This window comes from Loxodonta africana, chromosome X (genome assembly GCF_030014295.1).
Source record: "Loxodonta africana isolate mLoxAfr1 chromosome X, mLoxAfr1.hap2, whole genome shotgun sequence".
NCBI classification, from domain to species: Eukaryota; Metazoa; Chordata; class Mammalia; order Proboscidea; family Elephantidae; genus Loxodonta; species Loxodonta africana.
The window spans coordinates 133,693,252-133,765,340 of NC_087369.1; the positions used below are offsets into that span (position 1 = coordinate 133,693,252).

Below are 72,089 nucleotides of genomic sequence, written 5' to 3' on the forward strand. Positions count from 1 at the left end.
AAACCAAGGACAAAGGGTAGAGATGACTCCCTGGAAGGGTCCTGCATCCTATCTGCTAAGAAAGCCTTACTTGGCCTGGTTGGAGATTGATTGTGAGTTCTAGAAATAGCACACCTTTCCCCTCAAGCCACCAAGTGGGGTGCCTTCCATCGTTTACAAAATGCATTCACTATTAATTTTCTTGAAACTTCCATTTTTTCCCACTGACAGGCTGCCTCGGGACCAGATACAATCCCTAAGCTTCTCCACATCAGTGTTTTGAAAGAAAGTGAAACCCAGGCTCTGAGGAAAGTGTTCCTTTCACTTCTGGTGAGGCTGGACCCTCTCTCCAAGTGCAGCTTTTTTGACAGCCTCTGCTTCCCAGCAGCTTCCTCTTTCCCTTGGATTCCCAGGCTTTTTGCTCATTTAGGCAAAACGTCATTTCACCAACTACTCTTGCAGAAGTCAGAAGTCCCTGTCCCAGAAGCCAGAGCCTTTCCCTCTATGGTTGGAGCATATGCTTCTGCAAGGAGGACCCCACTGACTGGAAGTCACCAGTAGCTGTAAGTGAGTGGAAGCAGCTGCTCCCCTGGGAGCAGGGATAATGAGGGGTGACAGTAGGGAGGGAGAAGCTAAGTGAATTAACATGAGCAGCTTATCAAGGGCCACTCCAGGTATAGAAATCTTTACCCTACAGATACAATGACATGCCAAGTGGGCAGTTGCTGCCCACCTATCATTCTTTTCTGAAAGTAGTGTCCTGTTATATGGGATCTTAAGAAATACTCAGCCAACTGTGCTTTTAAGTTAGTTGGGATGAATAGCCTCCCCTCCTCTGACATACCCCCAACACCTTCAGAAAGGACCCATGGTTAAGCACCCAGCCTGCATACACAGACAGGAAGCATGACAGCCAGCTAGGCATGGGACAAACCACAGAGTCTCTGAGGTCCTTAGTTCACTCATCCAGCCCTCCACTAGGCCCATGGGCTCTCCTTCCTCTTGGCTCAACAGCAGCCAAAGGAGGCAGGCTTAGCTTCGAAGAGCCTGCTCCAGGCCACAGAACAAGGAAACCAAAACAGGCTAGTCAGACATCTATGCAAGAACAAGGCTTGGAAGAAAAGAAACCAGCCGTGGGCAGGGGGGAGTTTAAATTTAAATTGAACATGGGGCTGGAACCCTCTTTGAATAAAAGCCCCTGCCAACCTGGTTTCTTCACAGAAAAAAAATCCCTTTTTAAATCCTGTCCCCTTTCCCTGGAAAAGGGGTGGAAACATTCCAACTAACTTCTACATTCAGGGTGACAGTCTTGTGAAATAGTTTTTTTTTTTTTTTCCTCAAAGTAACCCCTTCCTTTCCAGTCTCCCCTCTAGGGAGCAACCACTTCACAGCGGGTTTAGATATCTGGGCCATGATGGGGAAACGAAGTATGCGCTTCCTGGGAAGCCACAGGTAAGGGAATCGCAGTGTCAGGTGAAGAACAATCACTGAGCTGGTATTTTCCATTTTTCCTTTCACACCCTCAAGATGCATACTCTGACCTTCCCTGACATGCTCTGTGCCAAAGGAGGCTGACCTCAATGGACTGTATCAACAGGCTTCCTTGCCAGCTGGCATAGGGCTGGGTCTGGCTAATGGTAGACACTGGCAAGGGATCAGAGAGCAAGAAGAGTGAGATATAGATATTTATTCCTCTGTCTCCCTCCCTACCATTTAGTCAGAGACTACATTCTGCTACCTAAAATCGTAGCTCCTGTCAGGCACCCCCTCTCACATCACTACAGCTCTTGCTGGGTTCCAATAATACCATTTGTTTCCTTGCCCCTTCAGTCTTAGGCGTGATAATAGCTCCCACTGTTGATAGTTTCTGTATGTCTCACCATCGCTTGTAGGTTCCCTTAACCCTGCCTAACTGGTTGCTGTAAAGTCGATTCTTACTCATGGCAACCCCATGTGTTATAGAGTAGAACTGCTCCACAGGGTTTTATCAGCAATAATCTTTACAGAAGCAGACGGCCACAGTGCAGCTGGGTGGGTTCAAATGGCCAACCTTTAGGTTAGTGATTGAGTAAAAACCGTTTGCACCACCCAGGGCCTCTAGGGCTAGGGTTAGAATGTTGCAGTTCCCTAACCCCTGCCTATACCACAATAAATGGTCCCTTTTTCATTAGTCTTGGCTCAGCTAAACCCCTTGAGCACACCACCTGTTTCCTGTCAGGACCTTGACCGGTATACTCATTTCCAGAAATCCCATCCCACAGAATGCCCAGAAGGTTCCCTAGCCTGAGAAGAGCGATCACCTGATCTAACTGCCTTTCCTAAGTTCTTGGCATATTCTCCATCATACACTGGGATCTCTTGATTTCAGGTTGCATTACTATATCTACGTAATAAAAAAAAAAATGGAGTTGGGTCAGTTCCATTTTTGTTTTGCCTATTTTTAGTCATCTTTCTTGGGAAAAGGGGACCCTAGCAACTCAATTATATTGTTTCCTTCGTAGTGAGGCACAAGTGCCCAAATTGCCTGACTTTAAACGCTTTATGCCATTCCAAAATACTTGACCTGAATTCCATCATCAGTCACCTGTCATTCCTCTTGTAGTCCCAACCTTAGTGATAAGAGCCACTCACCTGTCAGGGTGGGCTTCTAAAACTTTTTGCTTGCCCTCAGCTACACATATTCATTTGACTTTAAGTCCTGCACATTCTACTTCCTAAATATCTTCTTTCAAATTCATGCCATCTGCTCCAGCCCCATAGGCCTTAGTTCAGGCCTTCATTTTTTTTTCCACCTAGACTATCAAAATATCTGTAGCTTGTGTCTTTTCTCTTTCATTCTCCTCACTTTACCCAAAACACAAATATGGTCACATCACTTTCCTTTCAATGGCCCTCCTTTAGGATAAAATCCAAACTCCTTATCCCAGCTTAGAAGGTTTCACAGAAACTAGCTACTGCTTCCCCTTGCACTCTTAGCTTTTGTTATCTCCCTCTTTACGCACCTGTCATCCTCATGATTGTGCCATACTCTATCATGTCTTCACGCCTTTGCTTGTGCTGTACCCTCCTCTAGTACACTCTTAACCTTGGCCAACTAACTTCCCTTATTCATCTCTCGGATTCATAGTAGGCATCATCTTTTCTTGGAAGTTTTCTCATGAAACTCCCAAGCTCGTTTAACTTGTCTATGTGATCCTTTATCCTGCCCCTTCACCTTCAAAGTGCTTAGACTGTTTGACAATCATTTATGTACATGTCTAAACATAAATTATGTACATGTCTAACATAAATTTTTTTTTCTAACCGTACCCTACCACTATCCCTTTTAGGATGAGAACCTGTGTCTTTATCTTTTCATTCCCAGTCTTAGCACAGAATGGGGCTTAGAGTAAGATACTAGAAAATGTTTGCTGAATGAAGGACTGAATGAATGAATGCATGAATGGACTACACTCTTGAATTCACTTACCTAAGTGACGTCAATATAAAGACCCATATAACTCACAAAGACAGTGTTATCATTTCTTTCCCTTTAGGCAGGGCTGTTATTCATAAGGTTTTCACTGGCTAATGCTTTTCAGAAGTAGACTGCCGGGTCCTTCTGCCTAGCCTGTCCTAGTCTGGAAGCTCAGCTGAAACCTGTCCTCCATGGCTGACCCTGCTGGTATCTGAATACCAGTGGCATAGCTTCCAGAATCACAGCAACACACAAGCCCCCACAGTACGACAAACTGACAGACACGTGGGAAAACTGCCAGAAATTCAGGCCGGTTTCAGAAGAGGTCATGGAAACAGGGATATCATTCCTGATGTCAGATGGAACCTGGCTGAAAGGAGAGAATACCAGAAGGATGTTTACCTGTGTTTTATTGACTCTGCAAAGGCATTCGACTATGTGGTTCATAACAAACTATGGATGACATTGTGAAGAATGGGAATTCCGGAACACTTAATTGTGCTCATGAGGAACCTTTACATAGATCAGGAGGCAGTTGTTCAGACAGAACAAGGGGATACTGATTGGTTTAAAGTCAGGAAAGGTGTGCGTCAGGGTTGTATTCTGTCACCATACCTATTTAATCTGTATGCTGAACAAATAATCCGAGAAGCTGGACTATATGAAGAAGAACGGGGCATCAGGATTGGAGGAAGACTCATTAACAGCCTGCGTTATGCAGATGACACAACCTTGCTTGCTGAAAGTGAAAAGGACTTGAAACACTTACTAATGAAGATCAAAGACCACAGCCTTCAGTATGGACTGCACCTCAACATAAAGAAAACAAAAATCCTCACAACTGTACCAATGAGAAACATCATGATAAACGGAGAAAAGTTTGAAGTCAAGGATTTCATTTTACTTGGATCCACAATCAACAGCCATGGAAGCAGCAGTCAAGAAATCAAAAGACGCATTGGCATTGGGCAAATCTGCTGCAAAGGACCTCTTCAAAGTGTTGGAGAGCAAAGATGTCACCCTGAAGATTAAGGTGCGCCTGATGCAAGCCATGGTATTTTCAATCACATCATATGCATGTGAAAGCTGGACAATGAATAAGGACGATCGAAGAAGAGTTGACACTTTTGAACTGTGGTGTTGGCGAAGAATATTGAATATACGATGGACTGCCAAAAGAACGAACAAGTCTGTCCTGGAAGAAGTACAATCAGAATGTTCCTTAGAGGCAAGGATGGCGAAACTGCATCTTACATACTTTGGACACGTTGTCAGGAGGGACCAGTCCCTGTAGAAGAACATCATGCTTGGCAGAGTACAGGGTCAGCAGAAAAGAGGAAGACCCTCGACAAGGTGGATTGACACAGTGGCTGCAACAATGAGCTCAAGCATAACAATGATTGTAAGGATGGCACAGCACCAGGCAGTGTTTCGTTCTGTTGTGCATGGGGTCTCTATGAGTCGGAACCAACTTGATGGCACCTAACAACAACAACAACAGGCAGGGCTGTGCCCAAACCACCCTGGAATGATTAAGAATAGAAAGAGATGAGCTGGCCTTTTGAGTCATAGGCCCTCCCCCGTCCCTAAAAACTATAGTTATGGAACAATAGAGCTGACCTGAATTAATTGGTGTTGGGGGGAGAGGTTGAGACAATTTCTGCCCCCAGGAGACACCAAGTTCTTCTACACCATTCATCAGCCTTGAGCACAGACGGGATGGAGGCCAGGCCTAAAAATATATTAGCCCTAGGTGACATCAGAGCTGTGTTCGTTCATGTCTAACTTACCGCAGATGGAGGGGAAATCCATTGACAAGCAGTCTTTGAAACAGAGAAACTTGTATCATGGTATGAACAACTACAGGGGCAAGAGGCCACTGCAGATTTCCTAGTCAAGAGAAATGAACTATGATAGAAATTTCAATAAGGAACCAGCAGAAACATCCTTATTCTCATCATTGTGAATTCATATTTATTGACTGCCAGGCAAATGCTAGTCTTTGCTCAGAACATTTGATAAACTCTGCTTCTGTATCTATAAGGGACTGGGGAATGCTTGCAACTATATTTTCATTCCAGTCACCCAGCCAGGACACAAAACGAATGTCTGTGACTATTCTAAGGCATAATGAGGAAGGAGCCCCAGACAATAGGCAAGCATCCTTGATTAGTGTTTTTGCCACTGGGAATGAGATACCCTCCCTCCAAACACCCCCGTAACTGAGGAGAAAGAGGATCAAAAGAGGAAGAGTCATACAATTTGCGTAGTAGTACTCCAGAGATATTTGAGGGTGGCAATCAATACCAGGTGGAGCATCATAACAATGGAGTGGTAGGAACCAGCCCTGCCCATCTCCTGGCCCCTCCTTGTACAACTGTTCTAACCCATCCTTTAAACTTTGGGGTTACGTAGTAGACAGAAGCTGTAGAACTCTGAAGAGCTGCATTCCCCTTATTTTTTCATAAAGGAACACTGTGGGACTTGGGAGCTAGTGGGTACTCACTGACTGGGTACAAGTTTGAGAGAATCACTGTTCTCGATGAATTTTGTAAATAGCCACTGGCCTACTGGCTTATGGGAAGGTGAAAATGAATGATAGGTGATTTTAAAGGCATGCAAACACTAGGTTACACTACTGGCAAATGGGTGGCAACTGGCCTAGTCTGGTACCTCTTTTCAGGGCTCCCTTCCCTTACTTTTCCTACCCTCTCCACTCCTCTGCCCAGGCTCAAGGTTTGTGGCAGTGATCAAGTTCCATGGCATAAGAATTGGTGTTCCTCATAATGCTCTCCACCAACATGACTGGCTTGGGGTTTCTTCCAGCAAAGCAAGAAAGCCAGGTGCAGATCAACATGGCTGCAGCTGCTCCACCTCCAGCACAGTAATAGGCCCAGCCAAGCTGACAGGTACCTGAGAAAATAGAGACAGAGGTAAACATGAGGGTTGGGTTGTCTTCTTATACATTCTTTTTGGGGTATTAGGATTAGGGTAAAAACGGGCAACAGTGAATGTGACTTGGCATCCTGTTTCCTTCCTTCCTGGTTCTTTGCTTTGGAAAGAGGTTATAAAATTGTAATCTCCTATTATGGTAGGATCCTGGGGTGGTGGCAATGCCGATGAAAGTTATGAAGACAAGAATGACTTTACCAGGTGCCAAGCACTATGCAAAGCTCTTTACAAATACATTGATCATTACAGCAACCATATGAGCTAGGTATTCTTACTATCTCTGATTCACAAAAAATGAGTCAACTGAGGCACAAGTTGAGTAACTTATAAAAAAATCACACAGGTAGAAAGTGTTAGCATCAGGATATGAACCCAGGCTTATCTTGACCCTAAAGCTCCATGCTCTTAACCACAGTGATACACTACAGTGTATGGGTTGCTTTCAAAGAGTCATATCCTGCATTACCGGGAGATTTGACAAACAAAATCAAATCCCTTGCCTCCTACTACATGTCTCTACCCTAACCTGATCTTTCAAAACCCAGGGAGAAAATATGCATTGGAATCAAGGCTAAGGTTCTAAGGGGGTAGTTTCAGTTTGAAGGATCATGGGAAAGGTCACCTGCTCAAAAACCTCCTTCCCAACACCATTCTATCAGAGGTAGACTCTTTACTTTGAAGAATTTGTGGTTTTTAAGGGTCCCCTCAGAAAGTATCAGTGCCCAAGGAAAAAAGGAGAGATATTATTTTAAGGGGGATCAAGTAACTGACTGCTAAAATCAAGTGGTTAAGCAAACATGACCTGGGGAATTGGGGTAGGTACTCAGTGATACAAAATTGCAGAGGGGTCCCGAGAAAGGTAAGCAGCCACACCTTCACCTACTTCTCCTACCTCAGTGCTTGCAGAAAGCTAGTTCTGATTACATGAGTCAGGTGGGGCTGTCAAGACTGACTTTCATGACAACTTATTTTTTAAAGGCTAAATTGAGTCAAATAACCAATTATTTCTGTCCTCACGGTGCCAAGTGAACCTGAATTTTCTTCCTTTCAATTGATTGCTTGGTGTGTCAAAGAAGGACTCTAAGATGGCTCCAAGTTAGATTGCTTCACTTTTTGATTCAGGCCAGTCTACTTTAATCCAAATTTTCTACCTCAGAAATAGTCTTTCTACCACAAAGTCATCACTCATACTATCTCTCTTGCCAGAAACTCTTTCTCCCTTACTCACCAATTCATATATTTCCCAGAACACTATTCAGGACTCAATACCTCCAGAAAGCCTCCACTGATTAACTCAATAGCCCTAAAGGAATTCATTTCTACAACCCATACACAGCTGTACCTGTTGGGTGAAATATTGGGAAAAATTTTGCATTTCACTTCTTTTTTTAATCTGCTTTATACAGATTGTTGGTTCAGCAATGTGGATGTATTTGTCTATTTTTGTGATAACTCCTCAGAGTGTTCTGCCAGCAGTCAGTGCTCAGTATGAGTGATTTAGATTAACAATACTTTGAAGCTGGTTACACTCACATTTGTAATCCTCTATACCTAAAACTATGCTTAAATTTTTAATTAAAGTTTTAAAACCAGCCAAAGACGTATTCTATTTGTTTCTGGAATGTGCCCTTCTTCACCATGCACATTTTGTTCCCTCTGCCTGAAATGCTTATTACACGTGCATGTATGCACACACACTCTCTGCTTAGTCAATGTTCATTCATCAGTGCTCAGCTCAATTGTTAATTAATTAATTATTAATTAATTAATGATTGAGCCAACTAATTAAACCCTTCTTTAACCTCCCCAAGTCACATTCCCTCATCAGAGGCTCTCATTAACACCATATACCTTTCCTTCCTGTCCTTGAATAAATGAAGAAATGAAGACTGTCTATCCCCTCCTATAGCAAGAGTCAAGTCATACTCCTTCAGAGGAGACAGTACTTTACCAGTAGGCTGGCACAGTCATATAACTTCCTGAAATCCCATGTCCCCGCTCAAATTCATGGTGAGAACTAGAATATAACAGCTATAGAAACAATGCAATCCACAGAGGGAGGAGAGCAGTGATACAGACCAAATGTCTTTAATTCTAATCTGGTGTTCTGCCCTCTAGTGATTTTCTCATCCAAAAAGAGCCATTTTCCTATTATAGGATCCTTGAAGCTATACGCCCTAAAGATGGGGCACCTAAACTAATTTGTAGTAGACTCACCTGAGCTTCTCCCCAAGCCAAAATCCCCTGTGCTTACATGGTAGAGTAGACAGAAGCTAGCTCTGGGTTAGCACCACTGCCAAGCAACTTTTTCCTCCCCAGTGTGCTCCCAATCTACTCTAGGCAAGGTATCAGAAGTCTCATTCTGTTTCTTCAGTTGCCTGTCAGGTCATCCCCTCATTAGAGTAGCAAAGATATTTCTATTAGGTACATGCACCCTGGGAACAGGGAAAAACTTGTTTCACTAAATAAAAGGAATAAATGCATAGCATGTCATTACCCCAAAGCCCTAGGCAGGAAGAAAGCTGACAGAGTGGGCAACTCCAGAGTGGAAAGCTGGCTAGAAAGGCCTCAATAAACCTTCCTAAAGTCAGAACCAGGTACTACTGGGCTAGGAACCAACACCAAAGTGCTCTCATCGTCACCTCTACACATTCTGAGTTTCCTCTCACAGAAACTCGTATTAGGCTGCTCAAAAACACCCAAGCCCAAGGCTTCTGTTTCACAGGAAGCTAAAGAGAAACAGAAGTAATATAACTTCTATCCAACCCCTTTCCACAACCCTACCTGCTATCTGTTTGAAGGAGCAGAAAGGTTATATCACTTGCATTGCAAAAGGAAACAAACAAACAAACAAAACCCCCAAACGGACTATTTAGGAATTCCCTTTCCAGTTTGAGAACCATCGTCAGTACTCAGCTACACCACAGAAAGCTTGGACACTGGTCTGATGGCCTACAGAGGAACTTGTGTTTCCTATGGATAGATGCAGAAGTAGGGAGCCATGGCAACAAGCTGCCACCCATTCCCTTCATTCACCCTGTTAGTGAAGACCCATGGACCATCATCAATTCCTAGGTCCCATTCCTTGAAGTACTGTTGATCCTTCTATTCATCTGAAATGTCTTTATTGAGTGTCTACTCTGTTCCAGCCATTTTGAATATACAGGCCATTGGATTATCAAAACAGCCATGGTTATTTGCATTTTAAAGCTCAGGGAACTGAGTCTCAGAAAAGTGAATGACTTGGCCAACTCTTAAGTGTCAGAGCTAAGATTTGAATACCAGCTTAACTCAAAGCCTACGGTCATCCATTTCAACCATGCTAGGAAGGTGAAGCCAAGGACACAAATGACTATGGTCCAAGTTTTATGGGCAAGTATGATGCTTTCAACTAATCACTTCACCTTTCTGGGCCTCAGTTTCCTTTTCTTTAAGTGGATCAGATTTTGCTGAAGAGATTTATAAATGTACCTTCCAATTCAAATTTTCCATAACAGTATAAATGTGATCAATACTTTAAGACATATGAGTAAAGTACTATAGGAACATGCAGGGAATGAGGAGTTATTTGTAGCTGGGAGAATTCAGGCTCCGGTAAGCCTGTATAGGGGAGATAGCACTACAACTTGACTTTAATAGCAGGAAGTAGGCATTCCAGGAAGAGGGAGAGGTGGTGTGAGCAAAATTATATGAGTGAGAAAATAGACCACACGCTTGAGAAACAGTACTCTGTTCATAGTAGTTGCAGAAAAGTAGATATAGTTGGCAAATTATAAGCTGAATCTAGATCAGGAGGCGTTATGAAATCTGTCATCTTTTCTACACGCATCAGGGAGCTAGCGAAAGTTTCTGACTGGAGATAATACGATAACGCAAGGCTTTTCAACCTGGGCAGTAATGATATTTGGGACAGATAATTCTTTATCGGTAATAAGGGCTGTCCTGAGCATTAAAGGATGTTTAGCAGCATCCCTGACCTCTACCCACTGGATGTCAATAGCACCCTCTCCTAGTTATGACAACCAAAAATGTCTCCAAACCAAAAAAAAAAAAAAACCATTGCCTTCTTTTTTTAGTTTTGAGATACGCTTGTGAAAGGCAAAATGGAAGTTTATTATTTTTTTTTTAAATTTTATTGTGCTTTAAGTGCAAGTTTACAAATCAAGTCAGTCCCTCACACAAAAACCTATATACACCTTGCTATATACTCCCAATTGCTCTTCCGCCAATGAGACAGCCCGCTCCCTCCCTCCCCTCTCTCTTTTCATGTCCATTCCATCAGCTTCTAACCCCCTCTACCCTCTCATCTTCCCTCAGACAGGAGATGCCAGCATAGTCTCAAGTGTCCACCTGATCCAAGAAGCTCACTCCTAACCAGAATCCCTCTCCATCCCATTCTCCAGTCCAATCCCTGTCCGAAGAGTTGGCTTTGGGAATGGTTCCTGTCCTAGGCCAACAGAAGGTCTGGAGGCCATGACCACCGGGATCCTTCTAGTCCCAGTCAGGCCATTAAGTCTGGTCTTTTGGCAAGAATTTGGGGTCTGCATCCCACTGCTCTCCTGCTCCCTCAGGGGTTCTCTGTTGTGTTCCCTGTCAGGGCAGTCATCGGTTGTAGCCGGGCACCATCTAGTTCTTCTAGTCTCAGGATGATGTAGTCTCTGGTTTATGTGGTCCTTTCTGTCTCTTGGGCTCATTATTACCTTGTGTCCTTGGTGTTCTTCATTCTCCTTTGATCCAGGTGGGTTGAGACCAACTGATGCATCTTAGATGGCTGCTTGCTAGTGTTTAAGACCCCAGAAGCCACTCTCCAAAGTGGGATGCAGAATGTTTTCTTAATAGATTTTATTATGCCAATTGACTTAGATGTCCCCTGAAACCATGGTCCCCAGACCCCTGTCCCTGCTATGCTGGCCTTCGAAGCATTCAGTTTATTCAGAGAACTTCTTTGCTTTTGGTTTAGTCCAATTGTGCTGACCTCCCCTGTATTCTGTGCTGTCTTTCCCTTCACCTAAAGTAGTTCTTATCTGCTATCTAATTAGTGAATACCCCTCTCCCACCCTCCCTCCCTCCCCTGCTCAAAACCATTAAAGACTATTTTCTTCTCTGTTTAAACTATTATTCGAGTTCTTATACTAGTGGTCTCATACAATATTTGTTGTCCTTTTGCAACTGACTAATTTCACTCACCATGATGCCTTCCAGATTCATCCATGTTATGAAATGTTTCACACATTCATCACTGTTCTTTATCAATGCGTAGTATTCCATTGTGTGACTATACCATGATTTATTTATCCATTCATCCGTTGATAGGCACCTTGGTTGCTTCCATCTTTTTGCTATTATAAACAGTGATGCAATGAACATGGATGTGCATATATCTGTTCATGTGAAGGCTCTTATTTCTCTAGGATATAGTCCAAGGAGTGGGATTGCTGGATCATATGGTAGTTCTAATTCTAGCTATTTAAGGAAGTGCCAAATCGATTTCCAAAGTGGTTGTACCATTTGACATTCCCACCAGCAGTGTATAAGTGTTCCAGTCTCTCCCCAACCTCTCCAACATTTATTATTTTGTGTTTTTTGGATTAATACCAGCCTTGTTTTATTGGATTGAGATGGAATCTCATTGTAGTTTTGATTTGCCTTTTTCTAACGGCTAAAGATCGTGAGCACTTCCTCATGTATCTGTTAGCTACCTGAATGTTTTCTTTAGTGAAGTGACTGTTCATATCTTTTGCCCATTTTTTTAATTGGGTCATTGGTCTTTTTGTAGTTGAGGTTTTGCAGTATCATGTAGATTTTAGAGATCAGGTGCTGATCAGAAATGTCACAGCTAAAAACTTTTTTACAGTCTGTAGGTAATCTTTTTACTCTTTTGGTGAAGTCTTTGGATGAGCATAGATGTTTGATTTTTAGGAGCTCCCAGTTATCTACTTTTTCTTCAGCACTGTTAGTAATGTTTTTTGCAGACGGATATCCACTTATGCCAGCACCATTTGTTAAAAAGACTGTCTTTTCCACATTTAACTGATTTGGGGCCTTTGTCAAATATCAACTGCTCATATGTGGATGGATTTATGTCTGGCTTCTCAATTCTGTTCCATTGGCCTATGTATCTGTCGCTGTACCAATACCAGGCTTTTTTGATTACTGTGGTGGTATAATAGGTTCTAAAATCAGGTAGAGTGAGGACTCCCACTTTGTTCTTCTTTTTCAGTAACGCTTTAATTATTCAGGGCCTCTTTCCCTTCCATATAAAGTTGGTGATTTGTTTCTCCATCTTATTAAAAAATGTCATTGGAATTTGGATAAGAATTGCATTAAATCTATAGATCGCTTTTGGTACAATAGACATTTTTATAATCTTAAGTTTTCCTATCCATGAGCAGGGTATGTTTTTCCACTTATGTAGATACTTTTGGTTTCTTGCAGAAGTGTTTTGTAGTTTTCTTTGTATAAGTCTCTTACATCTCTGGCAAGATTTATTCCTAAGTACTTTATCTTCTCGGGGGCTACTTTAAATGCTATCGATTTGGTGATTTCCTCTTTGATGTTCTTTTTTTTTGTGTGTAGAAGGATTCAACTGATTTTTGTATGTTTATCTTGTATCCTGATGCTCTGCTGAACTCTTCTATTACTTTCAGTAGTTTTCTTGAGGATACCCTAGGGTTTTCTGTGTATAAGATCATGTCATCTGCAAATAGAGATACTTTGACTTCTTCCTTGCCAATTTGGATGCCCTTTATTTCTTTATCTAGCCTAATTGCTCTGACTAGGACCTCCAGCACAATGTTGAATAAGAGTGGTGATAAAGGGCATTCTTGTCTGGTTGTGATCTCAAGGGGAATGCTTTCAGACTCTCTCCACTTAGGATGATGTTGGCTTTTGGCTTTGTATAAGTGGCCTTTATTATGTGGAGGAATTTTCCTTCTATTTCTATTTTGCTGAGAGTTTTTATCATGAATGGGTGCTGAACTTAGTCAAATGCCTTTTCTGCATCAATTGATAAAACCATGTGATTCTTGTCTTTTGTTTTATTTATGTGATGGATTACATTGATTGTTTTTCTAATGTTGAACCATCCCTTCATATCTGGTATGAATCCCACTTGGTCTTGGTGAATTATTTTTTTGATATGTTGTTGAATTCTATTGGCGTAAATTTTGTTGAGGATTTTTGCATCTAAGTTCATGACGGATATAGGTATGTAATTTTCTTTTCCTGTGGTGTCTTTACCTGGTTTTGGTATCAGGGATATGGTGGCTTCATAGAATGAGTTTGGGAGTATTCCTTCCTTTTCTATGCTCTGAAATACCTTTACTAGTAGTGGTGGTAAACTCTTCCCTGAAAGTTTGGTAGAGCTCTGCAGTGAAGCCGTCCAGGCCAGGGCTTTTATTTGTAGGGAGTTTCTTGATTACCTTTTCAATTTCTTCTTTCGTTATGGGTCTATTTAGTTGTACCTCTGTTTGTGTTAGTTTAGGTAGGTAGTGTGTTTCTAGGAATTCACCCATTTCTTCTAGGTTTTCAAATTTGTTAGAGTACGATTTTTCATAGTAATCTGATATGATTCTTTTAATTTCAGTTGGGTTTGTTGTAATAGCGCCCATCTCATTTCTTACTCGAGTTATTTGCTTCCTCTCTTGTTTTTCTTTTGTCAGTTTGGCCAGTGGTTATCAATTTTGTTGATTTTTTTCAGTGAACTGGCTTTTGGTCTTGTTAATTATTTCGATTGTTTTTCCATTTTCTATTTCATTTAGTTCACCTCTAAGTTTTATTATTTGTTTTCTTCCGGTGCCTGAGGGTTTCTTTTGTTGCTCTCTTTGTATTTGTTCAAGTTGTAGGAATAATTCTTTGATTTTGGCCCTTACCTCTTTTTGGGTGTGTGCATTTGATATAAATTGACCTCTGAACACTGCTTTTGCTGTGTCTCAAAGGTTCTGAAAGGAAATGTTTTCATTTTCATTGGTTTCTATGAATTTCTTTATTCCATCCTTAACGTCTTCTGTAATCGAGTCTTTTTTGAGCAGGGTATTGTTCAGTTTCCAAGTGTTTATTTCTTTCCCTGCTTTTTCTGTTCTTGATTTCTACTTTTATGGCCTTATGGTCCGAGAAGATGCTTTGTAATTATGTCAATGTTTTGGATTCTGCTAAGGTTTGCTTTATGACTTAATATGTGATCTATTCTAGAGAATGTCCCATGTGCACTAGAAAAGAAAGTATACTTGGCTGCTATTGGGTGGAGTGTTCTGTATATATCTATGAGGTCAAGTTGGTTGATTGTGGCATTTAGATATCCCATGTCTTTATTGAGCTTTTTTCTGGATGTCCTAGCCTTCACCAAAAGTGATGTGTTGAAGTCTCCTACTATTATTGTGGAGCTGTCTCTCACTTTTCAACACTGATAGAGTTTGTTTTATGTATCTTGCAGAACTGTCATTGGGTGCATAAATATTTAATATGGTTATATCTTCTTGGTATATTGTCCCTTTAACCATTATATAGTGTCTATCCTTATCCTTTATGTTGGATTTAACTTTGAAGTTTAGTTTGTCAGAAATTAATATTGCCAGTCCTGGTCTTTTTTTATTGTGTTTTGCTTGATATATATATTTTTCCATCCTTTGAATTTTAGGTTGTTTGTGTCTCTAAGTCTAAGGGGTGTCTCTTGTAGGCAGCATATAGACAGTTCGTGTTTTTCAACCCATTCTGCCGCTCTCTGTCTCTTTATTGGTGCATTTAGTCCATGTGCATTCAGCATAATTATGGAGAGGTATGAATTTAGTGCTACCATTTTGATGTCTTTTTTGTGTGTTGTTGAGAGTTTCTTTTTTTCCCGTTTAATTTAATGTGCTGAGTAGATTATCTTTATACATTGTTCTTTCCTCATATTCATTGTTGTTGATTTTGTTTCTGCTGAGTCTCTATTTTTTTCTTGTATTTTATTTTGATGTGTAGGATAGTTTTTCTCCTTTGTCGTTACCTTATTATTTACCCCTATTTTTCTAATTTAAACCTAACTTTTATTTCTTTGTATCACCTGTCTTCCTCTCCATATGGAAGATCTATGACTACATTTCTTCTTCCCTCTTTATTGTTTTAATATTGTCTTCTTTTACATAGTAACATCGCTGTTTCCCTGTTTTGAGCATTTTTTTAACTTGATTTATTTTTGTGATTTGCTTGTCTGGATTGACTTCTGGTTGCTCTGTCCAGTGTTCTAGTCTTGGGTTGACACCTGATATTATTGATTTTCTAACCAAAGAACTCCCTTTAGTATTTCTTGTAGTTTTGGTTTGGTCTTTAAGAATTCCCTAAACTTCTGTTTATCTGGAAATATCCTAATTTCACTTTCATATTTAATAGACCGTTTTGCTGGATATATGATTCTTGGCTGGCAATTTTTTTCCTTCAGTGCTTTATGTAAGTCATCCCATTGCCTTCTTGCCTGCATGGTTTCTGCCGAGTAGTCCGAGCTTATTCTTATTGACTCTCCTTTGTAGGTGACTTTTCCTTTATCCCTAGCTGCTCTTAAAATTCTCTCTTTATCTTTGGTTTTGGCAAGTTTGATTATAATATGTCTTGGTGACTTTCTTTTAACATCTGCCTTATGTGGAGTTCGATGAGCATCTTGGATAGATATCTTCTCATCTTTCACGACATCAGGGAAGTTTTCTGCCAACAAATCTTCAACAACTCTCTCTGTATTTTCTGTTATCTCTCCCTGTTCTGAAACTCCAGTCACTCGTAGTTTATTTCTCTTGACAGAGTCTCACATGATTCTTAAGGTTTCTTAATTTTTTTTAATTTTTTATCTGATTTTTCTTCAAATATATTGGTGCCAAGTGTTTTATCTTCAAGTGCACAAATTCTGCCTTCCACTTGCTCAATTCTGCTCCTCTGACTTTCTATTGAGTTGTCTACTTCTATAATTTTATTGTTAATCTTCTGAATTTCTGATTGCTGTCTGTCTATGGATTTTTCCAAGTTATTAAATTTTTCATTATGCTCCTGAATAATCTTTTAAATTTCTCCAACTGCTTTATCTGTGTGTTTCTTGGCTTTTCTGTGTATTGCCTGATTTCCTTCCTGATGTCTTGAAGGGTTCTATATATTAATCTTTTGTGTTCTGCCTTGGGTAATTCCAAGAAGACATTTTTATCTAGAAGATCCCTTGATTCTTTGTTTTGAGAGTTTGTTGAGGCGATCATGCTCTGTTTCTTTATGTGACTTGATGTTGACTGTTGTCTCTGAGCCATCTATAAGTTATTGTATTATTTTATGTTATGTTTGCTTCCTGTGTCGTAGCTTCTTGCTTTGTTCTTTTGATATACCCACATAGGTTTCTTGAGTGGGCTAACTTGATTATTTTCACCTTTGGAGCTCTGACGTCCTGTCCCCAGATGGCTAGAACTGTTATCAAGTATATCAGTCTAGGAGTCTATTCACTTTTCTTGTATGAATTCAGCTCAGGTTTCCAGGTAGCTGGTCATCAAGTGTGTGGTACAGGCTCTGTCCTACAGTCTTAGAGGGGAAGGGGTGACTGGTGTAGGTACGAGTATCTGGTTTCAGCAGGTTGTCATGCTCTGAACAAGGCAGGGAGCTCAGAATCATCTCCCAAGTGTCTCTGAGGAAATTGTGTTCCTGTTCCCTAGAGCATACAGGTGGGTAGGTTCTGCAGATGGACCATGGGCACCCAATGTTTTTGGTTGTAAGGACTGGGAGATATCAGTTATCCTTGGACACCTGTCACAGGGTGAGTTGTTGACCTGAGTGGAGCCACCAGTTCTTAGGCCCCTGATGTGGGTAGGTGAGGACCCTGTTTAATAGGCAAAGCAATGTCAAACATCAAACACCCACCTCTCCACCGCACAGCTGAAACAGTTGTAGACTGCCAACAACGGTCTGCTCTCCTCAAATAGGCCCACACAGGTCCATACAAAGGAGAAAGGTATTCAATGTCCACAGACCATTTATTCCTGGACAGGAGCTGCTTCTGTCCTGAGCTCCCACAGTAAGTGGAGCTGGCAAATTATCTTTTCCCCCAATTGCAAATTTATTCCTTCTCCAAGGCCAGGAGGATGGCTCTGGGTGCTCAAAAGGACCTATCTCAGGCCCAGGAAAATCAGCCATTGAAGTGGGCTTGGGGGAAGGGACGGTAAAATATATGCAAGTGCTTAGCTTTTGCTGAGAGTGCCATTCTTCTCTGGTTCCGGAGGTGTGAGTAGGCTGTGTGGCTGGCTGCTGCTCCCTGAGGAAACTGCAGCCGAATGATAGTACCAGCCCACCACCACTGCTCCCGGGAATGGTGCCTGAGGGATCCCGGCGATTCAGGTCTGGTAACTCCTCTCCGCTTCTGAACCGTCTCTTCCTCTCCCTGCCCTTCAGTTCATTTTCTAACCTTGCCTTTGATGTTCAGGGATCCTAGATTGTCATACATATACTCGTTTCAGTTGTTTTTTTTGGGTCTTTGTTGTAAGAGGGCTTGCCAGAAGTGTCTGTCGATTTCGCTGTCTTGTTCCCGCCCCCCAACCCATTGCCTTTAAGTTGATTCCAACTCATAGCAACTGTATAGGAAAGAGTAGAACTGCCCCATATGGTTTCTAAGGAGTGGATGGTGGATCAAACTGCCAACTTTTTGGTTATCAGCTGATTTCTTAATCACTGACATTACTAAATTTTACCCAGGGGGCAAAATCACCTCTGCTTGAGAACCACTACTATGTTTGGGAAGATTAACCTGAAAGCTCTGTGAAAAAGAGATTGGAGGTAGGTGAAGGCTATAGGCAGAGACTGGTCAGCCAGAGGCAAGGGATGCTGTTACACATGGAGAATATATAAGATATCCCTCCGAGACAAAGAATTTTCCAGGCCAAAATGTCAATAGTGTCAAGATTGAGCAACCATGATCTAAGCAAACACCATATATTTATACTTTGAATTCTTCCAAAATGAATCTTGATGACTGAATTATCAGCCCAACAGAATGGAATCTTCTCCAATGGCCATGCATGATCCCTCATTGACCTTGGAAGCAGCCTGAGACTGAGCCCTTGGTATGGTCAGCCCTCAGAATTCTGGTATGTTAGACCAGGGAGCTGGGGGAATGTCAAGATGAGAGATTCCACAAGGTATTGAGGAGGAAGCATTGATTCCCTGGGAGTCAGGAGATTGGGGTCTATGAAAAAATATCTTAACCCCACTGGGCCTCAGCTCTCTCACCCAGAAAATGAAGAAAGTAATTATTTGCCTAAAGACAGGGCAATAGGACCAGATAAGCTCTTGAGGTTCCTTTGGGAAACAGCCTGGCTCACATTGCCTTGCCTTCAAGATTGAATGTACTGACTGAGCCTCCACACTAGAATCATTCAAGAGACTGTGTGCTCAGAAAATACTGCAGTGAGCTGACATCTCACCTGGAGATTTTCTCTACATGTATGCATGAGTATCTGTGAAGAGAAAGATTGGGTGCCAGGATGGCGGGGGGAGAAGAGGTTCTAACTGTTAATTAGTTTTATGCAAAGCTTCTGGATGAGCCCTGGGGTAAGCCTGTTTCTTTTTGTACTCTTCTATATCATTTCTAACACCCTATCTGTGAGTCACTCTATTCCAGTGTTGAAATTGCTGTGACTGGATCCTTCATAAAAGTTATTAAATCATCACTTAGCAGTGGGCCTAACATTTAAACCAAGACACATTGCTTTTATTCCAAGTTGCAAATCAAATTAGTTTGGAGTTTGACTCTGTTTCGTTTGATTCAGCATTAAGCTATGTTATTACAAAGCTGCTGTTTGGACAGCAAATTGTCATTGGCTACTTCTGAAATTAACCCTCTTCCCTTACCAGAACCCCAGTGCTATGCCCTTAAGGGGCATGGTGTTGGGCCAGCTGCCAATGGATCATGACAAGCTACTGGGTGGAGTTAGCCCCAAACCAACGCTTCTAGTGGTCCCTAGCATTGGTGTGGGTGTCAGGGTTAGGAATCAGAGTAGAACAGAGCTTAACAAAAAGGCTGTGTCTGCAAGGGGCATGTTAAGAATGTCAGCATAGAAGGCAAGAATGCTAGAGAATTAATCTAAAGAAAGGAGGCCTTTTTGGAAGAAGAGGGAAACAATGTTGGAAAGAAAAGGCATAAAACGGGGGTGAGTTAAGTCTGCCTTTTGGGTTTCTCAAGTCTACCCTTTCAGAGAGTCATCTGTTGGAATTCCAGGCCATGAAAGTTTGGAGGAAGAGACAGGGAAGCAGGGGTACAGCACATGCTGAAGACTAACACCTCCCAGACTGACTAGAGCTAGATGAAATGTAATGGAACTTGCAGATATGTGAAGGTTTGATTTGACAAAAGTGTTGCCAACAATGAAGTTCTGAGAGCTACTACTCCAGGAGAAGGCATGCCTGTAACCCTGGAAAAGTGGTAGGAAGCCTGGATATTGATGTAGTATCAGGAGAAAATGATGGGGGGGAGCGGGGTTAAGAATAGTGAAGTAGCTTGGAGCTTTGGGGTGGTACAAGTGGAGATAAAGTTGTTTGGAGGATGTGAACAGCTCAGGGTTGAAGAGAAGGGACTGTATGTACATTCAAAGAAAAGACCCAAATTCTAGGAACTCTTGGAGTCAGGATGTTGGGGTGCTTCAGGTAGAGTGCAGAAAGAACGTTTTGATGTCTACTTTTTAATCCAATGTTCTCCAATAGCCAAGGAAATTGAAAAACACTGTTCTGCCTTTAGGTAGGTAAAATAAGGGAAGGAGTGACCCCAAGGATGGAGGAGGACCTACAATGGGAACTTGCATATCACCCTCAACTTCACCCCAACACAAAGGACCAGGACAGATCTGCAGATAAATCTGTCTGCAAGCTACTTTTGGTCCTTTGAAGCCTTCTGCATATGAAGCCAAGCTGCCTACATTGTTCCTTCGGGCAAGACCCTCAGCTACAGAGAGGCATCTAGGGTTCCTTTGGAATTCTGTGGAGTAGACAGAAAGGTGGAAGGAATAGAGAAAGATCAAAGAGTAGAAGGAGGCTAAAGGAGGATCAGTTGGGTAGGTGGAAGAGAAAGAAGAGAGGAAAGGCAGGAGGAGTTTGTTTAGAGAACATTAGGAGATTAGAACATTAGAGAAGATGATACCTGGGAACCGAGGGGTGAGGGACTTGAGATCTTCAACACATCCCTTCCTGGTGAGAGTATTATTTTCTTCAAAGCAGACCCAGCTCAGGTAAGCCAGCTGTTCCTGTCATCACTGTGACACTGTCTAAGCTTATGAAACCAGGTCTGCAGTCGCCTCCCAAACTCCGCTGTTTGTTGTGTGTAGTGGTTGCAGAGGGGGAAGGAGGGTTGCTATTTGCTTACTCAGCATATTTTTGCTATGAAGACTTGAATTTTGTTTGAACAGGAGCAGCAGGGGTTTGCATGAAGCTGGTGGTACCATCTGTTCAGAGAGATACTGCTGACTTTAGGGTCTTCATAGGTGGGAGTGTAAAAACATTTCCAATGCAGCCAAGCTAAATGAGCAGAGAACTTTCTCTGCTAGGTTCAGCAAACACAAATGAATAATCTTCAAAGATAAAGCAAAGCCAATAAATTCAAAAGCAATTGCCAAACCCCCACCACTGCCCTCAGTAGAAAGACAGCCAAAGCTATGAGAACTGCTCTCTTCTCACTCTCCAAGCTGGGCTTGAGTGTCAACAGGAGCCCAGATTGGAGGCTCAGAACCTACCGAAGATTCCAGGAGGCTGCCAGGCTCCCTTGCCAGGAAAAGGCAAAAAAAAAAAAAAAAAAAAAACTCTGAAAACTTCAGGGAAACACGTTATTGCTAGTAGCCCCTGACTATTTGACCCAATCTTGGTCCAACTCAATGTTCTAAAGAGGAAGGGAAGACCTGGGTACTTGCTGAGAAGGCAGGGAAGTATTCAATGAAGAACCAAGTCCCTCATGATCACAAAGATGCTCTAATATGGCTGATTGTTTTTTTCTCTCACACACTTCAGCCAAACAAATTGATACCTTCTATTGAAATTTTCCCCACCACTACTTAACATTTGCTCCTGACCTCTCCTCATATTTTCCATCCAGTTCTCTATATCATTTCTTGCATACCTAGCCTGACTTTTAGCTACTTTGTTCATCTTTTTCTTCAATGGGGGGATACCATGTCTCAGGCCACTTTAAACTGTGCTTCTGGGTCTTTCTCTAGAACTTACCCACACCTGCCCCTGAAAAAGCCTCCATCTCATCCTCAGTTGCCCTTCGTACAGCCCATCAGCTATACTTGGAGTAGTTTCTCAGAAGGTCTTTGGGTACTCTCCTTAAGGAGACAGGTCAAAAGCCAGCTAAGCAAGTATTGGGCCTCTTTGGCTCAGCATGAGCTCTCTAGGACACTTGGCCTCTAGAAACTGACCTCTCTCCTCTACCATCTGCTCAATGGACTGCTGCTTGTATCTACTTGAACTTTCTCAGCTAACTAAGTCAGTAACTGAAATAATAATAGCTAATATTGGTCAAATGCTTCCATGTGCCAGGCACTGTGATAAGCTCCTTAATCATGTTGTTCTCACATAGGTAAGGTTAATAAAAGAGATAAGTGAAAGGGAGTCAGAGGCAGAAGTGGGACAAGTAAATCAGGGCTTCGACCAGCTTTGTTCCAGTTTGAGCCCTTGCTGAGAATTTGCATTTCCACCCCAGATATACTGAATCAGAATCTACAGTTTAACAAATCCACCAGGTGGTTCTTATGTATAATAAATTTTGAGAACTACTGCTCTACTAGTGGTTCTCAGAATTGGTCCCTAACTAGCAGCCTTAGCATTACCTGGGAACTTCTTAGAAATGCAAATTCTCAGCAGGGATTTGAACCAGAAGCAACCGGTTCAAAGCCCGGAAGTAAACATACTATTAGTATGACAAGTGCTATGGTACAAAGTGCTTGTTGTTATTGTTAGTTGCTGTTGAGTTGGCACCAACTCATGGCAACCCCATGTACAACAGAATGAAATATTGCCTAGTCCTGATCCATCTTCCTGATCAATGGGTCCATTGTTGCAGCCATTGTGTAGTGCCTTCCAACCTAGGGGGCTCATCTTCCAGCACTATATCAGACAACACTCTGTTGTGACCCATAAGCTTTCACTTGCTAATTTTCAGAAGTACATCACTAAGCCTTTCTTCCTAATCTGTCTTAATTTGGAAGCTCCATTGAAACCTGTCCACCATGCGTGACCCTGCTGGAATTTGAAAGGCTGGTGGCATAGCTTCCAGCATCATAGTGACACACGCAAGCCACCACAGTACAACAAATGGACAGATGGGTGGTGGACAGATGGGTGGATAGTGTGCTACAGGAATACAAATGAGGAGCATCAAATCCAATTAAAGAGGGCAACGAGTTTTCAAGGAAGACTAGGAAGTTACCTAGGTGAGGAAGGGGAGAAGGATATTCCAAGCAAAGGGAATAACACATGCAAAGTTGCAAAGGTATGAAGGAATATAGCATTTTCACTTTTAGGGTGGCTGGATCATAGACTGACTACGAAGTGGCACGTCTCAAGAAAAGAATCTGGAGTGGAAATGCTAGTGATAGCCAAGGTCTCTCTAGGCCACGCCAAGGAATTTGGACTTTATCCTGAATGCAGTGGGGAACCATTACTAAAGATGCCAGATTTGCATTTCAGAAATAGCGCTTTCGCAGCAGAATGGGTGGCAGGTTGAGGGGGTGGTGTGCAGTACCTTTAAGGATAGGGAGAGAGAGTTAGAAACTGTTTTCAGTAATTTCAGGTCAGAACTAAAGGAAGGGAGAAAGATTCTAGAGTTATCAGTCACTTCTTCTGAGGATTCAACTTATTTGGGATTGACTTCATTAGGGTTGTATGTGCCTCATTCAGCATCTTGCATGCGATAAGTGTCTGGGTTATGCTCATTGACTGATTGTTACCTTTGTTTGCTAAATCCTTAAACACTCAAAGATGCTAGAACGCAAGACTTGGCAAGCTGAACTAACTCAGGAGTCAGGGACAAATGTTCCCTCTTTCCAGCCATTGACTTAGCCCCATACCAGCAATGTCAGCTTTGTGCATTTGCTATTGTCATCCATGTTCCATCAGCACACAGACGTAGACTATAGAGACTTTCCTAGGGTCCAAGATCTCTGAGTATTAACAAATGACACAAATAATGCTACCCAACACGCGTATAGCACTTTACAATTTACAAGGCACTTTTAAAATCCATTATCTCATTCAAACTTCTTTCATCTGTTTTCTTCATCCATAACGTCCTGACCAGACACAAGAATATTATTGTAGAGGAAGGAGTTGAGCAGACAGATGAAATGTCTGAACAAGGTTACCACTTACTCAGATGGTATAAAGACAGGGCCCAGGTCCAGCTGTGCTTGGGAAGTCAGTGCAGTATCATGAGAAGAGCACTGGATGAGGATTAGAAGGGACTGAGCTTAAAACCATGCCCTTCAGTTACAAACTGAGCCTCTGGGCAAGTCATTTATCTTTTCTGAATTTCAGCTCCACCATGGGTAAAATGGAAGTGATACCACCTACTTCACAGAGTAGCTGTGAAAGTCAAATGAGATGACATATATGAAGCACTTAGCACAGCACCTAGAATAACCAATACATCTCAGCTTCCCCTTCCCCTCAATTCAACACCCTGTCAACTAGTCTACTAGTTTCCAAAGTGTCTATGAAGAGCTTTAAAATACAGATTCCTGGGCCCCACGCCACACTACTTACCAGACAGCCGTAGCCTAAGATGTCCCTGGCCCTAGCCATGGTCTTTTCAATTGCCTCATATGCATGCAAAAGCTGAACAGTGACAAAGGAAGACAGAAGAATTGATGCATAAGAACTGTGGTATTGGCAAAAAATATTGAATATACCGTGGACTGCCAAAAGAATGAACAAATCAATCTTAGAAGAAATACAACCAGAACGTTCCTTAGAAGCGAGGATGATGAGACTTCAGCTCACTAATTTCGAACATGTCATCAGGAAAGACCAATGCTAGAAAAGAACATGATGTTTGGTAAAAACGGAGGAAACCCTCCGTGAGATGGATTAATACAATAGCCACAACAACAGGCTGAAATATATCAAAGATCATGAAGATGGCGTAGGACCAGGCAACCTTTCATCCTTTTATACATAAGGTCATCATGAGTTGGAGCAGGCTCAACGGCAACTAACAACAACCACAGGCCTCACACAGATCTACAGAATTAACACCTCTGCGGGGAGGACCTAGGTGATTCTGATGCACAGCTCAGTTAGGGAACCATCTGAACCAGACCCTGTCATTAGCCCAACCTGTTGTTGCTTTTAGAGGAAAAATGGAAGGGAACCTTTACTGAGAACTTACAGGGTGCCTGATGCAGTGCTAGGGGCCTTCACTTGAAAGATCCATTCATATGCTTTTTCTCTCAGTTCACCTGGATGTGGCTTGGCAAAGATGACTTAAAGAAAAATTATCTAACAAAGTGCACAGACATATATCTTGATCCGTGTAACTCTAACTTTGTTAGGAAATTGATCCTACCATTTGCATGAGCTGTCCCAGGTTTTCCTCCTAGTTTCTACATTTGAAACCTGTTCCACTTTATCAAAAACTTTCTGGGTTAGTCTAACCTGTAATAATACCAATAATAGTAATGACATTATTGCTAACAGTTATTAAGTGCCGGTACTGTACTAAGTGCATGATGTCCATCATTTCATTTCGTCCTTGTAAGAGATTTGTGTTTTTAAAAGACTTGTGAAGTGGGTACTGCAGTATTAGCATTCCCGTTAAAAAATCGGTTCTCTTTTTAAATAAAGGCTGAGGATACAGGATCAGTCCAGTAGGCAGGGAAAGACAAACAGTAAGTGTGAGGGGGAAAAAAAGGAAGCAGATGCTGAAGTATATGGAAGGAAATCCAGTGGAAGAAAGAAATTAAATGTGATTCACACTCTTGAACCTGAGGCCGGACTGACAAAGCAGCCAAGCATCGAACGAATTCGCCTGGCTTTACTGCCATCATGTGGTGATCTCATGTACAGACAACTGGTTTAAATTTTGCGTTCATTTTTCATTGAGCCTACTAGGAGCTAGGCCCTTCTCAATTCCTTGGGGAAATCAGGCCAAATAAAGCAGACAGTTTGCCCTTGAGGCCTGTGTAAGGGCCTTGTCTCCCATTGGAATCACCAAGCTGGAAGTCACCTTAGGGATCGACTACTTCAGGGGTGAGCACTCTTTTCTCATGAGGGCTATTTCGGGAGAGGTGAAATGTTTGTAAGAGGTAGAAAATTATTTTTTCTATTCAAAGAGAGAATAGCTTAGAGTCACATAGGTTGTATAGAGTCTCATTGCTTTAAGTACGTCACTATTTTGCATAGAGGATGATCAGTGAAAAAACTGGCACTGAATTTTAGCCACTAAAATGTTAAAAAAAAAAAAAAAGGGAGGAAGAATCTAATAATGCTCGAGCAGCTTTCTAATCTTTTATCCCTTATGCCTGTAGGGTATTGTTTTCATAAAGCACATTTAAATGTGCACTTTGTCATTTTCTGGCCAAAGCAACCCAGGAAGATTGGGAATATCCTCCTCACTTTAGTCTTGGAGAAACAGGTTTAAAGAAGTGAGATGACCTGACTATGGTCACACAGGAAGATGGCATCATACCTGCACTAGAATTTGTTCAATCTATTTTTTTTTAATTCAATGCAACATTTACAGAGCACGGAGAGTGTGCTGGCAATTAGGGATATTCAGTTGAATCAAACCACTTCCTGACACCCTGACCCTCTTCTGCCTCTTCCAGGTCAGCCCAGCTTCTCCTGTGAATGGAGACTCCTCTCTGTGTGGGAAAGGCAGGAAACTGGAAAACCATAAGCGACATCTGAGCCATGAGTTTTTCAGGAGGAATGGCTGCCGGGACATTCAAGCTAATGTTGCCGCAATAGATAGCTTGTATTTGGCAATTCCCTTTGCTAATTCCTGCCCCTTGCCCCCATGGGTGAACGATACTAAAGGGCTCCTCTCCTCTAGGAGGGCCGTCATAAGTACATTGGTTTATTTTTTTATCACCTTTTTCCTTTTTAGGAGCAAAATAGATGAATATGAAATTAGATCAAAAAGGTAGAAGGGTCACAACAGGGAGCTAGGTAGGTACTAGGAGCCTCTGGTTTCTCATCAATCTGGTCTAAAGCTCTCTTTGTAAAAACAGGAAAACTAAGACCCAGAGTGGGAAAGAGACTTACCCAAGAAACCTTAAGGAAATTAGAACTGAGGTCTCCTGGTACCCAGGCCACGGGTGTTTCTACCTCACTGCTGCCCCTCTGTGGGCATGAGAATGTATTAAACTGCCTCATTGTGCACTGGTGAGCGCAAGAAAACAGACTGTCCATAAAGAAGGAAACCGACAGAGAGGAAAGGTAACAGGAAATGCCTAGATGCTGAACCCACAAAGGCCAAACCCCAAGTCGCCATAAAAGGCTTTGAACTGGCAAGAATGAGAGGAAATGATGGAAGAGCAAAGGAAATGGGCCTCTGGGAGAGGAAACACAGGGAGCACACACAAAGCCTTTGAGTAGCCTCTGTTGCAGGCCTTTCCCAAGGTGGGTGGGTTCTTCCCTCCCTCCCAGGAGCCAACATGGGGCATCTCCTTCAAAGATCCCCTTCAAAGCTCTTGAGAACTGGGCTGACTGCCTGCTAATAGTAACTTACTTTTAATGCGGCCAATTCTGCTAAACCCTTACATGTAGGCTTCATTTAATCTTCTCAGTAACTCTATGGAAAGAGATACTATTATCAATTTTCATTTTACAGATGAGGAAACTGAGACACAGAGGTTAAACAGCATGCCCACAGTTGTACAACTGTAAGTGTCAAGGCATAGATTTTAACCCTTAGCCTGTGCTTTCATTCACTATGCTATATGTACTGCTTCCTAGCTGGAAATGTTCTTCTTCTGAAAAATAAAACACTGGGAGCCTTTTCATTTCCATTGCTGGTATCACGATAACGATGATGATAACAGACAATGGGTACTGACTGATTACTATACATACCAAACACTGTTTTGAAAGCACAATCTCATTTAATCCTCACAACAATTCCCATGAGGTAGTGTCTTTGCTATGTGGTGCTGCTATAACAAAAATACACAGGTGGATGGCTTTAATAAATAGAAGTTTATTCTCTCACAGTTTAGGAGGCTAGAAGTCCGAATTCAGGGTGCCAACCCCAGGCGAAGGCTTTCTCTCTCTGTTGGCTCTGGGGGAAGTCCTTTGTCATCAATCTTCCCCTGGTCTAAGAGCTTCTCAGTGCAGGGACCCCAGGTTCAAAGGGCTCACTATTATCCTGGCTCTTGTTTCTTGGTGTTATGAGGTCCCTGTGTTTCTCTGCTCACGCCTCTCTTTTATATCTCAAAGGAGATTGGCTTAAGATCCAACCTAATCTTGTAGATTGAGTCCTGCCTCATTAACATAACTGCCTTTAAACCTGCCTCGTTAACATCATAGAGGTTAGAATTTACAACACACAGGATAATCACATCAGATCACGAAAGGGTGAACAACCACAAAATAGAATCATGGCCTAGCCAAGTTGACACACAATTTGGGGGGACACAATTCAATTCACAAAAGGCATCAGCACATTCATAATGCTAGATAACTTGTCTAAGGTTGCAGAGCTGAGGGTGTAGCTGATGTTAAAGTCCACTCTTAACACTATGTAATGTGTACCCAGCCCTTGCCGCATGGATTCTCCCACCACTGTTAATGCCAATCAGAGGTGGAATTGACTGCATCAATTTAGCATTGAACTTCTCAAGGATTCATCAGTGTGGGATCAAATCCTCATTTGATGGCTAGAATCCAGTCAGCACCTTTCTTACCTTAAAGCTTTCATTTACTTAATCAAGTTAAGGCGTGGGAAAGCGTTGCACTTGACTGGGCTGTTGCTGGTAGCCTTTGCCTGACTTTCCCCGTCTTAAAGAATAAATGGTCCATTCAACAAACAAATATTGGATTTCCATTGAGCATCATCTATAATGAGCCTGGGAGTCAGGAACTTAGTTCTAGGTCCCTGGTTGTGGGGCTTGAGAAAGTCACCTGTGTTTATTGGGCCTCAGTTTTTCTGACTATAAATGAAACAACCCAATGATTGGCTTGCAAAGTCCCTCCCATTGTAGGTTTCAATGCAAGCTCCTGATTAATGTTTGCCTTTTTCTGTTTCCTTTTATATATTTGATTGTTCATTTCTTCTTTAAACAAAGGAAAGAAGAGAGGGAGTCAATTCACTAAATTGCTCAACTGAAGACTTGTTGGTGAATGTCTGGGAAGTAATCTGCCAGCAGAGGAGAAAAGACTGGAGTGGGGTGGGAGGGCTGGAACTGCAGGGGACATGGAGGATGAACAGGGAAATATGTAAGGAGATCCTAGAAACAGGTGAGGCAATGGAAGGAAGGAGGCCAGACCTTTAGGGGGCAAATCCTTTGAGATTCCTTTTTCAAATGTGTGTTTATCCCTTGAAGGCTGTGTCTTCCTCAGTCTTTCTCCAATCATTCACTGCTCCCACCCCACAAGATCTCTTTCTTTCAAAAAGGGAGACTGAGATAAGAAGTAGATAAGGAGTAGACATCCCAGAAGACCAGAGAGAGGCCTCAGGTAGACAGAATATGATCTTAGAACAGATGGAACACACAAATTTTATATTTCTTTCTTATGACTAAGTTTAGCAAGACAATTTAGCTGCCTCTAAAAAAAAATTTTTTTTTTTATTAGTCGAGTCAAATCTAGAGACACTTTAAAATTTCCCACACACAGCCATTCCACTGGGGACTTCTTCCTGAATCCCAGCAGGCCCAGCCACTGCTATATTTTTACTCTGATTATACTCCAAGTTTGATGGAAGACTGAGGCAAAGGATGAGGGTGGGGGGACAGGATGCTAAACTGGGTACTTTCCATGATGCTTCAGACATTTGTTTCTGAAAACAATAGAGCTAAAGTGCATTTTAAAGAAAAGCAGTCCAGTGACTTAAGACATACCCTCACCAATGGAGGAGAGGAAAAAAATCATTTTAACACACACAAGACAAGAATTTGGGAGACAGGCACCATTAACAGTTCTGCTGCTAACTTGGCTGTGTAACTTTAGACTCTTCAAGTCTCAGGGTTTCCTCATTATAAAATGGGTATATTACCATCTGCCATGCATGAGTTTTTCAGGATTAAACTGGATCATATTCATGAGAACATGTTGCAAATGTGATCCATTGATAGATGGTTCAGACTTTACCTTAGAATTAACTGCTATTGATAACATGATGATTTTATAAGCTCACTTGAAAACAGCTGTGTCCCATTAGAAATATTTAGCTTCCGTAAATTTTCAAAGACAGCAGTGATGCTGCTTCAGGTGTAGAATTCTTGCCTTCCATATGACAGACCCGGCTTCGATTCCCAGCTAATGCACCTCAAAAGCAGTCACCACTCATCTGTCAGTGGAGACCGTATCTTGCTGGGGTTGGGAAAAAGACTGATTTTTCATTTTAAATATGTATTTTTTTAATTTATTGTGCTTTAAGTGAAAGTTTACAAATCAAGTCAGTCTTTGATACAAAAACTTATGCATACCTTGCTATGTACTCCTAGCTGCTCTCCCCTTAATGAGACAGCACACTCTTCCTCTCCACCCTGTATTCCCCGTGTCCATTCAACCAGCTCCTGTCCCCTTCTGCCTCATTTTAAATCTTTATGTACTGTTTTATTTTGTCATACACGTGAATTGTTGTTTTTGTTGTTAGGTGCTGTCAAGTCAGTTTTGACTCATGGAGACCCTATATAAAACAGAAGGAAATTCTGCCTGGTCCTGTGCCATCCTCACAATCATTGTTAAGTTTCTTGTTGCAGCTTGTGTCAATCCATCTCATTGAGGGTCGTCCTCTCTTTCGTTGACCCTTTACTAAGCATGATGTCCTTCTCCAGGAACTGGCCCCTCCTGATAACATGTCCAAAGTACCTGAGACAAAGTCTTGCCACCCTCGCTTCCAAGGAGCATTCTGGCTGTACTTCTTCCAAGACAGATTTATTTGTTCTTCTGACAGTCCATGGTATATTCAATATTCTTCACCAACACCGTAATTCAAAGGAGTCAATTTTTCTTTGTTCTTCCTTATTCATTGTCCAGCTTTCCCATGCATATGAGGCAATTGAAAATATCATGGCTTGGGTCAGGCACGCCTTAGTCCTCAAAGTGATATCTCTGCCTTTAACACTTTGAAGAGGTCTTTGCAGCGGATCTGCCCGATGCAATACGTCATTTGATTTCTTGGCATTGATTGTGGATCCAAGCAAAATGAAATCCTTGACAACTTCAATCCTTTCTCTGTTTATCATGATGTTGTTTATTGGTCTAGTTGTGAGGAGTTTTGTTTTCTTTATGCTGAGGTGCCATCTATACCGAAGGCTGTAGTCTTTGATCTTCATCAGTAAGTGCTTCAAGTCCTTTTCACTTTCAGCAAGCAAAGTCGTGTCATCTGCATAATGCAGATTGTTAATGAGTTTTCCTCCAATCCTGATGCCCCATTCTTCTTCATATAGTCCAGCTTCTCGGATTATTTGCTCAGCATACAGATTGAATAAGTATGATAAAACGATACAACCCTGACGTACACCTTTCCTGTCTTTAAACCACAAAGTTTCCCCTTATCCTGTTTGAATGACTGCCTCTTGATATATGTATAGGTCCCACATGAGCACAATTAAGTGTTCTGGAATTCCCATTCTTTGCAGTGTTATCCACAATTTATGAGCCACACTGTCAAGTGCCTTTGGACAGTCAATATAACGCAGGTAGACATCTTTCTGGTATTCTCTGCTTTTAACCATGATCCACCTGACATCAATAATGATATCCCTGGTTCCACATTCTCTTCTGAATCCAGCTTGAACTTCTGGCAGTTCCCTGTCAACATACTGCTGCAACTACTTTTGAATGATCTTCAGCAAAATTTGACCTGTGTGTGATATTAATGACATTTTTTGACAATTTCTGCATTCCGTTGGATTACCTTTCTTTGGTGTGGGCACAAATATAGATGTCTTCCAGATGGAGATCACATGGTAGAATTTTGCAAGACCAACGATTTCTTCATTGCCAATACTTTTTTTCAACAGCATAAACAGTGACTACATATTAGGGCCTTGCCAGATGGAATACACAGGAATCAAATCAACTACATCGTGGAAAGAGACGATGGAGAACCAAAATAAGATCGGTTAGAACAAGGCCAGCAGCCAACTGTGGAACAGAAGATCAATTTCTCATATGCAAGTTCAAGTTGATGCTGAAGAAAATGAAAACAAGTCCGTGAGAGCCAAAATACGACCTTGAGTATATCCCATCTGAATTTAGAGACCATCTCAAGAATAAATTTGACACATTGAACACTAATGACTGGAGACCAGACGAGTTGTGGAATGACATCAAGGACATCGTACAAGAAGAAAGCAAAAGATCGTTAAAAGGACTGGAAAGAAATAAAAGACCAAAATTAATGTCAGAAGAAATTCTGAAACTTGTTTTTGAACATAGAGTAGCTAAAGTGAATGGAAGGAATGATGAAGTAAAAGAGCTGAACAGGAGATTTTTTTAAAGGGTGGCTTGAGAAGCCAAAATAAAGTATTATAATGAAATGTGCAAAGACCTGGAGTTAGAAAACGAAAAGGGAAGCGCACTCTCGGCATTTCTCAAGCTGAAAAAACTGAAGAAAACATTCAAGCCTCGAGTTGTGATTTTGAAGGATTCTATGGGGAAAATGGAAACACTTGTGGCGTAGTGCTTAAGTGCTATGACTGCTAACCAAGAGGTCGGCAGTTCAAATCTGCCAGGCACTCCTTTGAAACTCTATGGGGCAGTTCTACTCTGTCCTATAGGGTCACTATGAGTCAGAGTTGACTCGACGGTAGTGGGTTTGGTTTTTGGTTTGGATGAGGAAAATATTGAACAACACAGATAGCATCAAAAGAAGATGGAAGGAATACACAGAGTCACTATACCAAAAAAAAAAAAATTGATTGACATTCACCCATTTCAGAAGGTAGCATATAATCAGGAACTGATGGTACTGAAGGAAGAGGTCCAAGCTGCACTGAAGGCAATGGCAAAAAACAAGGCTCTAGGAATTGACAGAATACCAATTGAGATGTTTCCACAAACGGATAGAGCACTGGAGGTGCTCACTTGTCTATGTCAAAAAATTTCAAAGACAGCTTCCTGGCACATGAATTACTTTTGATAAAAATAAAAAGCTAGGTTATAGATAAACATATGTGTGTGTTTGTGTGTGTGTGTGTGTGTGTGCTCGGATGTGCTTAAGGTTTGGCTTTTTTGTTGTTGTTGTTGTTATCCATTGCTGCATAATAAACTACTCTGAAGCATAGTAGTTTAAAGCAACAACCATTTTATTATATCTTATGACTTTGTGGGTCACAATTTGGTCAGGACTCAGCAGGGGGAGTCTTCTGCTCTGTGGAATCAACTAAGACCACTCAGAGGTATTCACCTGGCTGGTATAGAGGATCCAGAATGACTTTACTCACATATCTGGTGCCTGGGAAGGGATGGATGGAGGGTCACTCAGCCGAACTGCTCTCTTTCTCCAGTTATCTCTGAGCTGTTCCATGAAGTCTCTCCATTAAAGTAATCAGACTGTTTATGTGGTCACTCAGAGCTCCAGAAAAATAAGGTTGAAACTGTCAGATCTTTAGAAACTAGCCCTAGAACCAGCTTGATGTCATTTTTGCTATACTCTTTTTTATTGGTAAAAGTAGTTATAGATCTAGCATCTCTATGGAAAGAGTGTCAAAGAATGTGTAGCTATATTTAATCCACAACAGACATCAAGGTTGTTGTCTTAATAAAAAGTTATATCTTCAATAATTAAACTTAGGGCTAAAAATCATATCTGTGGATGGTTCAAGATAATTTAAATGGAAACCTAGGGAAAGAGGAAATGGAGACATGTGTGTGAACCCTTCATGCTGGAAACTGCAGGAGGTATGTCAGAGTGTCAGAGTGAGGAATTTGTTTTAGTTACTTTCAAAATCATTTTGCAGACTGACAATGCCTGCGTCTATTCTCTTCTCTATCCCCTTCATCTCTCTCAAGCAAGTCATGATTACAAGCTTTGCTACTCAGGTAAAGACCATGACTTTTCTTGGCTCTGTGCATCTCCCCCCAAAATACAGAGCACATAGTAGAATATGGACCCCACAAGGGAGTCAAAGTAAATGCTACCCCCAGTACATTCTACTCTGCTATCATTTAAAGAAGGTCACCATCTTTGAACCAAACCCCATGCTTGGTACATTAATACACCTTTTATTATTTCATCCTTACAACAACACTGAGTCAGTTATTATTATTATCCTCATTTTACAGAGAAGGAAACTGGAACACAGATATCAAGTGACTTACCCTATACAACGACTTAGGTGGCAAGGCCTGGATTCCAACTGAGATCTTTTACTCCAAAGTCTATGATCTTTCTATGTGCCATGTGATCTCTCAAGGTAAAAAGAACATCAGTCGGACACTGGATACCTAGGATACCTTTCTTCTGTCTCTTCCATCTATTCACACTATACCTAAAGTGTGTCAAGGATGCTTTAACATTGCCAGAAACTCCAGAATGATAAAGGATGGCCTTTGAGGAGAAAGGCCATACTTGTAGCCTGCCACAAGCTTGGAATTCCCAATACACTATAAGAAATTTATTTATAATTCTATTTCGTGTTTTGCTGTATCTTCCAAGGTCAGCTGTTGCTTCTGGCACTTCCACCTTACAAGAGACAAACTGTTAATGCAGTTGCATCTGTCATTATGTTTAGGCCACTGACAAGAGAAAGGTCAGAGATGGCACAGGTTATCTCTTCTTTTCAGTGTTAACCAAAAAGTGTTAATGGAGAATATGGACAGAACAAGTTGGTAGAAGGTTTCCTTTTGGAATGATAAAAATGTTATAAAATCGGCTGTGGTTATGGTTGTACAACACTGTAAATATACTAAATGACACTGAATTGTACATTTTAAAATGGTGATTTTTATATTTATTTTACTACAATATAAGTTTTAAAAAAAAATGAAGTTAGTCTCCTACATCACACTATATACTGAAATTAACTCAAAATGGATCAAAGACCTAACTCTAAGATCTAGACTATAGAACTCTGAGAATAAAAAATAGAGAAAGTCTTATGACATTGGATTAAGCAATGGTTTCTTAGGTATGACACCAAAATCACAAGTGACAAAAGAAAAAGTAGATAAATTGAACATCATCAAATTAAAGGTTTTTGTTCTTCAAAAGATTTCACCAAGACAGTGAAAAGTTGATGGACAATAGATAACTGGTAACTTTGGTGAAAGGTAAGATAGTGCACAATACTGGGAAAGTCAGCACAACTTGACCAACGCAAGGTGATAGAAGCTTCATAGACACATTGAAACTCCCTGAGGGGCTGAATTACTGGGCTGAGTGCTACCAGGACCATGGTCTCAGAGGACATCTAGCTCAACTGGCATAACATAGTTTATAAAGAAAATGCTCTCTGTCCTACTTTGGTGAGTAGCATCTGGGGTCTTAGAAGCTGATGAGCAGCCATCTAAGATACTCCCCTGGTCCCACCCCATCTGGGACAAAGGAGAATGAAGAAAACCAAAGATACAAGGGAAAGATTAGTCCAAAGGACTAATGGACCGCAACTGCTACAGCCCCCACCAGACTGAGTCAAGCACAACTAGATGGTGCCCGGCTACTACCACTGACTGCTCTGACAGGGATCACAATAGAGGGTCCAGACAGAGCTGAGCAAAAATTCTAATTCAAAAAGAAGACCAGACTTACCAGTCTCACAGAGACTGGAGAAACCCCAAGAGTACGGTCCCTGGACACCCTTTTAACTCAATACTGAAGTCACTTCTGAGGTTCACCCTTCAGCCAAAGATTAGACAGGCCCATAAAACAAAAGGAGACTAAAGGAGCACACTAGCCCCGTGGCAAGGACAAGAAGGCAGGAGAGGACAGGAAAGCTGGTAATGGGGAACCCAAGGTTAAGAAGGGGAGAATGGTGATATGTTGTGGGGCTGGCAACCAATGTCACAAAACAATATGTGTATTAATTGTTTAACGAGAAACTAATTTGCTCTGTAAACCTTCATCTAAAGTACAATAAAAAAAAAAGAAAGTGAAAAGTTGAAACGGCAAATGTTTTGTTATATGTATACTTACCACAATTTAAAAAAAAGTCAATAGATAACTCACAGAACGGGAGAAAATACTTGCAAATCATGAACCTGAAAAAGGTCTCATACCCAGGATATATAAAATCAACAATAAAAAGACAAATAACTGAATTTAAAAATGGGCAAGGAACTTGAATAGACATTTCTCCAAAGATACACAAAAGAGCAATAATACATGAAAAGACGCTCAACATCATTAGCCATCATGAAAATGCAAATCAAAACCACAATGAGATACTACTTCACACCCACTAGGATGGCTATAATAAAATATATGGAAAGTAACAAATTTTAATGAGGATGTGGAGAAATAGGAATCCTCATAGACTGCTGGTGGAAATGTAAAATTGTGCAGTCTCTTTGGAAAACAGTTTAACAGTTCCTCAAAAGCTAAAATATGGAGTTACCATTTGACCCAGAAATTCAACTTCTGGGTATATACTCAAGAGAAATAAAAATATATGTCCACACAGAAACATGTATACAAATACTCATAGCAGCATTATTCATAATAGCCCAAATTGGAAACAAATGTCCATCAATTTATGAGCATATAAACAAAATGTGGTCTATCCATACAGTAGAATATTAGTCATAAAAAGGAAAAAGTATATGGTACAACCTGGATGAACCTTGAAAACATTATACTAAGTGAAAAAAGCCAGTTACGAAAGACCATGTATTGTATGATTTCATTTCTATGAAATGTCCAGAATAGGCAAATCTATAGAACTAGAGAGTAGATTAATGGTTGCAAGAGGTTGTAAGGAGGAGTGAATTGGAAGTGACTGCTGATAGGTATGGGTTTTCTTTTTGAGGTGATAAAAATGTTCTGGAATTAGATAATGTTTGCAGAACCTTGTGAATATACTAAAAAATGTTGATTATATACTTTAAAAGGGTGGATTTTATGGTATATGAACTATGTATCATTCATGTATTATTTAAAAAATGGTAGAATCATAAGTCCAACAACCAAGTAGGAGAAATGTGCTAAATCTTTATCTTTCTCCACCCTAGATAGCAGGACCAGTGGTTCTAAGCATATAATAGACTGTGGAAAGATATAATTAAGGAAGTGGAACTTCTGGCCAACTCTTGTGAGCTAGCAAGGACAGGTAAGTCTGGCCAAGCCACCACTTCCCACAAGCTAATTGGGTGAGAGAGGTTTAAGCAAGTACCAACAGCAAGCAGATTCCCCTCCAAGAGGTAATGCACTTTGGAAAACAGATTTCCCATGAACCATCACTGCCATCCTGCCCAGACCATCTTACCTAACTGAAATTGATTGGAGACATTCCCACATGTTTGCATTATCTCCGGACTATTCCATCCTAAGGGGTATAATGCACATCCTGAGCTTATCAGCAACCCTGGAAAGAAGAGCATATACACAGGTAGAAAAAACATAATTCTTCTGTCATCCCAACATTCCTTCTAGATTACCTCAGCTCGAATTCTACCTCTTCCACTCAGAACTTACCCTTCCCCTTTTACCTTAAATGTTTATGATACTAACAGCTCAACATTATTTCTTTGCCCTGTCACAGATGGTGGGGTGCAGTAGATAGCGGAGGGGACAATTCACAAAGAAAGGGCAGTACCGGCAGTCCCTGGGTTGTGAATGTCTGACTTACATACATATGAACCAACGCCCATAAAGCCTATTATATTAAAAATCTGAGGTACATACAATGGTTTGAAATAACAAATGAGTGTTGCTTCATGACACACATCAAAACATTATTATTATTATTGTATTATTATGTTAAAAATGTTTTAGTGTTTAATGTTTTTTTATGCATAGAAAGGTACACTATATACTAAGAAGAACAATCGACTAACTGACGTTAGATACAAACCATTATCTAACTGTTCCGACTTACCTACAAATTTGACTTAAAGAAAGATTTAGGAATGAAACTCATTTGTTATTCGAGGGTTGCCTGTATTGTGAAGTGAGACAGGCCAATGTACTTTTTACAGCCGAAAGTTTTTTGACAATGAATTGCAAGGCGAACTTGGCTGCTCCAACCAGACCCCTCTTCTACTTTGGTCTGGTTACAGAGAATAACAATGAGGAGACTGCTATTCTTTCCTAAAATCCAGCCTTTTTTTTAAGAGTCAAGAGGGTCCCCACTCACTGAAGGTAGGCTATAACTTCTGTAACTTGTCAGCTGCCTGACTGAGACCTAGAGAAAGCATACAAGCTATGTAGGCTTCTCTTGGTGAGCAGGACACCATACTCCCTCTTCCCTGAGAAATCATTCTTTCTTAATGCCAAGCATTCTTCCCTTCTTTGGCTTCCAACACCTTCCATCTAGCCCCTGCCTTCACCCCCATTTTGCTTAGGTTATTCAGTGACCATGAGGAAACTCTGTGAGACCTTAGCCAGAAACAATCTTACTTTTCCTACCAGAGATACAAATCTGGGTCTGTTTGCCACACTCTCTTCAAAGGGAAAGTGCCTCACCTACGGCTCTTGTCTACTATGTAGATTTTCACATTTCTTAATCTATGACTCCATCCTACCTCTGGTCACAGTGGATTGGACCAAGCATTGGCACGTAACACAAAAAGAATCAAATTCATTGGCTGCCAGTAATAGGTGACATTGTGGCCTGGCATGAAGACATGAGTTGGGCCAGATTCTTGTTTTTGGAAATTTTAACGAAGAAACACCATGATGCTGAGATAGTTAGAAGATAGACTAGAAGTTGGAAAAAACAGAAGAAACAGACAAACAAAAACACCAGAAGGTCGAATCAAGGCTGTGTCAAGCTGAAGCCAAATTCAAGCCAAAGTTATGAATGGATAGCCATGATGTGTAAGCTGAGCAAACTGACTGATAGAGGGAGAGAACAGGGGAGACAACTGGAATGAGGCAGATAAACTATGAGAAAAACTCCATACTGCCCATGAAAGAATTAGAGAGAAGCCCATCCTTTCCTGATGGATTTCCCATTCCACTTTTCTTATATTCTCATAATAAATTCTCTTTTCCTTGAAAAAACTCAAGTGATTCTCTGCTGTTTGTAACCCAAAGAGCCTATTTACAAGGACACTGTACTTGGGTACCATATCAAAGGTCATAGGAGAGTCACTTGCCATGAATGCAGAGGCACAAACTGGCACATAGCACAGAGCTGCCACAGAGCAGGTGCTTGATTAATAATGAATGAATGGCATGTTTATAGCTTCCAGACTCTGGGGCTCAGCTGGACAAGTGAAAGGCAGGCTGCTCCAGGGACATCTGACCTCACCTTCACTTCTCTTTCCTCATAGAGGAAGATTCCGTATACACCCTGAGGAGCTAATAATCCTACTTTGCCTTCAGATGAATCTTTTTGGAAGAAGATCTCAAAGTAATCTCCCAGCTTGTCAGCAACATGGCAACCAGCTTTTCACAATACACAATGGGACCGCAGGAAAAGATAAGGGCTTGAAGAAATAGCAAGAAGGGTTTAAGTAGAACAATGGGGAGAACTTTCCGACAGTGAGGAAAGGTTCAGGAACTAAAAGAATGATCAATTAAGGTTAAAAATTCTCTTCAGTGAGATGCGTAAAATTAACAGGCATTATTAGCTATCTTGTAGTCTTAAACTGAATGAAACTGATCACTCAGAGACCTTTCTAGGCTCTGGAATCTACCCAATGGAAATGGAACAACACCCCTTTTTTTTGACACAGAAGCTGAGATGTTACAATATGAGGAAGTAGCCCAGACTATACACAAAGGAGATAGGACAAACTGGAAATGGAACCCAATCCTTGTCCTGCTACAAGTTTATACCCATTGAAGGAAGAATTAATAAAAACTGAACCTTCACAGATACACTAGGAAGAAAAGAACACAAGTTTATAAAAGAACATCAGCACTGCTTTTCAACCTACACAGAAATCCAGAATACTCAAATCCGTGAGGCTAGCACGAACCCTGACTTCTCAAGCAGGAACTAGTGCTGGTCAAGTGCCTTACTTGGTGTGGGGGGAGCCTTCCATCTTTTTCAGGTTCCCCTGCTCTGCACAGCTTACCATATTGAGGAGCTCAGGTCAAGGATTACTTATTTCAAAAAGCCTTCCCTCACTACCCCCTATTCACAGACTAAATTCTCTCTGTTCCTACAGCACCCCGTGCTTACTCTTGTGATTCAAATACCCTGTGCTATACGTTTGTCATAATTGTCTGTCATCTGCTTCCCTCACTAGAGTGCGCATTCCTTGAAGACAGCAGTCATATTTATCCTCAACTCTGTATCTTTTTACCTGGTACATAGTAAGTGCTCAATAAATGCATCTGTTTCGGAGTAGGCTCTTCCTATCTAACGGAGAGACTCCCTTGCTACATTTCTCAAGGGAGAAGGCCTCTGAAGGGACCTCCATGGCAGGATTGGGTGACCATCCTGGATACCTGATAAGCTTCTCATAGAAGCTTAGAGAGAAAAGGCCTTTGGAGATGGCCTACTCCAATCTCTGTCCCTTACACATGTGGGTGTTGAGACCCACAGAAGAAAATGATTTACCCAAGGTCATATAACCAATTATTGTCAACATTTTTCCTCACTAATCAGAGGAATCATCAACCCTCAGAGGATCTGTTCTTCTAGAAACCTGCGTGCGCGGATGACCACCGTTTGCCACCAGAGTCTCTAGCAGGCACTAGAAATTTTGCAGGATTTAGATTCAGAGGCAGCACAACACGATGATTTTAAAGAATGGGCTTTCTAGTCAGCCTAAACCTACGACCAAATTCCACTTCTGCCACCTAGAAGCTATGTGACCTTAGACGAGTTACTTAAACTGCCAGTGCCTCAATTACCTCATCTTTAAAATGAGAATAATAATAGTACCCTGCCTTACTAGGCTGTTTTGAGAAATAATGAGATTAAAACATAAAGTGCCTGGCATATACAAAGTCCTCTCCTGATGCCTCCTCTCCCAGTTTCCACCTATATGCCCCACACTAATTATTTCCTCACCTGTTTGTTTTCACAAGAAATAGCTGAAAAGCCAAATGCTGAGTAGGACAAACTCAAATTTGTGCTTCATTCAAAAGCTGTCTGGTAAAACTTAAACCAAAAACATCCCCTGAAGTTTTCTTAAGACCAAGCAATAGTTTAGCCTAACTGGTCAAAAAGTTCAACCTAGAGCATTATGCTCTATTAAGATCTATCTATATGGGATCAACTTGATGACAGCAACTCAAAAGATCAGATAAGAACCTTAGGGGGCGGTGAATTTAAGATAATGAAGGAGGAATGACTCGGGAAAAGGAAGGTGAAAATGGTTGCACAATGTCAACGTCACTGAATTATGTATGTAGAAACTGTTGTATTGGCATATGTTTTACTGTGTATATTTTCAGCAACAAAGTAACCACAAATAAAAAAATAAACAAAAAACAGAAGTTGCCTGGTTGGAGTCAGCTTGCAGTTTTGCAGAGGCGCTTGGCCACAGCTCAGGAATCTCTGGCAAGCATGGGTTCTGCCCTAGCGCATGTGGCTCCAGGCTCTGCCCAACCTGCCCTCACCCCTCCCCCATAGGATCATCCTGCTTTTTAGATAGGTGAGCAAATACATAAACATATTTCATGGAGACATTTGACTTGTACCTGACACTTAATTCTACTACATTTTATCGTAGTAGGAGAAAGGTATTCTGGTGGACATATTAAAAATCAAGATGAATGGCCAATGTTCTGTTACCTATATATTTACCACAATAAAAACAAAGAAAAATAAATAAATGAAAATGAAATCACAAGGTAATTTATTCTCAACTATGTTTGTCCCCAACAGTTCTTCACATCAATTTGGGGTTGTAAAGATATGGTTGAAATAACAATAAGGAATTCATTTGCTGGTGGCCAAAAAAAAAAAAAAACAAAAACCATTGCCACCAACTCGATTCTGACTCATAGTGACCCTATAGGACAGAGTAGAACTGTGCCCGTAGGGTTTCCAAGGAGCAGCTGGTGGATTCGAACTGCTAATCTTTTTGTTAACAGCTGAGCGTTAACCATTGTACGAAATTCTGGAAGCCCAAAACCAAACACACTGCTATCAAGTCGATTCCGATTCATAGCAATGCTATAGGACACAGTAGAGCTGCCCTCATAGGGTTTGTAAGGAGTGCCTGGTAGATTCAAACAGCCAACCTTTTGGTTAGCAGCTGTAGCTGTTAACCACTACGCCACCAGGGTTTCTACTTCTGGAAGAGTGAGGGCTTATTAAAAATGTAGATTCCCAGGTATTTGATTCAGTAACTGGGGTCCAAAAATATGCATTTAAAAAACAGCCCAGGATGGCTTTACTGCAAAGTTCTACCAAACTTTCAGAGAAGAGTTAACACCACTACTACTAAAAGTATTTCAAAGCATAGAAAATGACGGAATACTACCTAACTCATTCTATGAAACCGCCATTTCCCTGATACCAAAACCAGGTAAAGACATCACACAAAAAAGAAAATTACAGACCTATATGCCTCATGAACACAGATGCAAAAATCCTCAACAAAATTCTAGCCAATAGAATTCAACAACATATCAAAAAAATAATCCACCACGACCAAGTGGGATTTATACCAGGTATGCAAGGCTGGTTTAATATTAGAAAAACCATTAATGTAATCCATCACATAAATAAAACAAAAGACAAAAACCACATGATCTTATCAATTGATGCAGAAAAGGCATTTGACAAAGTCCAACACCCATTTATGATAAAAACTCTCAGCAAAATAGGAATTGAAGGAAAATTCCTCAACATAATAAAGGGCATCTATACAAAGCCAACAGCCAACATCACTCTAAATGGAGAGAGCCTGAAAGCATTTCCCTTGAGAACGGGAACCAGACAAGGATGCCCTTTATCACCGCTCTTATTCAACATTGTGCTAGAAGTCCTAGCCAGAGCAATTAGGCTAGACAAAGAAATAACGGGCATCCGGATTGGCAAGGAGGAAGTAAAATTACCTCTATTTGCAGATGACATGATCTTATACACAGAAAACCCCAAGGAATCCTCCAGAAAACTACTGAAACTAATAGAAGAGTTTGGCAGAGTCTCAGGCTATAAGATAAACATACAAAAATCACTTGGATTCCTCTACATCAACAAAAAGAACATCGAAGAGGAAATCACCAAATCAATACCATTCACAGTAGCCCCCAAGAAGATAAAATACTTAGGAATAAATCTTACCAAAGATGTAAAAGACCTATACAAAGAAAACTACAAAGCACTACTACAAGAAATTCAAAAGGACGTACTTAAGTGGAAAAACATACCTTGCTCATGGATAGGAAGAGTTAACATAGTAAAAATGTCTATTCTACCAAAAGCCATCTATACATACAACGCACTTCCAATCCAAATTCCATTGTCATTTTTTAATGTGATAGAGAAACAAATCACCAACTTCATATAAAAGGGAAAGAAGCCTCAGATAAGCAAAGCATTACTGAAAAAGAAGAAGAAAGTGGGAGGCCTCACTCTACCTGATTTCAGAACCTATTATACAGCCACAGTAGTCAAAACAGCCTGGTATTGGTACAACAACAGACACATAGACTAGTGGAACAGAATTGAGAACCCAGATATAAATCCATCCACATATGAGCAGCTGATATTTGGCAAAGGCCCAGTGTCAGTTAATTGGGGAAAAGATAGTCTTTTTAACAAACGGTGCTGGCATAACTGGATATCCATTTGCAAAAAAATGAAACAGGACCCATACCTCACACCATGCACAAAAACTAACTCCAAGTGGATCAAAGACCTAAACATAAAGACTAAAACGATAAAGATCATGGAAGAAAAAATTGGGACAACCCTAGGAGCCCTAATACAAGGCATAAACAGAATACAAAACATTACCAAAAATGACGAAGAGAAACCAGATAACTGGGAGCTCCTAAAAATCAAACACCTATGCTCATCTAAAGACTTCACCAAAAGAGTAAAAAGACCACCTACAGACTGGGAAAGAATTTTCAGCTATTACATCTCCGACCAGCGCCTGATCTCTAAAATCTGTATGATTCTGTCAAAACTCAACCACAAAAAGACAAACAACCCAATCAAGAAGTGGGCAAAGGATATGAACACACACTTCACTAAAGAAGATATTCAGGCAGCTAACAGATACATGAGAAAACGCTCTCGATCATTAGCCATTAGAGAAATGCAAATTAAAACTACGATGAGATTCCATCTCACTCCAACAAGGCTGGCATTAATCCAAAAAACACAAAAGAATAAATGTTGGAGAGGCTGCGGAGAGATTGGAACTCTTATACACTGCTGGTGGGAATGTAAAATGGTACAACCACTTTGGAAATCTATCTGGCGTTATCTTAAACAGTTAGAAATAGAACTACCATACAACCCAGAAATCCCACTCCTCGGAATATACCCTACAGAAATAAGAGCCTTCACACGAACAGATATATGCACACCCATGTTTATTGCAGCTCTGTTTACAATAGCAAAAAGATCGAAGCAACCAAGGTGTCCATCAACGGATGAATGGTAAAATAAATTGTGGTATATTCACACAATGGAATACTATGCATCGATAAAGAACAGTGACGAATCTGTGAAACATTTCATAACATGGAGGAACCTGGAAGGCATTATGCTGAGTGAAATTAGTCAGAGGCAAAAGGACAAATAATGTATAAGACCACTATTGTAAGATCTTGAGAAATAGTATAAACTGAGAAGAACACATACTTTTGTGGTTACGAGGAGGGGAGGGAGGGAGGGTGGGAGAGGGTTATTTACTGATTAGTTAGTGGATAAGAACTACTTTAGGTGAAGGGAAGGACAATACTCAATGCATGGAAGGTCAGCTCAACTGGACTGGACCAAAAGCAAAGAAGTTTCCGGGATAAACTGAATGCCTCGAAGGTCAGCGGAACAAGGGCAGGGGTTTGGGGACCATGGTTTAAGGGGACTTCTAAGTCAATTGGCAAAATAATTCTATTATGAAAACATTCTGCATCCTACTTTGAAATGTGGCGTCTGGGGTCTTAAATCCTAACAAGCGGCCATCTAAGACGTATCAATTGGTCTCAACCCACCTGGATCAAAGGAGAATGAAGAACACCAAGGTCACATGATAACTATGAGCCCAAGAGACAGAAAGAGTCACATGAACCAGAGACTTACATCATCCTGAGACCAGAAGAACTAGTTGGTGCCCGGCCACAACCGATGACTGCCCTGACAGGGAACACAACAGAGAACCCCTGAGGGAGCAGGAGATCAGTGGGATGCAGACCCCAAATTCTCACAAAAAGACCATACTTAATGGTCTGACTGAGACTAGAGGAATCCCGGCGGTCATGGTCCCCAAACCTTCTGTTGGCCCAGGACAGGAACCATACCCCAAGACAACTCATCAGACATGGAAGGGACTGGACGGTGGGTAGGAGAGAGATGCTGATGAAGAGTGAGCTATTTGTATCAGGTGGACACTTGCGACTGTGTTCGCATCTCCTGTCTGGAGAGGGGATGAGAGGGTAGAGAGGGTTGGAAGCTGGCAAAATTGTCACGAAAGGAGAGACTGGAAGGGCTGACTCATTAGGGGGGGAGAAAGTGGGAGTATGGAGTAAGGTGTATATAAACATATGTGACAGACTGACTTGATTTGTAAACGTTCACTTGAAGTTCAATAAAAAAAAAATCCCAGTGATTTTGATGCATCTGGTCCTGGTACCAACACCACTAAAATATTGAGTGGGAGCACTGACATCAAGGAAAAAATTTAAAATTATAAAAAAAAATTAAATACAGCCCTGTGACGTATGAACTGTAACCTTAGTTTGTGCTTCCCTTATGTATCATTTCTATCTCCCAGTTTTACTGTCCCTCCAAATACATACGCCCCTTGGAGAAGTCTGTCCCAACTGCATATGCTTAGCTAGATACTTTTCTGTTCTCATCTGCCTCTAGGAAGGGAAAGAAAGTCCTTATGAGGTCCCTGGGTGGTGCAAAAGGTTAATGGGCTTGGCCGATAACTGAAAGGTTGGAGGTTTGAGTCCACCCACAGCTGCCTTGGAAGAAAGGCCTGGTCATCTACTTCTGCAGAAATCAGCCATCGAACACCCTATGGAGCACAATTCTACTCTGACACACACGAGGTGGCCATGAATTGGAGTCAACTCAACGACAACTGTTTTTTTTTTTTAAGTCATACTTACTACCTTACTGGAGTCCTTGGGTGGCGCAAACAGTTAAGTGCTCAACTACTGGCTGAAAGGTTGGCTGCTCGAACCCACCCAGAGACACCTGAGAAGACAGACCTGGTGATTTGCTTCTGAAAGGTCACAGCCTTGAAAACCCTATGGAGCAATTCTACTCCGCACACATGCGCTCGCCGTGAGTCAGAATCCACTCCATGGCAACTCCAGTAGACTACCATTTTGTTTCCCTTTCTCAATTGCCCCTTCCACAAAAATCGCCTATCACAAAATACACCAAATCTCCTCCTCAAACATGGGTGCTGTATTCACTGAATTCACTGCCCTGACTAAGCAGAGGCCTGGGGTTAGACACCATAGCCAGCTTCAGCCCTTGTGGCAACCTCAAAACCTACACAAAATTTCAGGTGCAAAATCTCAGGCACAACTTGGAATCCTCCCTCCAGCTACATCTCAGCTGCCCTCAGCCTTCCCCTGCATCGAGAACTACTGCATGTCCATATCCCAACAGCTGTATACCGACTGCCATCAAGTTGATTCTGACTCATAGTGACCCTACAGGACAGAGTAGAACTGCCACATGGGGTTTCCAAGGCTGTAATCTTTTTTCTTTTTAATTGTACTTTAGATGTAGGTTTACAGAACAAACTAGCTTCTCATTAAGCAGTTAGTACACATATTGTTTTACGGCATTGGTTAACAACCCCGTGACATGTCAACACTCTCCCTTCTTAACCTTGGGTTCCCTATTACCAGCTTTCCTGTCCCCCCCTGCCTTCTAGTCTTTGCCTCTGGGCTGGTGTGCCCCTTTAGTCTCCTTTTGTTTTATGGGCCTGTCTAATCTTTGGCTGAGAGGTGAACCTCAGGATTGATTCCATTACTGAGCTTAAAAGGTGCCTTACTCCCAGGGTTTCTCCAGTCTCTGTCAGGCCAGTAAGTCTGGTGTTTTTTTGTGAGTTAGAATTTTGTTCCACATTTTTCTCCCATCTCTGTCCAGGGCCCTCTATTGTGATCCCTGTCAGAACAGTCAGTGGTTGTACTGGACTCAGTCTGGTGGATGCCATGGTAGTTGTGGTCTGTTAGTCCTTTGGACTAATCTTTGCCTTGTGTCTTCAGTTTTCTTCATTCTCCCTTGTGCCTGAGGGGGTGAGACCAGTGGAGTATCTTAAATGGCTGCACACAGGCTTCTAAGACCCCAGTCACTACTCACCAAAGTAGAATGTAGAACATTTTCTTTATCAACTATGTTATGCCAATTGAGCTAGACGTTCTCCAAGACCATGGTTCTCACAGCCCTCAGCCCAGCAATTTGGTCCTCAAGGGAGTTTGGATGTGTCTATGGAGCTATGGCTATGGCTGCTAACCAAAAGGTCGGCAGTTCAAATCCATCAGGCACTCCCTGGAAATCCCATGGGGCAGTTCTACTCTGTCCTACAAGGTTGCTATTGGAACAGACTGCTCAGCCGTGTCTTGAACAGAACCTGCACCATTTTTTCCTTTCTTAGTCTGTCTCTATCTCCAAGTATGATTTTGCTGTTTTTACAGTTTAGTTCCTTCAAGAGTTAAAAATTAACCAATGTTCCCCTTAGGACTGTAGAAAAACAAGTGCTATCGATCTAAGCCTGTCAGACAGGAGAATGCACCCATGTTGTGACCAGGAACCAGGATGGCGCCAGTCACCCCCTGGACTGGTGGGATAATGACAGGGAAAGGTCAACATGTTTGAGGCGTGACTACCGAACCCACACAGAAGGAGCATGGACATTCCACATGTTCCTAAAACCCATGTCCCCTTCCCTATAAAACTCCCAGATGGCCTCCAGTTCGAGGAGGCAGGTTAAGGTGGAGATCAACCCCCTCTGTCTCCTATATATTGATATATAATAAAGCTCTTGATACCCACCTCACCCGTCTCAAGAATCGACTGTTTGTGGCAGGTGGCTTTAACTCACAAAATTTCAGTAACACTATGTTTTGTGCTTATGAGTTGGAATCGACTCGATGGCAATGGGCTTGGTTTTTGGAATTTTTTATGGAGCTTACATGACCTTGCCTTGTACAAGTTGTGCTGGCTTCCCCAGAATTGTGTAGTGTCTTTACCCTTCACCAGTTACCACTTATCTATTGTCCTATTTAGTGTTTTCCCATCCACACCCCTCCCCTCCCTCATAACCATCAAAAATTGTTTCTTTTTGTGTGTAAAACTTGTCATGAATTTTACAGTAAGGATCTCATCCAATATTTTTTCTTTCGTGATTGACTTATTTCACTCAGCATAATGCCCTCCAGATTTATCCATGTTATGAGATGCTTCACAGATTCATCATTGTTCTTTATCCTTGCATGTATGTATCCATTGTGTATATGTACTATAGTTTGTTTATCCATTCATCTGTTGGTGGGCATCTAGGTTGTTTCCATCTTTTTGCTATTGTGAACAATGCTGCAATGAACATGGGTGTGCATATGCCTATTCATGTGACAGCTTTTTTTCTTTAGGATATATTCCTGGAAGTAGGATTGCTGAATCATATGGCATTTCTATTTGTAGCTTTCTAAGGAAGTGCCATGTAATTTTCCAAAATGGTTGTATCATTTTGCATTTCCACCAGCAGTGCATAAGAGTTCCGATACCCTCGCAGCCTCTCCAACATTTGTTATTTTCTGTTTTTTTGATTCCTGCCAGTAATGCCGAGTTGAGACGGTAACTCATTGTGGTTTTGATTTGCATTTCTCTAATGGCTAGTGATTGTGAGCATTTCTTCACGTGTCTGTCAGCTGCTTGAATGTCTTCCTTGGTGAAGTGTCTGTTCATCTCCTTTGCCCATTTTTTAACTGGATTATTTGCCTTTTTGTTGTAGATGTGCTGGATTTTCCTGTAGATTTTAGAGATTAGGCCTTTGATTTGTAGTAGCCAATTTTTTTTCCCAGTCTGTAGGTTCTCTTTTTACTCTTTTGAAGTCTTTTGATTGGCATAAGTGTTTAATTTTTAGAAGATCCCAGTTATCTAGTTTATCTTCTGCCATTTGTGTGTTGCTGGTTATGGTTTGTATGCTGTTAATGCCATGTACTAAGGTCTCTAGTGTTGATCCTATATTTTCTTCTATGAGCTTTATAGTTTTTTGGCTTTATATTTAGGTCTTTGATCCATTTTGAATTAGTTTTTGTGTATGGTGTGAGGTGTGGGTCCTGTTTCATTTTTTTTTTCTTTTTGTAGATGGACATCCAGTTTTGCCAGCACCATTTGTTAAAAACACTGTCTTTTCCCCATTTGATGGACTTTGGGCCCTTGTCGGAGGTCTTGTGACCGTAGGTGGATGGATTTACATTGGGGTTCTCAATTCTGTTCCGTCGGTCAATGTATCTGTCATTGAACCAGTACCAGGCTGTTTCTTCCATGGAGGGGCTGGTGGGTTCAAACCACTACCTTTTGTTAGCAGCCAAGCACTTAACCACTGTGCCACCAGGAATCTTTAATAGCTGTATAATCCCCTCAGACTTCACATTCTCAATTAGGTACGTACCTAATTTTTTGCCTCTGGGCAGAGAAAGCCTCCTTTCTGGGTGTTAGCAACTCCCTTCCCGCCCCCCTCCCATGCACATACAAGTGTAGCAGTTAGGCAGGAAACCATTTTGTCACAGTCTCCACCTCCATTCCCAAGTCCCCTGTCTTTGCATAGCTGCCAATCCTCCTCTCCAAACATGGTTTTTAGGTAGGTTGAATCTACGTCCTTGAGAGAGGCCTAGTACTGGTTAATTTGTTATTAAGTTGCTCAGTTTATAGCTCTTTTAGTAACTCAAACTTAGTTCAGTGGGAATTTTACAAGCCTGCCTTCCAGCTATATCTCAGCATTCCTGATCCAGGGAACTCACCCATTCGACCTCCCCACATTCTCTCCCAGAGTTACACGGCAGTTTAGTTGATGAGCTAGAGATGAAGAAAGTAGATTAGGGGCAGCTTTAAGAAGATGCTGCACTTGACTTGATCTTTGAAAGATGGGCAGATATTTATAGGCAAAGGTGGGAAAAAAGGGGAATTCTAGAAAGAAGTAACATTTTTAACAAAACAGAGCAGAGGTTCTCAAACTTTAGTGTGTTTTGGAATCATGCTGGGAGGCAGGTTGATAAATAACAAAATTCACAGAAGTAGTTACCTTTGTGGTGGCCACAAGAGAATGTGATTAGGGTATGAAGGGAGCTTCAACTGTATCAGTATTATTCTATATCTTAAGCAGAGTCATGGGTACACATCTGAAATATTTTGTAAAACATTTTCAAAACTGACTCAGCCTGAAGGACTATGTAAAATGCAGATTACCAGACTCCATAGTTCTGATTTAGTAGGCACAATATGACACAAAAGAATCTACATTTATTAACAAGCACTCCAGGTAATTCTTCTGCAAGTGGTTCATGGATCACTCTGAAAAAACACTGTGACAGCAATTCTTGCCCAAAGGGGAAAAAAGCCAAGAGCATAAAGTCCAGGACTGGAAGTCAGAAGCCCTGGGCCCTATTCTCTGCCCTGCCCTGATTTGCTACATGAGTCTTTGCTAGTAGGTTAACTTCTTGGAATGCCATTTTCCCCAACAGGAAGCCACATTATAATCATTGCTCAGCTTGATGAGAATAAATGAAATTATGTCTGGTGAAACTTTGGAGAATTTTCCAGGAAATGCATGATTTCCAGAGAAGATCATGGTTTTTAGAAAGATATCACCCTTTCCTGTAATCAAGTTCTTACTGCTGTGTTTCCAGTGGTGGTTTTCATTCACCTTGAAATATATAGCATTAGGACCTTACATGGAGAAAAGCACTGGTGCCTGTCTAGGTATGTGAATCCTGTCCCCTTAAAAACTATCCAGGGTGATGGTTCTCACTTAGGCTGGGGAAGGGGAACACAGCATACACATCAGAGTCACTGGGGATATTTCAAAACATACAGCCTTCCACCTGTTGCTGGATGTATGAGAATGGGAAGGAGGGCTGGTCACATTTTTTAAGCCCTCCAGGTGTCTGTGAAATATTCCCTGCTCTAGAAAGATTCTTGGCCTCCCTCGAGTAACCCAATCCAAGACCTTGCACTTTTTCCGGCCAAGAAGTTCCTTATATTTACTTCTCACCTATTTCTTCTTTGTTTAGCTCTCACTGAAGATAGAAAATTACTCACAAGCATCTTGCATATGTATACACAGGGGAATTAATGTGAATAATAGCCATGTTCTCAAGGACTGGGGGCCAGCTAGTTGGAAACCTCAGCATCCCCAGGGTTGAAATAATCTCCTGGCCAGATGTTTCCTTCACTGGTTGCAGCAGGGCACAAATCTCCCAGTGGAAGACTCTCTGGACCCCAGGCTTGTCCAGCTGGACCAGCTGCAGGTGGAGCAAATGGGACCCAAGGGCCCCATCAGGTCACCTTGCTGAGTATGACTCAGGCCAGCAGCTCTTTATTTCTTCCTGTCTCTCCCACTTCCCACCGCTCATCTCTGTGGGCAGCTGCTAGACCAGGGAACAAGAGCTGGGCAGGGGGAGGAGGGAGTTCTTAATGGATACTCCATCTCTTCAGTGGTTTGGGGTCTGGCAAAGATAAACCAAACCTGATACTAATTGGCTCCTCCCCATGATGTATTTCGGTTAATGCACTAGCTGCCGAGAAGCAGCCTGGCCTGGAGCAGCAAAATCAATTCCCCCGGCTGAACAAGCTTAAACTTAACCCCACAGATCATTCTCTTGTATCTTTTAACCATGGAGCTCAAAATGCTGTTCAGGCTTGGCTTCCTGCCACTCACTGGCAAAGGCTGTCTTGGAGGGTCGGACCCAAGATCTCAGAAGAGCCTTGGGTAATGGTCATGTGCCAAGGGCCTCCTAGAAAATGTGGTATGTGCAAGGAGTGATCACCATTCTCTCACATTTGAAAAGGAGGCAGGAATTGCTTAGTTGGTCTGTGTTACAGATAAGGAAGCTGTGGAGGTCTAGCAATCTGTCCACCATCATTCCCCTGCCCAGGGATAAGCCTGGTATATACCCTGGGTCTTCACCCTTTTCATGACTACTGTCAAATGGCACTTTATTTTTGAAACTTAGAAGACTCTCATCTAAATGCAAACACTGGGACCATGTGCCTATGACTAGGGTCAATGGAGAATATAGAATGACAGAATCATATCAGATGAAAATACCACTCAGATGTTTTGACTTCTACTGTAAGACAGTTAAGGAGCCCTGGTGGCTCCGTGGTTAAGAGCTCAGTTGCTAATCAAAAGGTTGACAGTTCGAATCCACCAGGTGCTCCTTGGAAACCCTATGGGGCAGTTTCGCTCTGTCCTAAATGGTCATTATGAGTCGGAATCTACTCGATGGCAACAGGTTTACAGGTAAGACAGTCAAACCTCTTTCCCACCCAGCCTATCAGTGTCTGTTATGGATTGAATTGTGTCTCCCAAAAATGTGTGTCAACTTGGGTGAGCCATGATTCCCAGTATTGTGTGATTATCCATCATTTTGTCATCTGATTTGATTTTCCTGTATGTTGTAAATCCTACCTCTGTGATTTTAATGAAGCAGGATTAGATGCAGTTATGTTAATGAGGGAGAACTCAATTTACAAGATTAGGTTGTATCTTGAGTCAATTTCTTTTGAAATATAAAAGAGCAAAGCGAGCAGAGAGACAGGGGACCTCATGCCACCAAGAATGAAGAACCAGGAGGGGAGTACATCCTTTGGACCCAGGATCTCTGCACTAAGAAGCTCCTAGACCAGGGGAAGATTGAAGACAGAGACCTTTCCCCACAACTGAGAGAGAGAGAAAGGCTTCCCCTAGAGCTGGCACCCTGAATTTGGATTTCTAGCCTCCTAAACTGTGGGAGAATAAACTGCTTATTAAAGCCATCCACTTGTGGTATTTCTGTTATAGCAGCACTAGATTACCAAGATGACTAAGACAGTGTTCAAATCTCCATTACCTTCCCACACCTTCCTTCAACAATTTCCTTTAAGTTTCTAGACCTAGGAGGTGAGATCAACTAAAATGTGCCATATGGAGAACCGTAATGGTTTTGTAAGAGTCTCAGTCAAGTAGATAATACTCAGTGTCTGATGTAGGCTGCTGCTACTGGCCCTCTGATTCCTGCCAGTTAGCCACTCCCTGACCTTTGCTGGAAACTCTTAGAAATGCAAGTGAGGCTAAGTTATCACCCAAGTCAAAAGAGAATTCTGAGTGGTACCAGCCCTGCATGGAAGCCTGGAATAAAAGGAAAGAATGTCAACTGGCCTACATTTGACATGTCCAACTTATCACAACATACACTATTTACTAATGTAGTCGTGCACTCATTCCTTCTACTGTTACTGAACACCTTCTCTGTGCCAGGCACTGAGCTGGGCGCTGGGGTTACACACATGAATTTCAGGTACCACCCCTTTCTCCCGCTAGCCGTGTCAATTCTTGAAGTAACGTGTCCATAGAAGTGCAGACCTAGCTATAGTATGCTCATGAAGGAAGGTAAAAGGTAATTCTAAGGCTCATTTGTGATTGCCTGTGAAGTCCCAAAGGGAAATCAGATCACTGGTTTGGACCAGCCTTAGCATTCATTTTGGTACCCTGGTTTTCAAGGGGAAGAAAGAAACTAATCTAACTCTGTTTTTCGATGTGGGCAGAAAACCAGTAGCTGCTAAAATGGGAAACAATTCAGAGATAAGAGAGGCTAGAGTGATATTTCAGATTTAAAACTTTTCCAATGCATCTGAGGAAAGAAGAAACCAGAAAACATCACCTTGACTAGCACGACAAATGAATCTGGTGCTTTTCATAAGCAAGCCAGAAAACCGCAGTACCTCAGCCCAGGGTTTCTCAACCTTGGCACTATTGACATATTGTGTCAGGTAATTCTTTGATTTGGGGAGGGGAGGCTGTCTTGTGCACAGCAGGATGTTTAGCAGCATCCCTGGCCTCTATCCCCTGGATGTCACTAGCACCCCTCTAAGTTGTGACAACCAAAAATGTCTCCAGACATTACCAAATGTCACCTAGTGGACAAAAGCACTCCCGGTTGAAAACCACTGCCTTAGCCCAACACTATCATCTCACCACAAGGCCACCTGAATGTAGTCATTGGACAGAAGAAAGAAAATAAGATCTGAGCTATATTCCCAGTGGACAAATTCAAGGAAAGTGAAGCGCAGGAGAGGTCATGTCATTGGTCCACGGCTGCAGAGCTACTTGGTGAAAGAGCCAGAAGTAGAGTCTGGGTTTCCTGGCTCTAGTCACCCACAGTGTGCTGCTTATGGAGATGGTGATGATAATGAACGAGATGATGATTCTAAAATTCAGAGAGCAACAACAACAGCAAAAACAAACTTGAGCAATAGGTTCTGCCAGCACTTTTTCCCAGTGTCCCATGCAGGTCTACAAAATAGCTCCAATATTCATACACATATTTGTCCATATTTGCCCACTCTTGTTTTTTCTTCCCAGAAAGTTCAAATTACACAACTCCCATTGCCTTACTGCAGCTGGCCGTTTTTACATTTTCCTCTTTCCTAGTCTATCCATTCACTGCCAGCATCCCAGTTTCCCTGTACTAAAATTAGAGGGAGCCTGAATGAGGGAAAAGACAAGTGGGTATCTCAGGACCACAAAAAAATCTGGGTAGAACTTTTCATGAATACCAGACAAGGCTAGTCTTAGATGTAGGACAAATAAACAGTCACCTCCTATAAGCCTGGTACGTAGCACTTCACTATTAGAAATTTGTTTCTTTGGTGAGAACAGTTCATTGAACTCTTGATTGTAATTAGCACCTGTGTTTATCAGATCACTGTCCTCTGAGATAACCACCAAAGAGCAGGGCTCTCAGAGATCAAGTTTATTTGGGAGCAGTAATGCTGCAGTATATGTTTCTGCTCTTGGAAGGCAGCTCCAAATAATATTCTGCACTGGGTACCTCACAGGTAGAAGAAAGTGTCAAAAATGAAGGCTAAGCAACAGAGAGCAACTCTGCCTATTGGCCAATTTTTCTATGAATAAAAACTCTTATGTAGATTACACTTTGGGAAATCCTACACTAGGTATTTCAAAGGAGTCCTCATCCATGGCCTTAGAGCTGGACTTTAAGAGAGGGAGCGAGAGCAGATTTAACCATAAGGTCCCACTTCCTACTTTCTTCTCTAAAGCCCCCCAACCTACCCAATTCCAGGGACCCAGGTCTTACCTCCGACGAACTGTGCTGCTCCCATGCAACGTCCCATCATTCTAGAAATGAGCTCCTCCATGCAACAGCCCAGGACAGCAGCCAGTGCCACCAGGAGCAGCAGAGCACAGCCGGCACCTGTCACCACCGTGCACATCTGCCAGGCCAGGCTCGGAATGGCACTGAAGCTGGCATAACGCCCACACTCTTCCACCATGATCAGACTGTGCCCCTCCCCCCGCACAGGGTAGTTGCACCTCCGGAACGTGCTGAATGACACTGGCTTCCCCAGCTGGGATCCAAAGAGCCAGTAAGGCAGGAAGTAACTGGTAGAACTGGCCACAGCAGTAACAAGGGACAGGAAGGCCCAGAGGGTCCCCACCAGGGTCAGGCTGCTCCTCATGGTCTCAGATTTCTCTGCAGGGATGGGGAGATGAGTTGGGTCACAGCACCAAATTCAGGAAGTTACCATGTAGGCTCTAATGACTTAGTTTTCATCTGGCTGGCCAGTTCTGGGACTTGATTATGTGCCACTTGGCCCTTGCTTCTGGCTGAGATTATTCTCTTGAGGACCATTTGGGTCCCTGTGGAATTCTGCTTCCCAGCACTTTTTTCATCTTCTCTTCCTTCTGTCTGATGCAGAGTTCTATGGTCTCTAGGCTGCAATAGAAGAACCACAGAATTGAATTAGTGACTGCTCTGCCAACTCAAATGCAGCCTGATTAGGCAACTTTTAATTCTTGTCATGCAACTTGGAATAAGTAGCAATAGGAGAGGAGCTGAATGTAAACAGGGCTGCCCTGGGTACACCCAGACTTCCAGCTTAATGGCCTTGCTGGCCTGGAAGCCTGGAAGGAGGTGGTAGTATCTCAAGAGGGTCAGGGAAAAAGTTGTTTTCAGAGTGAAGGGGGAAGGAAGACAACTCACAGGGTCTGCTCCTACTAAAAGGGGGGAAGATGGAAGGAGAACTCAGCATGGAGTTACATTTGACTTGGGTAGGGTGTCCAACAGGGTGTTATAGGCTTTTCACAGGGATACATCAACCATGTTGAAATGGGTAGAATAAGGGGCGCCCAGTCTCACGCCCTATACCTATCGCTGAGTAAGCACTGTTAAGTCACTTTTCCCACAATCAAAATGGGAAACAACTTCCCAATCAGCAAGGCCTTAACTCCAGACTGGCTATACGAAAAGCTGCCTTGTCCTTTTCTGGATATAGTCAAGAAAGCATCCCATCTCTTGGAGGTGGATCAGAGAGCCCTGGCCTGGCAGCAGGAGCTCATATTTGTAAGGACCTCTCAAGGTCACTTTTGGACAAGTAAGTCTGATTTAAGATGCTGAGAGTCTTTCCAGATCTGATCTCCTCAACCCAGCCACAAATGGCTTTCACAGACCCCTCTAACAAAAAGCAACTACTTCCCTCCCAACTCCATTAATCTGCCATTGCTTTCTGGCCTGTTTCATGGTTAGGGCGGCCAGAGACCACACTGCAACTTGATGACAGCACCCGTGAATGTCTCCAGCAGGCAGATGTGGGAGTAGGTTTCAGAAACTTTTTCATGATTCATTTCCATTGTTTAAAGTTATATGTGGCGCTGTTGAGTGCAGGGAGACACAAGGCAGGGGAAGTGCAGCAACCGGCTGTTTGGGGTCACCACATGGCTGATTTGGGACATTGTTAGGAGCAAGAAGCAGTTGTACCTAAGTCTCAGGGTCCATGCCCAGCCACGAGCCCTTTCACAACCCTCCTCAGTGTCTGGCACAGAGTAAGTGCTTCAATTAATGTTTACTTACTGAACCCCATTTCATAGACTAATCTAATTTCCAGGCTGGCAGGGACCTTAATAAGGGGCCCTGGTAGTGCAGAGGTTAAGTGCTTGGCTGCTAACTGAAAGGACGATGGTTTGAACCCACCAGCCACTCTGTGGAAGAAAGATGTGGCATTCTGCTTCCATAAAGATTACAGCCTTGGAAACCCTCTGGGGTGGTTCTACCCTGTCCTGTAGGGTCACTATGAATCAGTATCAACTCGATGGCAATGGGTTTGGTTTTTTGGGACCTTAATGAATCACCTAATCCAATCTTCTTGTTTTACATATAGGTGAGAGTGGTGCAGTATAGGGGGAAGTGATTTTTCCCAATTCACAGAGTAAGTTAGCAAGCAGCAATACCGGAAGCAGAAACCTGATCTCCAGATTCCTAGGCCACCACTTTTCTACCACACAGTGCTAGCCCCCCTTCTAAATCCCCCCCTTACTTTACAAATGAGAATATGGAGAGGAAGTGATTTACCCAAGGGTAAAGGGCTAGTAAGGTACACTGGCCAGACCAGAGCACAGTTATTTGATTCCTAGTATAACACTTTTTTTTTTCATCTCACCACAATTCCCCTCTTGATGCATATGCAGTTTGTGCTGTGTGTTTTGTGCAGGAAGGGAGTAGGGCTCATAAATTGCAGGTGCTTACTTTGGAATGTTAGGGCTTGGGAAGAAAGTGCCCTGAGCTGGGCCCCTGGGAATGAGGCTTTGTGCCTAAAGAGTGAGGGGAATGAGAGAAAGATGTGATGTGGGATTAAAGGCCAACAGGAGAAGGAGTGGAACTAGTTTTGAGTAATTGCTGTCAGAAAGCAAGTATGCTTGGCTGCAATGAGGTAATGCCTCTGCTTGTTTTAGTCGAGTTTGTAACACTGAAAAGTGCAAGCAGCCCCCTCCGGTATGGACTCACTTCCTGGTAAAGAAGCCTAGGCTGAGGAAGAGAGGAAGAAAGCTGATAAACAGCTACAGGCTGCTTCACAGAATTCCTCCTGTATCCATTACTTCATGTGCTCTGCCCAGCTATCCTCTGAGATTGACAAGAAAGGAATTACCTCTGCTTTACAAATGAGCAAATGGAGGTTCAGAAAGCTAAGTGGCTTGTCCAAGTTTACACAGTGATTCCATGGCAGATCCCTCATTTTTCACTTCTTCATCTGCAGCCTTCTTCCCAGACACCCCATCACCCTGAAAGTATTACCACAAAAGCCCATACAGCATTTTAAAAAACTTCAAGTTTGGAGACAGAATTAGAGATGAAGACAGGGAAGATAGGAGGAAGACCACTTTTTCTAGACACAGTGTGTAAACCCGCAGAACAAGAGCATTAGGAGTTTCTAGCTCAGCAATTGTAGTCAGAACTTATGTCCCTTATGTCCCCCTCTACGAGCGACATCACCTTGAGATGCAGTGCTGGTGGGAATGCAAAATGATACAACCATTTTGGAAAACGATATGGTGCTTCCTTAGAAAGCTAGAAATAGAAATACCATATGATCCAGCAGTCTCACTCCTAAGAATATATCCTAGAGAAATAAGAGTTGTCACATGAATAGACATATGCACACCCATGTTCACTGCAGCATTGTTCACAATAGCAAAAAGATAGAAACAACCTAGATGCCCATCAACAGATGAATGGATAAACAAACTGTGGTACATACACACAATGGAGTATTACACAACAAAAAAGAACAACAATCAATCTGTGAAGCATCTCATGACATGGATGAACCTAGAAGGCATTATGCTGAGTGAAATAAGTCAATCATAAAAGGACAAATATTGTATGAGACCACTATTGTAAAAACTCATGAAAAGATTTACATACAAAAAGAAATAGTATTTGATGGTCGCGAGGGAGGGGAGTGGTGGGGATAGAAAAATACTTAATAGACAATAGATAAGTGGAAACTTTGGTGAAGGTTAAGACAGTACACAATACTGGGGAAGCCAGAACAACCTGTACAAGGCAAGGTCATGGTAGCTCCATAGACATATCTGAACTCCCTGAGGGACCGAATTGCTGGGCTGAGGGCTGTGGGGACCTTGGTCTCAGGGGACATCTAGCTCAATTGGCATAACAGAGTTTATAAAGAAAATGTTCTACATTCTACTTTGGTGAGTAGCATCTGGGGTCTTAAAACACTGTGAGTGTCCATCTAGGATACTCCACTGGTCTCACCCCTTTGAGAGTAAGGAATAATGAAGAAAACTAAAAACACAAGGAAAAGATTAGTCCAAAGGACTAATGGACCACATCTACCACGGCCTCTACCAGACTGAGTCCAGAACAATGAGATGATGCCTGGCTACCACCACTGACTTCTCTGACAGGGATCACAATAGAGGGTCCCGGACAGAGCTGGAGAAAAATGTAGAACAAAATTCTAACTCAAAAAGAAAGGCCAGACTTCCTGGCCTGACAGAGACTGGAGAATCCCTAAGAGTATGGCCCCCGGACACCCTTTCAGCTCAGTAATGAAGTCACTCCTGAGGTTCACCCTTCAGCCAAAAATTGAACAGGCCCATGGACCAAAAAAGACTAAAGGGGCACACCAGCCCTGGGGCAGGGACTGGAAGGCAGGAGGGAACAAAAAAGCTGATAATAGGGAACTCAGGGTTGAGAAGGGAGAGTGTTGACATATCGTGGGGTTCTTAACCAGTGTCATAGAACAATGTGTGTACTGTTTGATGAGAAACTAGTTTGTTCTGTAAATATCCACCTAAAGTTCAACTAAAAAAAAAAAAAAAAACAGTCCCAGTATAACTACAAATAGAAGTAGCAGATAACTTAATAAAAAATTTTGGGGAAAAGACTATATCAATGAGTGGTGCCCAGGCTATATTAGAAATAAGGTAGAAATAAGGGAAGGGTTTTTGACATAAGGTTGTCCTCATTTGTGACAAGTCAGAATATTTAAAAATACTACTAACCACTATCGCCAAAATTTTATTTTAAAAATGGCATTTTTAAGATAAAAAGAAGGAAGTCAGAGTTTCAAAATGAAATATTTTTAACTTTAAGAAAACTCGTTCTTCAAAATTAAAATTAAATTAAATACTTTCAACTTTAGGGAAAACTCATTGTCCTTATTTCATTTAGGTCTAAGGTGGCCAACAATGCCAGTTTACCTAGGACTGATGGGTTTCTTGGGATGTGTGATTTTCAGTGGCAAAACTAGGACAGTCCCAGACAAACCAGGTTGAGATGGTCACCCTATTTAGGACTAGAACCATTCATGGATAGCAAGTTGAGAACACTGTCACCAACAATTTTCTAACGTCCTCTCTCCAGGACTCAAACAATATAAAGTTAAATGTGACCATGGAATTAAACATTGGAGAGAGAAAGCCTATATACTTTTAACGTAAACCTTTCTGAATCATAGATTTGACCTTATGCAGTTAAGGAAGAGATCTCAGAGACCCAATTGCTCAATAGTTTTCAAGTACAAAAGAAGCCCCAACCGAGGTTTTCCTGTGGCTGGATAGAATGGAGGAGCCCTGGTGGCACAGTACTTAAGCACTCAGCTGCTAACTGAAAGGTTGGAAGTTTGGATCCACCAGCTTCTCCACAAGAGAAAGATATGGCAGTCTGCTTCCATAAAGATTATAGCCTCAGAAACCCTATGGGGCAGTTATACTCTGTCTTATATGGTCACTGTAAGTCTGATTCTTTGGCGACAGGATTTTTTTTTGCTTTGCTTTGATAGGTGGCAGTAGGGCAGGTGGAGTCTGTGCACACAAACACATGTTTTGGACAAAGAAGTGCATTCAGTTGAATGCTTTTAGTTCCATTGTCTGCAATGAAGTAACCTCCTTTCACCACAGCCCTTTAAAGCAACCCAAGTTCATTTCCAGGAACTAGCCAAGTCTTTGCACTGACATACATAAAGATCAGAAATAGTGCTAAGCTTCATTCTATCTCTATTTATCTTGAATATTTCACTTATGCAGAATCTGAGTTTTCCTTTTTCTGCAATGTTCAGTCACACAGCCAGCCACACAGGATTTCAGGAAGCAAGAACTCACTCTAGAACTCCTGCTGAGTGAGTGGTCCAGTAACTAGGCATTGATAGGGCTACAGTTAAACCTCTCTTTTTAGATGTTACATTGTCTTTCATCCTTCCCTTTCTCCATTTGCTAAATGGGTCACCTGTCTGTTTCTGAGAGTGGTTGTTCGAGATGCAGTGAATATGATCAGAAAGTTGTAATAACCTGGATAGAAGCATGAGGTCTGTTCTGAATTTACTGTCCTTACTAAAGCCTAATATTTGCTAATCTGTAGAGACATGGTCATCATTCTGACACGGCTTCATGGGTAGAGGTCACCTCATCCTATACGAGGAAGGAAACCCACCTAAGCCATACATGTCAAATAGTTATCTATCCTACTTTTAAAGAGCTCTATGGAAGGGGGGGAGTCAACAATTTTTCTCAGTAGCTTAACAACTTTCATTGTCAATAAGTCACCTGTTATGTCGCTTTATAATCCTTTCCTGCTATAACTTAAGGTCAATTCCTCTTGTTGAGTCCTCAGGGGGACTGGAGAACAGCTGGCCACTGTCCTTCAGCTGAGAGCCCTGCATCAGCTCAGATGGCCGGTACGTTACTTTTAGCCTTCCCCCCCGCCCCCAAATAAGCACTGGCTCTCTCCTGTGGTGTTTTATTGCCAAGTCTTTAATCATTTGCTTGCACTTTCTCACTCTCCTGTGTACCTACTCATATGTAGGCACTTACTTAGTGCCAATGAAACTGGAAACATTGCTCTTACTGCTCTTGGAAAAGAAAAATCTTCATCTTCTACCCAGTCCCCACAGAAAAAGGCTCAAATCTTTTGCTCTTCCTGAGCTCATCTGACACATTCTAAGTTAAGAAATGGAAACCTTACCAAGGATAACAGGGTAGAGGCAATGCAGCCAGGGACTCTCTTTCAGCTGCTGAAGAAAACTTGGCTGTAGGACTGCTAGTTTAGGACTGGTCCACGAGGAGAGTGGCATATAACAGAGGTGGAGGAGCAGCTTTGTTGACACTGGTATGGCCCAGGAATGAGGACAGGCCTTTCTCTTCATGGCCCCCAGACATTGCACATTACCTACCTGACAACCTGTTATAAATACATCTCAATCAGTGTTTAGACTTCCCTAGGAAATGAACAAGATGTGCAGCCCTGGTGGCACAACAGTTAAGGGTTTGGCTGCTAATGGAAAGTTTGGCAGTTTGAACCCACCCAGTGGCTCTGCAAAAGAAAGAACTGGTGATCTGTTTCCATAAAGATTACAGCCAAGAAAACCCTATGGGGCAGTTCTACTCTATCACATGGAGTCTCTATGAGTCGAAATCAACTCCATGGCACACGACGACAACAACAAATAGAGTCCTGGTCCAAAAAAATGTCTTTCCCCAATGTTACTCCTTTTATCAAGTTGAGTATTTAAATGGCCTGACCATTCTAGATCTTCCTGCTTCAGACACAGCCTCAAAAAAAAAAATCTATTACCACCTGCCAAACACTTCTTTCCTCATTTTCTGTGTCCTCATTTTCTGCTACCTGTGTCCCTCAGAGAAGCCCTGGTAGTGCACTGGTCAAGAGCTACAGCTGCTAAACAAATGTTGGCAGTTTGAATCCATCAGCCACTCCTTGGAAACCTTATGGGGCAGTTCTACTGTGTCCTATACGGTCTCTATGAGTTGGAATCAACTCGTAAGTGACTCTAGGAAGACCTACCTCACTTTTTGACCTAAGTTTTTTCTTTCAAAGTCCTAAGACTTCATGCTTGCTGAAACTCTTTCTAAGCCTTCTTCCTTCCCTCCTCTTCTACTCTGGGTAGAAAGACTAGCAAACTAGCTGTGTTGGCTTTCTTTCTTTATTTACATTTGTCCATCCTGATGTGGAGGTAGTCACGGCTGGAAAGGCATTAACAGGCAGAAAGCCAGAGAATAAGGGGAGAAAGGAAGACCAATCAAGCAATCTACAATCTAGAAGGTCAACTCTAAATAAATACAATTGGCTATGCTATGGTAGAGAAAGCTCATAAAAAGAACCTCCACATCAAGTCCTGGGCTATTTCCTTTCTCTAGACTTTGAGGTTAGAAAGGTGGGAACTGGAATGAGTTCCCCAAATTTCATAGGAGCTTCTGCCTCCCCTGCAAAAAATGCTTCTCACGGAGGATCCCATCTGTCTTCTGCTTTGGAAAGTGGGTGCCAACTAGAAATCTTCTTCATGCCAATTCCTACTCTGGTTGGACAGATGCCATCACGTTCAGTGATCGATTGGCTGACTAGGAGTCCTATCTCACACCCTCAACCAGTTAGAAATTATCCTTACCAGCCTGCCCTGGCAGGACACTGTTGGGTTTTATCAGTGATGGACTAACTGGAAAAGCATGCTCCCACACCCTTAGGTTCATAGCCAAACCCTGCTATTGTTGCCCAATAGTTCCTCTACCGTTGGTCTCAGCTGGGAATAAAATGCCACCACAGCTTACCACCTACATCTAGTGAATGTGGTCAGTGTGGGAAACAGTGGACTGAATGCTTCTTAGCCACTTCAGAGGAGTTGGGAGGCAGCATGGTATATTACCAGTGTATCCCAAAATGGGAGCCCCAATCTCCTTGCTTCAGAATCACCTTTAGTGTTTGTTTAAAATATGGAATGTGACACTCCTCCCAGATTCATTGAGTTAGAACTTATGATAATATGCACGTTGAAAATTTCCTAGTTGAGTCTGATGAGAACTAATGTCAGAGAAATACAGTTGTAGTGAAAAAGAGTCCAGATTCTTGAGGCAGATCTGTGATGGGGTCCTGAGATCTGGCCTTTACATGCTATGTGAATTCGAGAAGATCACTTACAACCTCCACGTTTCAGTTTCATCTATAAACTAGAGATGCAAAGTTTAAAATAGGGTTGTAAAGATAAAGTGAAATAGCATCTGTGGTATGCCTAGCACGAGGATAAGTGTCAATTCTCCCCCTTCTACTAGAGGAAACCCCATTCTTCCAGAAGTAATAGAGATACTTTCTCTAAGAAGTAGAACATCACTCCTCTCCCTTCTACTCTCCCCACAACCACCAGCTATATCCGTGATTTTGTCTCACCCCCAGGCTTCTTTCTGCGTTCAGTTTCCCACCACAAATGGAACCACTCAGTCTAGTGGTCCGGTGGTCCAGTGTTCTTTTTAAGAAAGAATTTATACTTCAACTATTTCAGTATCTTCTGGGAATCATAGTGCTTAGTGCATAGTAGGAACTTATAAATATTTATGGAATGAATGCAATCTTTTATTTCCAGCCAAACTGGCCTCAACATCTGCATTTCAGTTTAACCCCACCACCCCATTTCAGTCCCAAACCCCAACTGAGGAAAGTCTAAGAGATCGACCTATCACATTAGCAATCCGAATCCACTTTTACTTCTATAGTCGAGTCAGACCAAAATCCCTCCCTCCACTCCCAGAGACATGCACTTCCTCTCCTCGCGTTACTGACTCCCCTGGGGAAAACAACTGGCACTGGACCCTCAGCACCTCAAACCGTGGCAATATGAAATGCGAATCCAGCCCTGGCTCCTCTCAGCCTCTGTGCAAACAACAGACTCTGAGGAAGGAGAAATGCACCAGGCTGCCCTTGGGAAGAAAGCAGCTTCTCAGAGCTTTGAGATGAAAGGACAGGAAGCCAGAGCAAGGAAAGGGAGAAGGGGGACTGAGCAAGGGGAGACCAAAGCAGTTTCTCATCCAGCTGTTTCAATTGCATTTGACCCAAGTTGCAAATTTACCTTCCGACCAGACCACGAAGGCTGACTGACTTGTTCCCTCTCTTCGAGCTCAGATCTGAGAAACAACTTCCCACAGCTTGTCAGACGGGGATGGGAATCCCAGCTGCTCATTGCAGTGATGTCTCAAAACCTTGCTTTACCTTTGGGAGAGAGGGGCGGAGTCCAACCTAATGGGAATTAACTCCAAACACGCTGGAGGCTTCAAACCCAGACTGAGACATGCAGGCACTTGAAGTAGAAAGTAGTTCCGCAGACAGAGTGCTCCACCTCCAACCTCACAGCTGCCGAGTGTGCTCTGTGTGTGTGTGTGTGTGTGCAAGCATGCCAGCACTTGAACTGCATATCTATCTCACTACCACACTCTCCATTATATGTATTGGATAGCAGGCTTATGTGGCTGGAAAGGACACAGAGAAACACAAGCGTAAATGGAATTGCCTCCTTTCCCCAACTGATTTCTGCTGTCTGATGGGGAAGATGCTGCAACAGAGCAATCTTTGGCTCCAAGAGATGTAACAAACTTACATGTAAGAAACCATTGAAATCACACACTGAAAGGGTTAAATAAGGTCTCTAATATAACAGTGCTACTGTTTGGTATGTAACAAACCAAAAAAACCAAACCCACTGCCATTGAGTAGATTCTGACTCATAGCGACCCTACAGGACAGAGTAGAACTGCCCCATAGAGTTTCCAAGGAGCACCTGGCGGATTTGAACTGCCGACCTCTATGGTTAGCAGCCGTAGCACTTAACCACTACACCACCAGGGTTTCCTAGTATGTAACAGTACTACTGAAAGCCAGCCTCTAACTTAGTCCAAACAGCAACAACTGCTTTTCTGCTTGGGACAAAAGGTGAGAAATCTGGAGGTTAATGGGGCTTTGCCTGAAGCTCTGCTCCAATCTGATGTCATCTCTCCCATCTCTGAATGTCCCTGGTATTCCATATTTATTTTGAGAAACTTACACTTTCTACCTTGTATTAGTCCTTTCCCTATGTGTCTCATTTCTCATTCGAGATGCCTTGTAAGCAGGGAACTTTGGAAGGAGGTATGATGACCAGTGTAACTGAAGAAAGCTTATTGGAATGATTCAAAGTAACTCTCCTTCTACGATGACCCAGTTCCCTTCCCAGAATGGTATAAAAGTTACCAGGCCTGCCCCCTAGCATGTTGTGGCAATGATTTAAAATATGAGAGTAAATGAACCAGCAGTTTCACACATTTACTGTACCTTCATTATTTAATTAAGTTGCTAAAGTTTTCCCTGCCTGCTGTAGGTGTAAGTTTTCATCCTGTTTTTTTTTTTAATCAATGATATATATATAGCCTTATATTCACGCATGCATTTGGCTATCTAGATACTTCCCATCAGCAGTTTATAACCTTTTTTTTTTGCTGCTCTAATACATGGATAAAACACATTCCCATCTGTAATAATGGTTCACTAAGGCAGTTTCTGGGGGAGGGTGAGATGATTCCCTAGGTGGACTATCAGGCTTTTGGAAGCATAAATTCCCCAGGCAATTTTTATAATCTCACAGTTGGTACCCCCTTTAAGTATCACTGCTTCAGATACAGGGATACATAAAGAGAAATGCTCGACTTTCCTTCATTTAAAAAAAAAAAGGCCAATATTAACAGGAATATACTAACAGTGTGTAATGTGGCTGAAAATTTTGACATATGAAAAAGAGTCCATTCTGCTCTGCACACCAATAAATATTGTCCTTTGCTCAGTGGCTGCATCTGTCATTTGGAGAGTCTATAAAAAAATTTTTTTTTTAATCACTATTTGCAACTCTAAGAAGAGTTTACTCTATGTCCTTTTTTCCCCCTTCTTTTTCCTGTGCCTCCAGTTTCCTTAAGTGGAATAATATGGACACTTAGTGTACAATAAATAATAATCTAATTTATTGGGTCAAGTTTTATTTTTTGTTCTTAACAGTTGATAGTTGTCAGAAAAAAAAATTGCTTGCATATATTAAGTCTTGATAATTTTTCAATTAACAAGGTTCTTCAGCCCTGCTCCCATAAGATCACGCAGGAGCATTGTGAAGGGACCACTTCTTCTAATGTATTTAGACGATAGGATGATATATAGCAGTGGTTAAGAGCTCAGCTGCTAACCAAAAGGTCAGCAGTTCGAATCCACCAGCCACTCCTTAGAAACCCTACGGGGCAGTTCTACTCTGCCCTATAGAGTATCTAAGAGCCGGAATCGACTAGATGGCAATACAGGTAAATGATGCTAAAATGGATATTGGCCAGGGAATACCTAAATGCTGCCTTTGATAGGTATGGAATAAGAGATTCTGTAAAGACAAAGATATGAGTGGTGGATAATTCTGATACATATCTGCATTCCTATCCCTAGTTTGCCAAACACTATTCTACACAATAGCATTTCCCAAGCAAAATCAACACTCCCACACATTTTGCAGTCTAGATAAGGGGTCAGCAAGATGTGGACTGTGGGCCAGATCCAATAGGCTGCCTGTTTTTGTGAATAAAGTTTTATGGGAACTCAGCTACACCTATAAATTTTTCTATTGTCTATGGCTGTTACCATGCCACAATGACAGAATAGTTTTGACAGAGACTGTATGGTCCGTAAAGCCTAAATATCTACTATTTGGCTCTTTACAGAAAAAAAAAAAAGGCTTCTAACTCCTGGGGTGGACCAATAGACTATAGCAGAGATGTTAATGTTAATTGTTAGGAGAAAGTTGAAAGAGAAGGAAAAGATAAGATAAAGAGAAATGCTACTTGCTTTCAGCTTTGTCAAAGCTCCAGTCAACCCTCACCACTTCTTTAGAATCTACCACCTGTGAAGTTAACAATAAACCAACCAAAAGCAAACCCACTGCCATTGAGTTGTTTCCGACTCCTAGCGACCCTATAGGACAGGGTAGAACCGCCCCATAGAGTTTCCAAGGAGCGCCTGGTGGGTTTGAACTGCTGAGCTTTTGGTTAGCAGCCCTAGCTCTTAACCACTATGCCACCAGGGTTTCCGAAGTTAACAATACACTCAAATATACACTTAAAAAAATTATAGAGACTGGAGACACCCTTGAAACTGTGGCCCCTGGATACCCTGCTAACCCAGAAATAAAGCCACTCCCAAAGTCCACCTTTCAGCCAAAGTTTAGACAGGCATATAAAACAAACAATAACACACGTGAAGAAAGTTCTTCTTAGTTCAATAAGTATAAGGAGACCAAATGGGCAACACCTGCCAAAAGCAAAGACAAGAAAGGAGGAATGGACAGTAAAACTGGATAAATGGATATGTGGAACCCAGGGTGTAAAGGGAACAGGGGAGAGTGCTGACGCATTGCAGGGATTGCAACCAAAGTCACAAAACAATTTGCGTATAAATTTTTTAATGAGAAACTAGTATGTACTGTAAACTTTCACCTAAAGCACAATTAAAAATAAAAGATTGTCATCTAGTCAACTTTGGCTCATGGTAACCCCATTTGTGTCTGAGTAGAACTGTACTCCACAGGGTTTTTGATGGCTTTTTTTTTTTTAGGTAGATTGCCAGGCCTTTCTTCTGAGGAATCTCTGGTGGACTCAACTTTCAAGCTTTTGGTTAGCAGCCAAACACGTTTACCGTTTGTACCACCCAGGGACTCCAGGGACTAATGTTCGATATAAGCCAAATATTAGCAGTTTTGTAACAATGTATTTCTCTTTCAACTGTTCTTTGAATCTATGTTCATGGTTTTTTTTTCCCCTATTTTTTTTTTTTATATTTTATGTTACTTTTTTCCTCTTTTGTCAGAGGTGATTCTTTTGTGGACGCTACTTGATTATGTTTTCTTATTACTATAGGTGTATGTATGTTCTATTCCAGTCTTCCAAAGAGGACCCATTTATTTCTAATCATTTCTACAGTCCCATTGACCTTGAACTTTGGCGACTTTGTATTTAAATGCTCGCAAATTTAAACTAGGTCGTTGTTAGTTGCCATTGAGTTGATTCTGGCTCAAGGCCATGTGGACAGAGTAGGACTGTTCCACAGGGCTTTCAAGGCTGTGCCCTTTCAGAAACAGATTGCCAGGCCTATCTTCCAAGGCACCTTTGGGTGGGTTCCAATCGCCAACCTTTCGGGTTAACCATTTGAGTCACCAGGGACTCCAAAACCAGGCAGATCACATGAAGGAGCCCCTGGTTAGCACAAAAGGTTAAGTGCTCAACTACAAACTGAAAGGTTGGCAGTTCAAACCCACCCAGAGGTGCCTCAGAAGAAAGGCCTGGCAACTTTCTTCCAAAAAGGTCACAGCCATGAAAACAGGTCTACTGTGCAACAGATGGAGTGGCCATGAGTCAGAATCAACTCAATGGCAACTGGTTTGTTGCGTAGACCCCATGAACTGTCATCCCATTCAGGATGAATATGGAAGGTACACCTTGCTTATAGTATAGTTTCAGTTTTAAACTGAAAAGCTGGAGATGAGACTTCTGCTGCATTTTTATATAATGATCAGAAGCGATCACACTTTTGTTGAGTTTCCCTGATGAGCTCAGCAGGTAAACTAATAATGTTAACCAGTGGCGTGCTGGTAAAAGTTTAATAACTGGCTCTGGGTGAGGTAGTACAGCCATGATGTGTGATATTTGCTGATTATCATGATGTAAATACTCCCACCATGGACAATTTAAACTATCAATGCAATGTCACTGGAGGTGGAATTGGGAAGAGATATGCAGAATCACCTCTCATGAGTTGGAGTAAGCCAGCTCCAGCACACCACTGCAACTCGGATTCGAGGAGTTACTTCAATCTTGGTTTGTGTAGATTTATGAGCTACATACGATATTAACTAAATCAGATAGCTCTCATAGTTGTTTCACATGTTGCATATTAGGCTTTTACCCACTACACAACAGGTTCGCTGGCGCTGAAGCACTTCAAAAATATTTTGTTGTGGCCAATTTCAAGCTTGTACAGAACAATTTGTGTGTTTTTCAAAAATAAGCTACAGATAAATTTCTCGTGACTCCTGCTGCCTGCTTTAACAGATTTTGAGGGAGGGTGTTTATTATATTTGTAATAGGTAAAAAATAAACCAGATTGCAAAACTTTTTTTTTTTTTTAACTTAAATGATGTACCAAGTCTTTGGTTCAAATTTTGTAAGGTAAGTTAAACTAAATTGCATTACATTAACCATTATGAGTTTATTTCTGTGTATTAAAATAAACTTCTAAAAAAATTGTAGAAAAGTTCCATTAAGATGTTAAATGTGACTCTTAAAAAAAATCCTGTATACTGGGGGTAAATCCATCATACTGCTAATTGCCGCCCTGCTTGGAGAAAGGTAACTTACTTATTAATCACCGACATGTGCCAGGCACTGTGTTAGGTGCTGGGATGACAGGGTTAAGAAGATAGACAGGCCCTCTGCCCTTGTGAAGTTTACATTGTATTCATGGAGATAGAAAAGATGAAAGAAGCAAACAAACATGATAATAGCAGATGGTGATAAAGTATGAGTGATTAAAAAATAGTAAAGTGACGGTGGCAGAATGATTTGGAAAAGGACAGCGAGAACGCTTGCATAACTAGAATGTAATCAATGTCACAGAATTGTACATGTTGAATTGTTGAGTTGGTGTGTTATGTTGTGTATATTTTCACCATAATTTAAAAAAAAAGTGATGTGATAGAGTAATGGGGATGTGAGAGACATACCTAAAATAGAGCAATCAGAGAAGGCCTCTCTGATGTGGCATGGAGCTAAAAACAAGAAGAATGAGAATCAAAGAGTAGCTGGAAGTAGCAGGAGGAAGAATGTAAATTCAAAGGCTTTGAGGAGGGAAGAATCTTGGTACGTTGAGCAAAGTCCAGTAAGGCTGAAGCATGGCGAGCCAATCAGAGAGTGGTACCAGATAAGGCTGGAGAGGTAGACAGAGCCAGGTCATGCAGGGATTTGTAAGCCAGGTAAGGAGTTAGAATTTCTTTTTGAGAGCATTGCAGGCTATGAACAAGCCTGCCATGAGCTTAGTGTAGTACAAAATAACCCACATAAATAGGTAACTGTGGCAAAATGCAGTAGGCCGATGTAGCCTGTCCCCAGCCTTGAGGCCATTTAGACCACAAAACCTCCAGACATACCTCTATGAGAAAAGGAACAGCTAGAAGAAACAGTGTCCTTCAAGTCATCCTTCAAGTTGTATTTTTATCTTATGGTTTCCTAGGCACTGTTTTTTACAGATTTGGCTAATGCTAAACTGAAGTGAAAGCCACCTTGACTGAATCTGAGTCATTATCTTCCCCAGTCTTTGACCCTGGACCAAACTGTCCAGTCTGGCCTAGGTCAGGGCAATGGGAAGCCACTGACTGGCTTGAAGCATTATTTGCTTTGTATCTGAAAGCTGTCTTCTTTTTTTTCCTGAAAGCTATCTTCTAGTAAACTTTAGAAATTGTAATATTGGCATTTTCAGGCTCCAGGCCTTTCTCAAGGCTTACTTCTCTCAGTGATCATCTTGCGTTTATAACCACCAAACTTCACTTTTCATTTCCCTTTTGGCCCCTGCATTCAAGGTACCCTGACGTTGAACTAATTAAAGGGTTGATCTTCCTAGGAACAGAAAGAGAATTTTTTCATGCTCCACTTAGTCAAGGTACCACTAGAATTCTATTCCTAGTGCAGTGTCCTAAATGATGATCTAGATAGCTGAAAGAACAAATGGTCTCCTCCAAAATCTCTCAACAGCATTTCCTCTGCCATCCTCTCCCTTCTCTATTCCACCTTTCTCATCACTAAGCCATCAGTGTCTTTTGAAGCTTTTCTAACCCTAATGCCCCTGTCCCTTCACTCTGCCAGGTCCTGTTGGGGATTGGCCTCTGGTAGTGGAAATGATTTTCCAAACCACCCTGATTCATTCCCCAGAGGATAATCTAACTGGGTTGTAGGAGTTTCACTGAAACAAGAAAAGCAGCATTTAGAATCAAGAAATCCTTATTGTTCTTGCCTCTGCCTCCTGAAGCATGTCATGGGGCTTTGCCAATTTGAGGGCCTGAGTCACAAAGACTTTTGCTTCTGGACATTCAGTTTGTTATTACAGCATTACTACACTTTCTCTGCTTTGTTGAATAGTGTAGCCAGCCAGGCTGCTCCAAAAGGCCTGCGCAGCTACACCAAAGAGAGACACCCAAGGGAGCCGAGTGAATGAGTGTTCTTCTGGCCATTTCAGTTCTGGCTCAGAGACTGGAGGCAAAGCAAGGGTTACAGGATTACCAAAAAGTGTTCAGGAAATAAGACGCAGAGTTCAGGAAATATACAACAGACATTTCCACAGGGGAGATCTAACAGGGCCAGTGGCTGGCCAGTGGAGACAGTGCTGTGAGCCAGTATGCTTGCCCACAAAATCCCATGAAGCAACAGCTTCAGGGAGTAAAGA

General features: G+C 41.9%; 1 protein-coding gene across 1 annotated transcript; it reads right to left on the bottom strand.

The window, feature by feature from the left end:
• Positions 1 to 6,167: 6,167 nt before the first annotated feature.
• On the bottom strand, positions 6,168 to 55,500 carry LHFPL1 (LHFPL tetraspan subfamily member 1). The gene is made up of 3 exons (XM_003414796.4): positions 55,104 to 55,500; positions 36,958 to 37,056; positions 6,168 to 6,349 (listed from the first exon to the last, which is right to left on the bottom strand). The coding sequence occupies exons 1-3, from the start codon at positions 55,483 to 55,485 to the stop codon at positions 6,168 to 6,170; spliced, it is 663 nt and encodes a 220-aa protein (XP_003414844.1). The 5' UTR covers positions 55,486 to 55,500.
• Positions 55,501 to 72,089: the final 16,589 nt, after the last annotated feature.

Coding starts and splice junctions, on each gene's coding strand:
- LHFPL1 (XM_003414796.4), bottom strand. CDS start 55,485: ATGAGGAGCAGCCTGACCCTGGTGGGGACCCTCTGGGCCTTCCTGTCC. Junction 37,057..55,103: donor AGCAGCACAGTTCGTCGGAG/GTAAGACCTGGG, acceptor TCTTCTTTCCAG/GGTTGCTGATAAGCTCAGGA. Junction 6,350..36,957: donor CTCCAATCAATTTCAGTTAG/GTAAGATGGTCT, acceptor CTATTTTCTCAG/GTACCTGTCAGCTTGGCTGG.